General features: G+C 54.9%; 2 protein-coding genes across 4 annotated transcripts in view; both read right to left on the reverse strand.

The window, feature by feature from the left end:
* Window positions 1–23,636: 23,636 nt before the first annotated feature.
* On the reverse strand, window positions 23,637–33,522 carry LOC100344262 (ornithine decarboxylase). The gene is made up of 10 exons (XM_051832065.2): window positions 33,318–33,522; window positions 32,744–32,917; window positions 31,594–31,766; window positions 30,987–31,121; window positions 29,998–30,163; window positions 28,974–29,121; window positions 28,729–28,829; window positions 27,072–27,289; window positions 26,652–26,722; window positions 23,637–23,976 (listed from the first exon to the last, which is right to left on the reverse strand). The coding sequence occupies exons 1-9, from the start codon at window positions 33,498–33,500 to the stop codon at window positions 26,689–26,691; spliced, it is 1,332 nt and encodes a 443-aa protein (XP_051688025.2). The 5' UTR covers window positions 33,501–33,522; the 3' UTR covers window positions 23,637–23,976; window positions 26,652–26,688.
* A 33,075-nt stretch (window positions 33,523–66,597) lies between these two features.
* SERINC2 (serine incorporator 2) overlaps window positions 66,598–69,776 on the reverse strand; it is a 21,438-nt gene continuing 18,259 nt past the window's right edge. For all 3 annotated transcript variants that reach the window (XM_070078866.1, XM_070078867.1, XM_070078868.1), the window contains 2 exons: window positions 68,098–68,319; window positions 66,598–67,151 (listed from right to left, as the gene is read on the reverse strand). In XM_070078866.1, coding sequence (XP_069934967.1) covers window positions 67,016–67,151; window positions 68,098–68,319 — 358 coding nt within the window. In that variant the 3' untranslated portion in view covers window positions 66,598–67,015. The remainder of the gene's footprint in view (window positions 67,152–68,097; window positions 68,320–69,776) is intronic.

Below are 69,776 nucleotides of genomic sequence, written 5' to 3' on the forward strand. Positions count from 1 at the left end.
CTTCAACCTGGCCCAGCACAAGCTGTTGCAGTCATCTGGGGAGTGAACCAGTGAATGGAAGATCTTTCTCTCTCTGTCTCTCCTTCTCTCTTTAACTCTGAATTTCAAATAAATAAATAAATAAATAAATCTTAAAAAAAACTGGACCAACAAACACACACAGACACAGACACACAATAACAAAAAAAAAATCTCAGCAAACTAGGAATAGACATTAACTTCTAAAAAAATAGCATTAAAAAATCTATGACTAACATCATAATTAATGGAGAAACACTGGCTAGATTTTCACGGAGATGTCCTAAGGCAAAGATTCTGTTCTTTAATTCTGTGCTAGGAAGTCCTGGGCAATTCTACAAAGCAAGGTAAAGAAATCATACAGCCTGGAGGAGAAGTATTAGTCGTCACACCCTGTGTGACCACATACACAGTGACCCTGATGGAATCCATGCTCCTCCCCCGCCCTTCTCCAAATCTACTACAATTAACAGTTAATTTATCCAGGTCACAGTATACAAAGTTCATACAAAAATAAAAAATCGTATACAGTCAATTAGAGAACAAAACAAAAACACTAGTTATAACAGTAAATATAGTTAGTGGGTTTTTGACCAAGGGACAAGTTAATTCCACGGAGGAAAGAAAATGCTTTCAGTATCCAGTGCTGGAACCCTGGGGAAAAATTAGTCTAAATCCTTGTCTTTTCCATAACTAAAGCCAATTCTCCATGGATGATGAGCCTAAATGAAAAAGCTAGAACTATAAATATTATAGAAAAAATCCAGATAATATGACTTTGGGACTGGCAAATTTTTTTCTTTCTTTTTTTTTTAAGATGTATTTATTTATTTATATGAAAAGCAGCTTGAGAGAGAGAGAGAGAGAGAGAGAGAGAGATCTTCCATCTGTTGGCTAACTCCCTAAATGCCCACAACAGCTCAGGCTGAGCCAGGCTGAAGCCAGGAGCCCATGTGGGTGCAGGGACCCAAGCACTTGGGCCATCCTCCACTATCTTCCCTGGTGCATCAGCAGAGAGTTGGGTAGCAAGCGGAGCAGCCAGGACTTGAACCAATGCTGCAGTATGGAATGCCAGGCAGGTTGCAAACAGCAGCTCACCCCACTGCGCCATCACACCAATCCTGCAAAAGTTGCTTGGAACCCAAAAAGCACTATCATAAAAAAAAGGAGAAGAGATATATGTATATATATATATATATATATATATATATAGGACTTGATCAGAATTAAAAATTTCTTCTCTCAAGAGGCACTGCTGAGACACCTAACTGAAGACTTGTACTCAGAGTATGCAAGGAGCTAATGCCACATGCAAAGGCTGTCCAGCTAGAAATGGGCACAAGAGTCGTGCAGACTTAACATTTCCAGCCCAGGGAAGCAGGCCTCCGACATTCATGCCTGGTGTGGTCCCTCCCCATTTTACTCGGGACTTGGACATGTGACTTTGCTTGGCTGTGTGACCTGTGACCTGTGACATCAGCTAGCGTGATACCAGCAGATGAACTCTCAGACACTGGGTGTTGTCCTGGCGTGCCCCACCTGGTAACCTTGAGCCGCCGCCCACAGTGACGGGGGACCACAGAGGGAGATGCCCGGGCAGCCTCCTGCTCCTCCAGCCGTCCTAGCCGCAGCACCGGACAGCGTGCTCAGCCAGCTCTGAACTCCAGCCCCTCTTGAGCCTGTGGACAACTACTGGCAGCACCACAGGCACAAAGGAACAACCCGATGTGCCCAGCTCAGATGACAAGAGAGTGGGCATCTGTGAGGCTTTGTCTCAAGCCACGAGTTTTCGTGGTGGCGCGTTACACCAGAACAGACTGTGGAAACAAGACGTGGACAGAGATTTCACAAAAGAAGATATACATGTGGCCCGGGAACTCATGAACAGGGTTCAGCATCACCAACTGTAAGGACACTTCCAGTGAAAAATGCCACGTACCATTAGAATTGCTAGATTTAAAAAAAGAAAAAGACAGGGGGAGCCATGGCTCAATAGGCTAATCCTCTGCCTGTGGCACCAGCACCCTGGGTTCTAGTCTCAGTTGGGGTGCTGGATTCTGTCCCTATTGCTCCTCTTCCAGTCCAGCTCTCTGCTGTAGCCCGGGAAGGCAGTGGAGGATGGCCCAAGTGCTTGGGCCCTGTACCTGCATGGGAGACCAGGAGGAAGCACCTGGCTCCTAGCTTCGGATTGGCGCAGCACACCCACTGTATCGGCCATTTGGGGGTGAACCAATGGAAGAAAGACCTTTCTCTCTGTCTCTCTCTCACACTGTCTAACTCTGCCTGTTAAAAAAAAAAGAAAAGAAAAGAAAAAGATGAACAACACTAAATCTTGGCTAAGATTTGGAGCAACTGGAGCTTCCATACCCCACCCCTGCCTCCGCCACTACACGGATGGATTCTTGGAAAGTTAACCACGGGAACTAGCGAGTCTACTCCCAGAATGAATCTCAAGAAGACACGAGGTGGAAGGGGAGCCAAAGACTACACCAGCTGTAGAGACACACCAGAGGTGGACGTTTAGCCCAGCAGTGGAGATGTCGGTTAAGTCGCCTGCATCCCGTATGGGGGGCTGGGGGCTGGGTTCGGCTCCTGCCTCCAGCTCCCGACCGCAGTTTCTATCGTGCAGAGCCGGGAAGCAGCTGGGTTCCTGTCACTCACAAGGGAGACCTGGAGTGAGTTCCCTCATCAGGAGCCCGGATCAGCCTTGGCATTTGAGGAGTGAACCAGCAGACAGGAGCCCTCTTTCCGTCTCTCTCCCTCTCAAATAAATAAATAAACATATTAATATCAATCTTACTTTAAAAAAAAAAAAGAAAGGAAGAAAAGAAGACGCATCATCAGCGAAACCACAGAAAAGCAGCACCTTTCAGACTCCCGGCAAAGTGGTGGGCGGGACCACGTTGCTCTGGGGGTGGGGCAAGGGGAGGGGCTGAGATGGGAGGAGCCCGTGGAGATTCCTGGGGTGAGTGACAGTTTTGCCTGCAGACAGGGGTGGTGTTATGAGGGAGTTTGCCTTACGATGCTTTATTCACCCGTGCAGAGATTCATTTTATGTGGTTCTCTGTGTTTGTGTTGTATTTAATCATAAAAATCTTTATTAAAAAAAAAAAACCTTCCGACAGCCCGTGAAATACGTGGATTCCTACACTTCAGTTCCCAGAGGTTGACTCAGGGCAGCTGGGTGAGACCCCAAAGAGCCACCGTGAAGAAATCCCTAGATGCTCTGATGCAGAAACCCAAGCATGCATATGAGATAAAGGTGTTGGGGACCAGGGAGGCGCTCTGCACGGAGGAACGCCGAGCCTGGGCAGGTGCAGGAAGGTGGAGGGTCAGGCAGCCGACACACAGCTCAGAAAAGAGAAGGCAAAGTCTGACGATGGGGCAGTGGCCTTGGGGGCGCCGTGGACGCAGCTTCAAGACACTCCATGGAGGAGCAGGCGCGGACAAGGCTTCCGGGTTCCCACCAGACACCCACCGTTGGGATTTGTATACTAAAATAATCAGAATTCCAGGAAATTCTCAGAAATTCCTGAAGTCATACATTATTCCATAAGAGGACTCGTCAGCAAGTTCGCAGCAAATGGCATTAAAAAAGAACTTTATGTTGATGCATTTTTTTTTAAATCCATGCCCCTTAGATGGACGTTTGGGACTAGAAAACATCAAAAGAAGACAACATGAGCTCAAAATTAATGTCAAGTAAAAATCATTTTAAAATGGAAAAACAATATCACACATGTTTATCATTTAAAAGTTCTCAAAATGAAATTCTAAAACACATGCTTGCCTTACCCGGTAGTCTCCAACTTTTAAAATATTCTTAAAAATTTATTTTAGAAATATATATACTTCTAAATATATATACTTCTAAATATATATATATATATATGCTTGCCTTACCCAGTAGTCTCCAACTTTTAAAATATTCTTAAAAATTTATTTTAGAAATATATATACTTCTAAATATATATACTTCTATATATATACACACATATATATGTATATATATACATATATATGTATATATATGTGTATATATATATATAGAGAGAGAGAGTGCGCGAGCGCACATCCATTGGTTTACCTCCAAATGTCTACAGTGTTTGGCTGGGGCACAGCCAGAAGCTGGGACCTCAATCCAGGTCTCCCACGTGGGTTATTGGCAGAGACCCAAGCGCTTTAGCCATCACTAGATGCTCCCCAGAGTCTGCGTGGCCGGGGAGCTGGGGTCAGGAACTAGAGTGGGGAATTGAAGCCAGGGCCTCTGATAGGGAGCGTGGGAGTCTTAACTGCTTTCTATTTTTATGACACATTCTTCCTATGCAGTAAACATTTCTTCCTTTTCCATTGTGGCTGGTTGGAGTTTGAAGTGTGTCCTAACACATCTTCCAGTTGGGTATTAGAGAACATTTTGCTTCGTATACTTTTTTAAAAGATGAAAACATTTTGCTTTACAAAGAGCTGGAGCTTTTAGCAAATATTCATAGCAGCTCACATAATTGGGTGGCATTTGAGTAACACGTTGAAGTTGCCAATTTTGGGGCTTATTTTGCTTCCACAATTTGTTTCTTGGAACACAGCTCATAGGATTTGAATAAAGCATGCTTATACTATATATGCATCAGCTTGATAAATATTCATTTTATTTGCAAGAATAGCTCGCCGTTAGCAGCAAACACACACTTAGAACGTGGCCCTGGCTACAAGCAAGGCTGATTCCATCTGGATGACTCTCTCCTAAGTGGCCGCTCACTGTCCTGGCAATGGCAACCTTGACCTTTGACATCATTGTTCCCAGCTCTGGCTTTAGAAGAGATTTTTTTCTTATTTGGGAAGTAGATAAGAGAGACAGGGCAAGCTCTCTCTCTCATCTGCTGGTTCACCTCCCACCCCCAAATGTCCACAGGGCCAAGGCTGGAGCTGGGAGCCAGGAACACAATCTGGGTCTCCCATGTCGGGGCCAGGACCCCAACCACTTGAGCAATCAGTCATTGCCACCTCCCAGGGTCTGTTCTTGGCATGAAGCTGGAGTACGAGCTGGAGCCGGGAACCGAACTCCTATCTGGGATACAGGCATCCTAACCACTAGACTCGCCGCCCGATCCTCCTGCTCTGGCTTTCGCTGGATGCCCATGAGTTTCTTCAAACCGGAGGCTTCATTTTCACAGAAGAATCCTAGTCGTTCCCCGTACAGCTGCAAGTTGGAGTCACCCAAGCCCAGGGAGAAGAGAGCTTCAAGCCACCCCTCTGGGCGCTCATTTCCTCATTTGTCCAAGTGGAGCAAGAACTGTCCACCCTTCCCCCAGGCGTCGCTGGACCCAGACCAGGATCAGAGCTCAGGCGGGCTCCACTCGGGTGCAGCCCTAGTGATGGCCAGTGGGTGGCAGCAAGTCACTGTGGCTGAACTGTGGCAATGCCTAGACCAGCCAGTGTGCCCAATAGCTGGAGTTTAATCCATGCAGTTTGTTTAATCAGCAGTTTGTTTATTTCCAACCCCACTCCCACTCCCTCCCACCCACTCCCCGCCCCCGGGGGGCCAGGTTTTCTTAAATGTAACTCTCACTCCCCTACAACCCTGAGTGGAGAACCCTGAACCTACATAGAAATTCAAACCCCAGCTCTGCCCTTCCTGGCGAGGTGACCCAGGGTCACTAGATGAGATCACCATGAGTCTCTCACTGTGGACAGACAGCACGTGCCGCTGGGGGGTGGGGGACAGGGAGTAGCCATCCACAGCGGAGCCCGGACCTGCAGCGACATGCGGTCACCTCCCACTGCAGGCCGTCCCCGCCTCCCTCTGCTCTCCCAGCCGCCGTGCTCGGGCTGCACCTGCACCCACGCAACGGGACGTGGCTGAAGACAACGCACCTGACGACTCTACCCCCCCCCCCAGTCTTTGGTGGGCCTCTGTGCACCTGCTCCCTGGTCCATTCACTCTCTGGTCCTTGTTGTGACTTTCACCCCTTCTTCCTCTCTTCTCTGAACACCCAGACTGTCTCCTGCCCTCTTGTGCTCAGCCTTGACGTTGGTTCTTATTTCACTGAGAGAAGAGAAGCACCAGAAAATTCCAGATTCCCCCAGTGCCGAATCTCCCACCGACCTGCACCTGCTTTCCCTGCCTCCCCCCTGGTATGCATGCCCTCTTGTGTAGGGGGTGTCAGCCCTTTCGCTCCCCTCCCCTCAAGAATTCAGCTCTGGAAATTCTCACCTCTCTCTTCTCACTCCATCATCCTCATCAGCTTGAGAGCAAGCCGAGAAGGCTCACTTGAACACAAGCGCTGCCTTACCTGGCACCCCTTGCTTCCAGCCACTCCCCCCACCCTGTTTCCCTGAGGTCCTCCACCGCACAGCTTCCTGGGAGAGGCGCTGGTGCTGCACCTCTCCCTCAGGACCTCACACAAGCCCACCCCCCTTTGCCATGGAACCCCATGGCGAAGGTCATCGTGAAGGTCGCCCGGTTCCGTTCTCGGTCCTCCCCTCGCTCCCCGCTCAGCAGCGTTTGACACAGGGCAGCAGCCCCTCTTTCAACGTCTCTCTTACTTCCTGTGGCCTGAGCTCTTGTGCATCTGCGGTCACGCGCTGGCTGCTGTCGGTGCCCCAGGAATTGAAGGTTCATCCAGTGCCCGTCACTCCCACGCGTGCACCTCTCATCCCGACCTCTCCCTGGAAACCGGCTTCCCACACGTGGAGGGCTCACGCTCTTCCCAAAGTAGACTTGGCCAAACCCGAGACCTTGACTCCAACCTTCCCAGCCTCTGCGACAGGCAGCGGTCACCCTGACCCCAAACCCCAGAATCCACCTGGTTCCTCCCTTTGTTCCACACTCTACCTCGAGTCCCCCAGCAAATTCTCTTCCTTCTATCTTGAAAATCTGTGCTGGGCCAACCACTTCTCACCTCCACCACAACCACTTCTCACCTCCACCGGGAGCGCCTATCTCCCTTGCAGGGCTGGGCAGGACCCTGCTCGCTAGTGTCATTGGTCTTGCCTTGCCACAGGCTCGTCAGCCTGGCCTTCTCCTGCCTCACCTCCTAAGACCCCCTCCTCCCATGCCCATTCTGCTCACCCACATGGGCCTGCCTGTTCTGGTCAGCTCCCCATCTTGGCCTTTGACAACTTTTTATTTATTTGAAAGGAAGCAAAACAGACAGAGCGGACAATCTTCCATACACTGGTTCACTTCCCAAGTGACCACAAGTGCTGAGACTGAGCCAAGCTGAAGCCTGGAGCCTGGAACTCAATCAGGATCTCTCCTGTGGTTCACAGGGGCCTGCTGTGTGCGTTGGCAGGAAGCTGGAACTGGAAGTGGAGCCAGGACTTAGACCTAGGCACTGCAATGTGGGATGCAGGCTTCCCACGTGGTGGCTTCATCATGGTGCCAAGTGCCTGCCCCTCCTGCCTGTTCTTGGAACTTGCTGTTCCCAACGCCTAGAAGCCTCTGCCCCACTCACCACACAGCTCACCTCCCCAGAGGGGCCTTTTCCCACCCTCGCACTAAGGTAGCCCTGTCCCCTGTCCCTGGCTACCCCCTGCCCTATTTTATTTTCCTTCACAGCGCCTAGGCTTCCACTTCACATTCCGCTATTTAGTTGTGCACGCTTATGCTCTTTTTCCCACCTGGAAGGTAAACTCCACAAGCAGAGGCTCTGGCCTGTCTTGTGCATCACGCAGCTCCTGTATCCAGAGCAGTGCCTGGCAGATGAGGCCCTCGCATTACCGACTGGATGAATAGATGGATAAGCAGATGGGCAGATGGGCAGGTGGATGGATGATGGATGATAGACAGATGATGGATAGATTGCTAATAAATGATGATGGAGGGATGCATGCGTGGATGGGTGATGGATGGATGATGGGTGATGGATGGATGGATGGATGGATGAGTGGGTGAGTAGAAGGGTGGATGTCCACAATCCCACAGGATAAACAAAACACATCAACATCTCTTGCATCTGAATTATACTTGGCATTGCCCCTAAAGCTCACTTGTATCTGGACTTGCGAGCACCTCTGAGGGGCAGAGGTAGATATTCCCATCCTCAGGTTACATGCTCTGGTCTGCAGGCCCTTCCTGTTTTTCATCATGTCTCGGGGAGATTGCTCTCCAGCCCAGGGAAGCCGGACAGTTCCTTCTGCCCTTGCCTGAGCTGAGGAGCCTGGAGCAGCCTTGGGGGGCTGCCTGGGGCGGACGGGGAGGAGATGCATGGCAGCCATGGGGCAGGGCACCCCCCATCAGGCAGTGGGCCTACACCTTCCCTGTCACCGCAGGACGTGGCGGGCCATCCATGCGCTCCCACCCTGCCTCTGCCAACTCCTTCCCCCAGGACACACTTTCTGAGCTCAGCGGTGCCCAGGTCTTGTTTGTAAAGCATCTGGGGGACACGCAGTAGCACCTGCCCTGATCTAGAGTTGTCTCTGTCCACGCCTCATGCAGCCAACCTTCCACTCTTCTCGAGGCCGGGATCAGGTGTGGGGCTCTGCCACGCCTGGCTCCTCAGCGTGTGGCCCGGGGCTGTGCACGCCCTTGAGCACCCTGGGCCTTGGGGCAGGGGCTGGGGTCTTAGAGGGCCAGGCCCAGGGTTAGGGCCAGTCAGAGACCTGGACATGCCCTGGACCACCCAGTAAGAAGGATCTTAATGGCGTCCTCACTGAGGCTCTGACCACACTGCTAGTATGTGGTGGAGCCCGGACTTACTCCAGCCCTGTGGGACTGCAAAGCCTGCGCTCCCATGCGCTAGCGCAGGCAGCTACGGTTCACGTACAACGCGCTGGCCACTAAGTGGGAGAAAAGAAGACATTCCCTGTCCTGGTCAGTCTCCTCTGCCTGCGTTCTAGGATGCGGCCTGCAGGGGGCGCGCGTGGCAAGAGCTGGAGTGTTTCAGACACTCCCGCTCACGGTCTAGCAGGTTGATGGGGTAGGGGGTTGGAGGGCGGCTGCCTAGAAGAGGGAGCGAGCTGGCGATTCAGGCCCACCAGCGGAGGAAACAAGCCCCGAGCCTTACAAGCAGCCGGATCTCGGCTCCTGCGTGGTGCTCTGCTCGCACCTGCTTGCCTCAGGCGGGCGCACCCTGGGGCGTCCGCGGTTGCTCCACTCCAGCCACACTCCTCTGAGAAGGTTGCGCCAGTCCCAGGCTGTTATAGAGCCCCAGGCAGAGAGAGGGCACAGGAATGTCCAGGGCAGAGGCTGCGAGGGAGCCCGAGGCTGGTGGGGAGGCACGGAACTGAGGACTCCCGGCACATGATCGGAGCCCCAGGGGTTTCCTGGGGGGTCAAGGGCCAGATGCGGCCATGGGGCTGTCTGACTCCCGGCCTGCAAAGGCATCCACCCCCACAGCAGAGCTGTCAGAGCTGTTCAGCAGCCTGGGACTTCCCCCCGGGACAGGCTGTGACAGGGCCAGCCCCACAAACAGAGGTCAGTGTCACAGTTCAGTCAGACACAGTGGGCCCTGGTGGGGTGAACCGGGAGAGGGGTGTCTCCTAGACCTGGACCTCAGGGCTCAGCCAGCAGCTCCCCTGCCAGGCCCAGATCCAGGGGACAGCCTCCCCCAGCCCTGGAGCTGGGGCCCACAGCCTGGTGGACAGCAGAGGGTGGGAAGCCGTGAAGGCGGGGCTCATGGGGGTGTGTGGGTGCCCGTGGCCAACCAGAGGATCCCGTGAAAGGCACTGGGGGTGGGGCCATAGAGGGAGCAGAGTCACAGAGGGGCTGCTGGGGGCCAACTCCTGCTGGAGCAAAGGGGTGGGGAATCACTGAAGGAGGGGTCACACACACACACACACACACACACACACCATCAGGCTGCAGGACTCGCCCCAGAGCCCAAGGTGCCTAGCACAGCGAGAACAGCACCTGTCCACCAGGGCGGCCAATTCCCAAGCGACGACTGCGTGCCAGGCCCTGTTCTCAGCGCTGAACTAAGCAAAGACGCTTCTCTTGTGGAACTTCTGTGTTTGGGACACATCCGGTCCTGCCAATCCACAGGTACAGGCACACATGGGATCTCGGTTTTCCCATCTATAAAATGGAACAATGTGGGCCAGTGCTGTGGCATAGCAGGTAAAGCTGTTGCCTACATATAGTGTCCATATGGACACCAGTTTGAGACCCGGCTGCTCCACTTCCAATCCAGCTCTCTGCTATGGCCTGGGGAAGCAGTAGAAGATGGCCCAAGTGCTCAGGCCCTTGCACCTGTGTGGGAGACCTGGAAGAAGCTCCTGGCTCCTGGCTTGGCTTAGCCCTGGCCGTTGTGGCCATCTGGGGAGTGAACCAGTGAATGGAAGATCTCTCTCTTTCTCTCCCTCTCCCTCTCTCTCTCTCTCTCCCTCTGCCTCTCTGTAACTCTGCCTTTCAAATAAATAAATAAATCTCTTTTTAAAAAAATGGGACGATGTCGTTCAGTAATCACGCAGAGTCCTAGGTCTTAAAGTTACCTGCACATAGGACTCGTGTGGGGAGCTTTAACCAAGAACTGATGCTAGAGCCCCGAGCCGTGAGAGATTCTGATTTAAAAGGTCTGGGGGATGGCTGGGTGTGAAGCGCAGACCCAGGACCTCTGCTTTCTGAGTCGCCTGGATCTCCGGCCTCCAGAAGTTCCGGAAACACAAGCAGGCCTACAGCGCCTACAGCAGCGCACGCGGGAATGCTCGCAGGGACACGTGCCCCACCCACCTGCGTAGGTACAGGTGCGGGTGCAGGCCATTGTTTGCACGTGTGGTGTGACCATGCGCAGAGCCGTAGATTAACGAGGGTCCTTCACCACCCCCCTTCAGCACAGGGGGCTCCACTTGGTGGGGCCTGGAGATGCCAGAGACACCCGAGAGCCCCTGTCTTTCACCCTGATGGGCGTGCTGGGGACAGGCTCCCTGGGAGGACGAGGAAGGTGCCACACTGGCCCTGCTTGAGATAGGGCATCTACTTCTGGTGGCCCCCCGAGGATGGGGAGAGGCCGGGACTGAGATGTGTTTGGCCAAGTCTCACCACTGGCCCTCAACGCCTGAGCCCCAGCAGCCTTGGAAGAGGCCCAGACCCTCTACCCAGGGCTGGGTAGCTTCTTTCCCTGCTCCTCGCTCCCGTGCACGGTTAGAGGCCTGTCCTCAGGGCTCCTATGCCCCCCTCTGTTCCTCCCAGCAGAACCCTAACAATATCAACTGCACGCTGGGCTCTTGCTCGGACACTGTCCTATGCTCCCTCCTTGTCGTTTTTTAGTCAACCTCTTTATTTTTTAATCTCTCCTTTGGTTTTGTTGTTATGTTCTTCTTTTTAAAAGTTTATTTATTTGAGGGGCCGGCACTGTGGTGTAGTGAGCAAAGCCACAGCATCTCATGTGGGCGCTGGTTCAAGACTTGGCTGCTCCACTTCCCATCCAGCTCTCTGCTAAGGCCTGGGAAGGCAGTGGAGGATGGCCCAAGTCCTTGGACCCCTGTACCCACATGGGAGATGTGGAAGAAGCTCCTGGATCCTGGCTTCAGGTTGGTGCAGCTCCAGCTGTTGTGGCCAATTGGGGAGTGAACCAGTGGATGGAAGACCTCTCTCTCTCTCTCTCTCTCTCTCTCTCTCTCTCTCTCTCCCCCTCTCCTTCTTTCTGTGTATAACTCTTTCAAATAAATAAATAAGTAAATCTTAAAAAATTTATTTATTTGAAAGAGTGAGAGAGAGAGAGAGAGATCTTCCACACAGTGATTCATTCCTCATGGCTGCTGCAACAGCCAGGCTGGGCCAGGTGGAAGCCAGGAGCCAGGAGCTTCCTCCAGGTCTCACACGTGGGTGGCAGGGAACAAACACTTGGGCCTTCCTTTGCTGCTTTTCTTGGGCCACTAGCAGGGGGCTGGATTGGAAGTGGAACAGCCGGGACACGACCTGGTGCCCATTTGGGATGCCGGCATCACAGGCAGCAGTTTACCTGCTACACCACAGAACTGGCCTCTCAATCTCCTAACTATAGCAGTGCAGGTGGAATGACCCCCACATTGCAGGTTTTTTTTTTTTAATTAAGATTTATTTATTTATTTGAAAGGTAGAGTTACGGGGCGGGGTTATAGAGAGAGGAATCTTCCATCAGCTGGTTCACTCACCAAGTGGATGCAAAAGCCAGGGCTGTGCCAGGCTGAAGCCAGGAGCCAGGAGCTTTATCCAGGTCTCTCACATGGGTTCAGGGGCTCAAGCACTTGGGCCATCCTCCACTGATTTCCCAGGCCATAGCAGAGAGCTGGATCAGAAGTGGAGCAGGTGGGACTTGAACTGGTTCCCATATGGGATGCTATTTTTGCAGATGGCAGCTTAACCCACTAAGCCAAAGTGCCAATCCCATTTTATTTATTTATTTTTTGTTGGTTGAGCCCGAAGATGTTAGTTGCAATAACTCCTTTTATCTTTCTTCTCCTCCATCCTCCCACCTATAACTGAATGTGGGACATTTCAGAATTCTTTACTTCACATGGGGTTACATTTATTTATTTTATATATTTGGGGGGGGGGAACTCCACCCACTGGAACTGCATCCTGGTCTGCCATACGGGGGCGGCAGGGCCCCAACTGCTTGAGCCTTCACCTGCTGTCTCCCAGGCCGCTAGCAGGACTTGAACCCAGTCCCTCCGAAGTGGGCCCTGGGCATCTTAACCAGCGTCTTGCCACCAGGCCCAACACCAGCTCTTAGTGTCCTGCTGAGCAGGGAGAGAGAGAGAGAGAGAGAGAGAGAGAGAGCGAGCTGGCAGATCCTCCAGCTGGGGCCACCAGCCCTTTTCTTTCCCACGGGGGCCTTGTCCCTCCAGACCCTGGGGCTCTAAAGTCCAGGCAGAGCACAGGTAGAACCAGGACTGGGGGAGGGACTCGCCGCCGTGCAGCCTACGGCAGGCCCCTCAGCGTCTAGAATGCTCCTGAATTTTGAGGGTGGGGTGAGAGGAAGCGGAACCAGACAAGGCCTTCGGCTCGGTGATTGCTAACAAGAAGGGGACGTTCCCAGCTTTCTGGAAACCCCTGACTCCCAGCCTAGCCCGCATGCGGCTCTGTGCTCTCTCCCTGGGGAGACCTCTGTGCAGGGCTGAATTTCCTCATCAGCAAAAGTCCCATCTCAGGCTCAGCCTGACCTCCCAGGTGGGTGTGAGCACTAAGGAGGGAGCAGCTGCCAGTGGGTAACCGGATCTGGGAGGAAGTCAGGGAGTGGTGTAGAAGGCGATGAGTCTGGGAAGAGGGGTACGGACCTTGAGGAATGAGGAAGGAAAATAAAGGAACAAGTTTGCAGGGTGTGGCTCTTGGTCCGGGCTGCATTTTTAGAATCAATGGGGAACTAACCAAACCCTGATGCCCGGAACCCCTGCAACTCCGTTCCATTAGAACCTGCAGACGTGGATTCTGTAAACACTCTCCAAGTGTGCAGACAAGGGTGAGAGCCGTTAACCCAGAGGAGCAGGAATGTGGCAGAGCTGCGTGCAGTTCTTCATTGTGCTTCACTGCTATTTTTTAAAGATTTACTTATTTATTTGAAAGGCAGAAATACAGAGAGAAAAGTAGAGAGAAATGTAAAGAGCGAGAGAGAGAGATTGAGATCTTCCATCAGCTTGTTCACTCTAGAAATGGCTACAGCAGCAGGAGTTGAGCCAATCCGAAGCCAGGAGCTTCATCCAGGTCTCCCATGTGGGTGCAGAAGCCCAAGGACTTGGAGCATCTCCTGCTGCTTTCCCAGGCACATTACCAGGGAGCTGGATCGGAAGTGCAGCAGCCAGGACTCGAACTGACACCCATAGGGGATGCCAGCACTGCAGACAGAAACTTAGCCTTCTATACCCCAGCACTGCCCCCACCTACAACTGTTTTATTATTGACTGTGTCTGTGGATGATTTCCACTGAACATTTCAAAATGGTAAAAACATTCAATTAAAAACGAATGTGTGGAGCTGGTTGTGCAGTGCAACGGGTTAAGCCACCACCTGAGACACAAGCATCTCATCTGAGTGCTGGTTCAAGTCCCGGCTGCTCCACTTCAGAGCGTGTTCCCTGCTAGTGAGCCTGGTAAAGCAGCCCAAGATGGCCTGAGTGCTTGGGTCTCTGCTACCCATGTGGGAGATCCAAAAGAAACTCCTGGCTCCTGGCTTTGGCCTGGCGCAGCCCCAACCATTGTGGCCATTTGGGAAGAGGACCAGCAGATGGAAGACCTCTTCCTCTCTCTATGTCTCCCTCTCTCTGGTAACTCTACCTTTCAAATAAATAAAATAAATCTTTTTTTTTTAAATGAATGCATTGTTAACCACAACAAAAACTCTCTGTCCCCATGGCAACTCTTCAGCAAACTGCACACAGAGTTCTCACCACCCCAAGTTAGCTTTGCTCTGGGTCAAACACGCTTGTATGCCATCTACCACCTGTCGCTCCCCCTCTTCGCGGAGGAACAACACAGGACCCTGCCTAGGCTTCATATCTGAGTCACGGCACCATTATGTCGCTCCCCCTCTTCGTGGAGGAGCGACACTGAACCCTGTCTAGATTTCCTATCCGAGTCACGGCACCATTATGTCGCTCCCCCTCTTCACGGAGGAACGACACAAGACCCTTCACTGTTCTTTTGTCTGCTCGGCCCTCCCCGGGTTTGCTGCTCGTTCTTCCCGGGTTGGCTACCGACCCTTCCACCTCCGTGGAAGGGCGGTTCCCCCTGCCACTTTCCCCACTTCCGTGGGGGAGCGGCACACCGCCGGCCGGCTCTCTCGGGGGCTGCACAGGTGTTCCTTCAGATAGATGTTCCTGGTGCATGTTGTCTCTCTCCTCCTTTATAGTCCTCTTCCACCAATCCCAACTCTGCTACTCACACGCCGAGTACGCTGCTCTCCTCCAATCAGGAGCAGGTCCTGCTGCTTATTGGTTGAACTGGAGGCAGCTGCGTAGAAGCTGTTTACTCCTCTCCCAGCGCCATATTGTGGGAGAGCAGATGCATAGAATAAGTCTTAATTCCAGTAACAGTCTAGTCCGAGTTGCTCCCCACAACCACCCTCTTTCTTCCCACACGGGATGTTATATAAGTCCACACAGACAGTGGGTGTCAAAGTCCACCAGTTATAGCTCAGGGCTCCTTTGATAGATAACAGAACAGAGACCCCCTGAGTCTGTGAAGTCCCCTGTGGAGTGACTCAGTTCCCTGGGGGACCTGCAGGAGATTGAAGAGGGTCATTGAGGATTTTCCCACCCCCACTTCTGCCAGACCTGGCCTCCCTGCCCCACCGCAGGCAGAAATTGTGCCCTGGCCTCCCTGGGGCACGTTCCTTCCTACCCACGTCCAGATCTGCCAACGCCAGCTCCTGGGAGTCAGGTGCACGGTCAGGTGGGGATAGACGCACGAGACCAGGTCAAGTGGGCCCAGGTCTGGTCGCGTGCCTGTGGTGTGGGCAGGGTAAGAGCATCCCTATTTACGGCAATGAACTTAAAGCTCCGAGGTCTCACAGCTGCCGTGGAGCGCGGTGGAGAGGCTCCTGGGCTCATGGGCTCTGCAGCCTGAACGCCCAGGTCTGAGCCTGCTCTGCTGCTGAGCTGGGCAATAGCTGACCCCTCTCTGTCTCTGCTCCTCGGAGCACGTGGAGACCAAGACACGCTGCTTCTCGGGGATGTGGGAGGACTGAATGAGCCAATGACGTGGGGCCGGGCCGAGGCCTGGCTTCTTGGCCACCTTCCCTGGAACTCACTCCCAGCCTGGGGAGGTCCACAGACACCTGTGAAGTGGGTGTTCGGAGGCGGCTGCAAGCTCTCCAGCAACCAGGAGAGGGGCCCTAGAAGACCAGAAGACGCCTCTCTCTCCGCTGGATCTACTGGAACAGAGCAGGTGACGGCCTCTCTGCTCACCGCAGCAGAGGCAGGAAACAACCCAGGGCACTGCTCTGCAGCGGCAGCCGTGTGCTGGAGACTTCTCTGGCCCGGACCCTGAGTGCGGATGGCTCGGTGGCACGAGGACCGGGGAGACCCAGGGGAGCGGAGCGCAGATTGCTCAAGCTGTGGTGAACGTGTTGCAGTTTCTCTTTTTATAGGTACCATGCTTTAAGCCCGGGTTTGTCTGACTCCAGAAGTTAACCTGGTGGGAGGCAGAAGGCAGAGGAAGGGACGAGATCTGGACTTGGGTGTTGAACTTCTGAACTCAAACCCCTGTCTCCGTGGTTTGATCTTGAACTTCCCAACTCATTTTTATTCCTTATTTATTTGAGAGGCAGAGACAGAGACAGAGACAGAGTTCCCATCTGCTGGTTGATTCCCAGAATGCCTGCAGCAGTAAGAGCTAGGTCAGGCTGAAGCCAGGAGCCAGGAACTCAACGCAGGTCTCCCAGGTGCGTGACAGGAAGCTGACCATTTGCGCTATCACTGCTGCCTCTCGGGGTCTGCACAGACAGGAAGATGGAATCCGGAGCCAGGCGGGGAACTGAACCCAGGCATCCGCCTGTGAGGCGTGGGTGTCTGAACCTGTGTCTTATCCTACGGGCTAAACACCCACCCCAGACCTCCTCCCTCTGGCTGCTGCTTCTGCAGAACAGAGCTAAGAGTCAGAGTCTTGAGGACACTCTTTGAACTTAAAGCTACAGCATCTTTTTCTTCCACAATTGAAACAGCTTTGTGTTTGCCTATATAAATAGTATGTGCTTGCTGTGATACATTTAAACAACACAGAAAACCAAAAGAAAATAAGTTAAACCACCCGGGAGCCCCTCCCCACAAAGGGGAACCCTTCGTGTTTCAGCGGCAGCTCCACATGCACCTGTTTGTGCTTCTAACAAATCCTCCGGACTCTAATATCCACCTTGGAGGGGCTGGTGCTGTGGCGTCGTGGGTTAAGCTGCTGCCTGTGGTGCCGGCATCCCATGGGTGCCCATTCAAGTCCTGGCTGCTCCACTTCCAAGCCAGCTCTCTGTTATGGCCTGGGAAAACAGTAGAAGATGACCCAAGTCCTTGGGCCCCTGCACCCATGTTTTGGAGACCTGGAAGATGCTCCTGGCTCCTGGCTTTAGATTGGCACAGCTCCAGCCATTGTGGCCAATTGGGGAGTGAACCAGTGGATGGAAGACTTCTCTTTCTCTCTCTGCCTCTCCTTCTCTCTGTGTGTGACTCTGACTTTCAAATAAATCAATAGATCTCCAAAAAATATATCCACCGTGGAGCCTTAACCGTGCCCGCTCTGCAGTATCAGGAATTCTTTCAAAATGCTGCCTTTTGGCCTTTTTTCCTTTCTCTCTCATCTCCCCTACCTCTTCCCCCAGTCCCCCACCATCCGGTTAATTTTCTTTCACAAGCTTCTTGGTATCCTTCCATAAGAACGATGAGGCTCACATAATCATAGAAATGCACGCATAGAATGATTGATTGCCTGCATAATAACAATCGGATCACATTAAAAATGCATACTCTTGGGGCTGGCACTGGCATCAGTTAACCACCTGTGTCAGGTCAGAGTCCCTGGGACTGTATCCCATCTCTGGCTCCTGACTCTGCTTCCTGCTAATGAGACCTTGAGAGGCAGCCGTGACGGCTCCTGTGGTTGGGTCCCTGTCACCCCACATAGGAGACCTGGACTGAGTTTTCTGCCTCTTGACTTCGGCCTGCCTCTGGCCATGGTGGGCATCTGGGGAGTGAGCCAGTGATGGAAGCACTCCCCCTCTCTTTATGTTTGCTGGTCTTACAACACAGCAAGAAAATTTCTCCAAGTCAGCAGACCCAGCTTGGGCTCTTTTTTTTTTTTTTCAAATACCATGACTTAAGATGACTCCAATATTAAACGGAAGGAACTTTTTTTTTTTTTGAAAGGCAGAGTCAGAGAGAGAGAGAGAGAGAGAGAGATACCTTCCATCTGCTAATTCACTCCCCAAATGGCCATAATGGCTGGAGCTGAGCTGATTCAAAGCCAGGAGCTTCTTCCAAGTCTCCCACGTGAGTGCAGGGGCCCAAGGAATCAGGCCATCCTCTGCTCTTTCCCAGGTACAATAGCAGGGAACTTGATCAGAAGTGGAGCAGCTGGGACACAAACCGGCACCCAGCGGGATGCCGGCGCTATAGGCCATGGCTTTAACCTGCTGTGCCACAGCGCCAGCCCCAAAACTCATGGTTTTTAAGAGCCACATAGCATTCCATGGTAAGGAGTGCTGCCATCTTTTATTTTTTTATTCCTCTCCGGATAGGCATTCATTTTGTTTCCAGTTTTGCTAGCATGGACAAGGCTGCCAACCAAAAATGTTTTGTACTTAATCCTTCTGTATTTGTTTTAATTTCTGCTATACAGATTCCAGGAGTAGGGTTGAGGGTCCAAAAGTGTGCATGGTGTTTATTTTAATGGTGACGGTGAAATTGTGTTGGCAGTGGTAAGGATGCAGCCATCACCAGCCGCACAGGCCACACCCCACCACCGCCTGTGCATCTGCCCAAGGCTGCTTCTTCCTCGAAACATTTTTCTCCCCATGATGGACCAGCAGCCAACTCAAGCCAGCCTCATTCAGCTTAAATGGGGAACACTGGGCCAACTCTGCCAAGACCTTCCTCTCCCTCCAGGGTCCATGGTGAATGGGGTCAAACCAGCTCAAACCAGTTTAAACCAGATCAAAATGTAGTGAGTCCAATCAAGTTTGCATTTTCTTCCAGACTTTCCAGCTTTTCTCAATCTCTCCATGGTTTCCTGGGAGCGCAGGCTCCCGAGCAGGTGACTCACCCCCACCGCTCCGCACACAGCCACAGCGTCACACACCAGCTCCATGTGTAGTCATAGCCTGAGTCACGCTCTCCTGGCTGCAGGGAACCGCCCCACACTGATGCAAGGAAGAGGGAATTTCCTGGCAGGACAGGGCAGTGTCCCGGTGAAAAGGAATTCAGCCGCGGGGAAAACAGAGCCAGGCAGTGGAAGGCGCCGGGGAGCTGAAGTGGCTGCCGCTCTCTTTCTTCCCTTCGTCCTGGCTTTGCTCCCCGGTGGACCACAGGATCTAGAAGGGGAACTGTGCTACTGAGGACCAAGCCCCTCCGCAGCCAGCCCCTCTGGAGTGTCCGGGGATGCTCACCCTTGGGGGCTGAGGCTCTCGGGCCCCCATTGGCTCCCTCGCAGGTGCACGGTGGCCGGCTCCCCTTCAGAGGCCCCTGAGAGCCCTGGCACGTGGTGGCATCTGAGCTGCACATGGTGGGGGCTCTCTAAGGGACAAAGGACCAAATTATGGATACAAAAATGCTGGGCCTTGAAAAGGACTTAAGGCAGAGTGAGGACCCTGAGGTTTGAGCTTCATCCACTTCATGATGAATCCGCCTCTGACATGGAAGCAGCTAGAAGCAAGCACTTGGCCGCGCATCGACCTCAATCGGGGCCTTCTCTGCACACTGCCGTCCCCTGTGGGCAGTGGGAGGGCTGGGGGTCATCAGGGGAAGGAGGGACGTGGCATCAGACAGCCCTGGCTGAGATGGCTCTGTCACCAGCTGTGTGACCAGCAGCAAGTCTGGGCACGGCTCTGCATCTCTCTTCCAGGAAATGGGAGTAAGAACGCCCCCTCCACCTCGCAGAGGTGTTGAGGAAATGCAAGGAAAGGGGGCCTCGCCGGGCTGGTGGGACAAGGCTGGTGTCAGAGCCAGAATGGAGCATGGGAGCTGTGGCCAGGAGGAGCTCCAGCCTCTGGCCAAGGCGGAGAGGACAGGGGAGGAAGACGCTGGCTGCTCTCTTCTTCCTGCCCCCACTCTCGCCTGTCTGTACTGGCAGATGCTAGAGGGAAAATCGAGCCAGGACAGGATGGAAGGCAGCCCATGGAAGTCAAATGAGCGAGGGTGAGACAAGAATTGCATCTGGGGACAGATGTGCCCCGTGCTGGTGCCCGATGAGGTGTGATCTTAGCATGGGGCACACACATGGTAGGTTCTCAGAGCTGGAGCCAGCTGTCCAAGCAGGTAGGTGGGATTTGGACAGGGGAGGAGAATATTCCAGGTGGAGGAGCAGGCTATGCAAAGGCATGGTGGTGAGCTGCAAAAAGTCCTCTGGCACTAGTGTGCAGGAGGCGCACAGAGGGTTTGGAACTGTAGGAAGGTGAATTCTGGAAGGTTCTCACGGGCAGGCTAAGGTGCTTGATCTTCATCCTCCATGGAATGGACTGCCACAGGGCAGCATCAGGCTCAGTAAATCAGGTACAAAGGGGCTGTGTGGGCAGCGTGGGCAGCAGATTAGAGGAAGCGAGGGAGGCCATCAGGGCTGTCACCTTGTTAGTGGAGATGGGTGGGATAGAGGTTCTTGTCTCTGTGCAAGAAAGAATTCAAGCATGAGACCGAGAGGAGTGGGAAGCAGGGTGGCAAGGTTTAATGGGGGCAGGAGCATCCGTCAGAAAGGGTGGGAGCTCTCCAGACAGAACCCGAAAGACAGCCCAGCTGGTCAGACCGGAGGAGGCAAGGTCACATGGCGTAATGGAGAGAAGATGTCTGACAGGCCAGGCTGGCGGCCTGGGAGGGAACCGAGGCAGTGGACAGCACCAAGGGCTGCTGTACACCCGCCAGAGGAAAACGTGGGGCAGGTGGCCCACGTCAGGGCTGACAGTGCCCCCCAGTCCATGACCCCCGGAGACCCAGCACGTGACTTTATGTGGAAATTAGGAGTTTGCAGACATATAGGAGCTCAAGATGGAGCCATCCTGGATTTAGGGTGCGCTGTAAACCCAGTGCCAGCTGTCTTCATAAGCGGAGGACGCAGATGCCGAGAAGTTCATGAGGCAGAGACGGGAGCACGGCTTGGTTTCAGACTTGTAGCCTCCGAAGCTACGAGAGAATATGTTGATGCTGTTTTAAGTCACTAGTTAATGGTACTTTTAAAAAAGTTTGTTTATTTTTACTTATTTGAAAGGCAGAGCAATGGAGACAGGGGTGGGATAGAGAGCTCTCCCATCACTCTTCCCCTCAATGCCTACAACAGCCAGGGCTGGGCCAGGCTGAAGCCAGGAACCAGGGACCCAATCTGGACCTCCCCCATGAATGATGGGGGACAAGTACTTGAGCCGTCACCTGCTGCGCATTAATGCGTCACAGAGTGCGCATTAGCAGGAAGCTGATAGGGCCTGTAACCAGGCTCTTGGATATGGGATGTGGTGTCCCAATCGGTGGTTTAACACACTGCACTGAAACGTCCACCCCTGTGGCACTTTTGTACAGTGGCCCTAGGTAGCTAACCTGGGGAACTCGAAGCTGAAGATCTCCGGCCATTAAATGCACAAGTCTCTCTTCCTCTGCTTGCTCACCTGCCACCGCCCTGAGCCGGGCTACCCTCACCTCTCCTGAGACCACAGCCTCCTGGGGCACACTGATCCAGCTGTCCCTTCAGCACACTTGGAATGATTCGTGTCTCCCAGTTCTATTATGCACAGGTCGGGGCGGGGGGCGGTCAATCACACTGTCTCGGGACCTGTTGTCACTTGCTCAAGGCGCCTTCTTTCCCTGGGCTGAGGCTGTGACTCTGTGCAGCAGACTTTCTCTGCTCCTGCCAGGCGTCCCCGGGATAGGACCAGTCACAGATGGCTTTGTAAGCTTCCTCCCCAGCTTGGAGCTTTCTCAGAACCCAAAGAACACGCGGTTCCGATCCTAAACTCTTAGGAGGCTTGGTGTGTGGCTGTTCATTCTGAGACTTTTTTCACTTCCCCAATCCAGACACAAGCCAAGGTGAGCAAGCTCTCCTGCTACTCTGTATGCTGGTGGGCGGGGGATGGACATTTTTTTCTAGCTCATTCTTTTACTGAAGACATAGCTCTGCCCAGGGCTTAGAATTCTCTCTCTGTGTGTGTGTGTGTGTGTGTGTGTGTGTGTGTTGTGTCAGATCACTGACCCTGTCTCCCTTGAGCCAGGAATCTCATGTCTGGTCCCCAGATGACTATTAAAAGCCAACCTAGGGGACGGGCATGGTGGCACAGTAGGTAAAGCCACTATCTATGATGCCAGCATCCCATTTGGGCAGTGGTTCGAGTTCTGAGCTCCATTTCCGATCCAGCTCCCTGCTGACATGCCTGGGAAAAGCAGCAAAAGGTGGCTCAGATACTTGGGCCCCTGCACCCATGTGGGAGACCCAGATGCAGCTCCTGGCTCCTGGCTTCCACATGGTCCAGCCCTGGTGGTTGTTGAGGCCATTTAGGGAGTGAATCAGTAGATGGAAGATTATCTATCTATCTATCTATCTATTTATCTATTTATCTCTCTGGCTTTCAAATAAATAAATCTTTAAAAAAAAAAAAAAGCCAACCTTGGGGGCAGGAGTTTGGCACGGCAGTCAGGACACTGTTGGGGACACCTGCGTCCCATGTCAGAGTGCCTGGGTTCAAGTCACAGCTGCACTTCCCGTTACATCCCGAGAGGCAGCAGTGATGACTCAGGTACCTGGGTCGCTGCCACCCATGAATCCCAGGCTCCAGTTGGGTCTGGCCCAGGCCTGGCTATGTGGTATTTGGGGGTGGAGGGTAGGGGTGCAATGAAGCAATGGATGGGAGATCTGTGTTTGTCTGCCTTTGAAACAAATAAAAAGTAAAAACCCAACTACGTCTTTACCCCCAGGACAACCCCAAAGTCAGCTCCACCCGTGGGTCCCTCTTTCTTATGTGCTCAGCTACGCATCCCCGGGGGTGGGGGTGGGTTATGTGTCAGCCAGGGGTGGGGGTGGGTTATGTGTCAGCCAGCAAACCTAGGTGTTGTGTTGGGAGGCTTTCATGGTGTGGAAGCGCAAGTCCTGGCGATTTCACACTCCTCTGTCCCTGGACTGGGTCCTGGCTGTCGGCAGCCCCACCCTTGCCCTTCTACTCCTTCCCGCGCTCTCCTCCACTGTGAGGGGAAGCCTGCACGCTGCATTTCCCAGATTCCCTTTCCAGTTGGGTTTCAGCGACATCCTGAGGGTGGGAGGCACTCCTGCTGGAGAGGCAGGTTGGGGACTGTAGGAGCTTGCGGCGGCAGGGAAGGGGCTCCCGCCTTGGGACGAGCAGCTCCTGCAGGGGCAGCAGAGGCGCTGGATGGCTGGGCGCTCTGCCCTCACAGCGGCAGTGGCTGGATGGAGGCCTTACGGTGCAGGAGCAAGGACTGTGGGCTCAGAGCAGCACTGACTCCTGCAAACAGTAGGGGGCGCCCACGACGCCCGGCATCTGCCGGCAAGGATGCTCTCAAGCCTCTACTCCCTTGGAGTGCACCTGCCCACTTCCAATGGCCAGGACCTTCTCCTGGGCAAGGCATTCTCTGCGCTCAAGGCAGGCCAGAAGTGCCAGGAGCCCAAACCCCTTCCCCAGGAGCCCTCACCCGGTGACTCCTGAGGGTTGGCGTGAAACGCTGCAGCTCCCTCGCCCCTCTGGTGGGCTGCCTCTAGCAGGAATTTGAAATCCCAAGCTTCCCGTGGGCTTAAGCTCTGGTCACCCACTGGGATGAGCCCTGGTGTTTGCTCTTTCTTGGCCTCCTCGCCTTCCCTCCTTCACCTCCCTCCCCCCAACACACACACTCCCTGCTGCTCCAAAAGTAACGGAAAGCACCCAAGTCTTTGCCCCAGGGTCGGCTCTGAGGGACTCCTCCTGCTCTGTTTGCCCTCGCGGACTCGCCTGAGCCCATTTCCTCCGACAGGGCCCAGCCCAGGGCCCGCAGTCGGTGCATAGTGACACGTGCGGGCTGGCAGGCGGCTGTGATGCAGGGCTCTGACTTTTATTAAAGCAGGAGTTTATTTCTACACTTGCTCTCCTGGGCTCCTCCCACCAGCCTGAGGAGGAAAGTACAGAGAACGCTCTGAAAACTCCAGCTGCTTGCCTGGAAACGTAACAGTGGTTTTCTTCAACAGACTTTTGGGAAAGGCCGGTGGGGGGCATGGGCCTGAGAGGCGGGGCTCCAGGGACTGACAGGCTGGTGGAGCCCAGAAGAAGCAGGTAGGAGATGGGGCTGAGGGAGGCAGGGGCAGGGCACATGGGGCAGGGGATGCAGGGATGGCCATGGGGACGTTGCGCAGGGCCGCAGGGTTCCAGTGTCTCCTTGTGGAGGATACCTAGTTTAAAAAAAAAAAAAAACTTTTAAAAGAGAGAGAGGGGCTGGCGCTATGGCATAGTGGGCTAAGCCTCCACTTGTGGCACCAAAATCCCATATGGCTGCAGGTTCAAGTCCTGGATGCTCCTCTTCCAACTCAGCTCTCTGCTATGGCCTGGGAAGGCAACTGAAGATGGCCCAAGTGCTTGGGCCCCTGCACACACGTGGGAGACCTGGAAGAAGCTCCTGGCTTCAGATGGGCTCAGCTCTGGCCGTTGTGGCCATCTGGGGAGAGAACCAGTGGATGGAAGACCTCTCTCTCTCTCTCTCTTGCCTCTCCCTCTCTCTGTACCTCTACCTCACAAATAAATAAATAAAATCCTTGAGGGCGAGGGAGAGGGATAGGGAGAAGGAGGAGAGGGAGAAGAGAAAGAGAGAGAGAGAGAGAGAGAGAGAGAGAGAGAGAGAGAGCTCTCCTCATTGGCAATAAAGAGCAAATATCATCTTATTTGTGGCCTGGCACAGGTTGGCGGGGCTCCAAGGCTGGAGAGTTGCATACCCAGACCTGGCCACCACCGCCTCCAGGCAGGGGAAAGCTCCCTGGAACATGTCCATCGGGATGCCGCTCCCACTTCCCAAAGCCCTAGTATCCCTCCTGTGCCTGGCTCCTCACGCCCAAGTACACAGCAGGGCGCCTGGGGCGCTGGGTGTCCCGAGACACCCTAATGCCTGGGCACCTGAGCGCACGCATGGGCTGCTGTGCCCCTGTAGCTTCTCCAGCTGGCACTGTGACCCCCTCTGCCCTTGGCTTCCAAGAGTCCAGAGTGATTTCTTGGCAGCCCCGGGGAAGCTGGGAACCTCTGGGCACCTGGGAACTCCGGGCTGAGTGGAGGAGCAGGAGCAGAGAGGGTGACGAGCTGACAGCCCGGGCTGGGGGAGGTGCGGCGCCTGCCTTTGCCAGCAGGTGGTTGCAACTCTGGCTGTCCCGGCAGGAATGTGGCCTTGGGGCGCCGATGGGCTCCTTCCGCACTTGCCAGCCCTCTGGCCTGCAGTTTCCCGGGGCTTGCCACTTTCCCCAGGAATGTCCCCAGCATCTGCCACTTCTGCCTCTCACCTCCAATCCTGAGCAGTCGGTAAACACTGAGCTCCTACCTCCCTGTCCTCACGCCCCTGAGCCACCCCTCTGCACGCATCGACCCCAAGATTTCTGCTGTGGCTTCACGTTCCAACAGTCTCCCTCCTCGGACCCCCCAGGAGTCAGCCCCCACCTGAGCCTGCCTGGGCGCCCTCTCCTGCTCCTCTCGGCACTGCAGCCAGTGGGGCCTGGCTTGTCTTTCCTAATGGCATTGAGGACTCCCAGTGGCCTCGGTGCACATCTGCCTCCCCAGTGCCCCCATGTCAGCGCACATCCTGGCTTGGCCTGCGTGATACCCCCAACCATGTGCCATGCTAAGGCCCACAATGCAGGTGGGCTGCCTGAGGCATCCAGACCCCAAGAGGGAAGCCAGCAAGAACAGGATGGCCAAAGAAAATCTTGGCCCCACGTGTGTCAGTCATTGCTCTCTCTCTCTCTCTCTCTTTTTTTTTTTTTTGACAGGCAGAGTGGACAGTGAGAGAGAGAGAGAGAGAGAGAAAGGTCTTCCTTTTTCCATTGGTTCACCTCCCAAATGGTCGCTACGGCTGTTTCGCTGCGCCGATCTGAAGCCAGGAGCCAGGTGCTTCCTCCTGGTCTCCCATGCGGTGCAGGGGCCCAAGCACTTGGGCCATCCTCCTCTGCACTCTCCAGGCCACAGCAGAGAGCTGGACTGGAAGAGGAGCAACCAGGACTAAAACCCAGTGTGCCGGCGTCGCAGGTGGAGGATTAGCCTAGTGAGCCATGGTGCCGGCCAGTCACTTCTCTCTTAATCCTCCCAACAGCCCCTGGGGGAAGGTTTACCATCCCAGTTTACTAAAGGCTAGAGTTCCAATATGAGGGTGCTTCTATAACTTCACGGGAAATGGAATTAAAAGACAAGTTTATTTTGGTGCGAAAGAATTTAGAAAGTCATGCATACAAGGGGGTCTTGACAAAGTTCACAGAAAATGCACATTATGAAAAAAAAGCAACGAATGGATTTCAAGTGTTTTGTGTCCAAATGAACCTGTCTTTTAATTCCATTTTCCAGTGAACACTTTGGGGTGCCTTTGTGAGCTGGTTAACCTGTTCAAGTTCACAGACAGAGAGCACCTAAATTTGAGCCCAGTTCTAACTCATTCCAACGATGTGCTCTTAACCAGGATGATATGGGTCATAGAAACCTTTTCCCGAACAAGGCAGGGTCTGAGTAAGTAAAAGGAAGGAACAAGAGGCAGAAGTATGAGTTTAGGATGCAGCGCAGTGCCAAATGCCTCAGAGTCCTGCGTAGAAATTGCACAGTCCTGTAGGCTGCATGATTAAATATAAAAAACCAGTCATGTTTTGTTGTCACTGAGTGGAAGTCTCCTCCAATGTGTCCCCCCCTCAGCCACAGGGTGAGAAAGGAGGGCTGAGATAAGGGCGAGAAGAGGGTGGCAGGCTGGGCACCTGCTGGGAAAATTCAGTGTTGAACTGACCCAAATGTGAGCACAGATGTTTTTGGACCTGCATAGGATCTGGGAGTTGCCCGATCCTCTTCTTCCTCTCTGCCCACCAGGCTCAAAACCGCCCCAGGGACCTACCTGCCATGGTGTCCGAAAGCCTCCAGCCTGGGGGGGCTTAAGGTGCCGCTGCTTTTGTCTCCAGAAGGCTCCTGGGGAAAAGGCGGTGGTGCAGGGTGAGGCAAATGGAAGCCCTTGGTCCCCAGCCCGAAGCCGTGCACAGCAGAGCTGGGGGCAGTAGGGTGTCTGAAGCAGGTGTGGCCCAGGGAGCCTTCTGCTGCCCGCTTCTGCTCCAACACCAACAGAGGCCAAGCTTTGCAGCTGGCCCCCTCCCTGGGACAAGGCCCTGAAGCAGACCAGAGCCAAAGGCCAGTGGGCACATTGGTTTTGTTGTCAACAGAGGGAGGGAGGCAGGAGAGGCTCCCTAGGACCAGGTCCCCAGCAGAAGCTCCAACTACCGAGTGACCCTCGGCTTCCTCTTCCACCCCTCATCCCACATACCTGAGCTGGGGGCTCGTGGCGTAGCAGATGGTAGCAGGAGGGAAGCCATTGAAGGTGGAGCTCATCGAAGATGTGTAGGCACCCATAGAGGGGAAGACAAGCCAGTCGCCCACGTCCAACTCGGGCAGCTGCAACTCTGCCACAAAGAGCCTGTCGAAGGCATCGCAGGTGGGGCCGTAGAGGGTGCAGGGGAAGAGGGGTGGCTCTGAGCGGAACTCCTGCAGGTGCGAGGGGTGGGGGTCAGCCAGACAGAGGGCTGGCCTCGCCTCACTCTTCCCTGGAAGGAAATACCAGGGCTACACGCTCACTGCCCCGGCGCGGCCTGGCTGCATCTGGCCTGCCTACACAGGGGCCTCAGGCTCCGCATCTGTAACATGGGGCTGTGGGCAGGGTCAAGCAGGTAAGAAAAAGGTGTGAAGTGGGTCCAATAACCACGGTCTGCCCAGAGGGGCTGGGGCAACTCTACAATTCCAGCACATCGTAGTAGAGTCCTCACGTGCTGGATGTGTGACTCGGGTTTATTGACTTACTGCTGGCCACCCTGGACTGCAGGTCCTAGCTCATCGGATCTCTCGGACTTTTGAGAGGAGTTGAGAAAATTCAGGCATTTGTGAGGTTTGTCTAGATCTTTTTTTTAATATTGGCCACTAAAATTTAAAACTGTTGTGGGAGCTAAAAGAAACCCAGGAAACTTCTGTTTTTATCATGTTGGGATGAGAGGCAAACAGACACACAAAGACATATGCACTCACACACACAGACATGCACACAGACATACACACAGACATACAAACACATGTGCACACATAAGCACATGCAGACACACACGTACATACACACATAAGCAATTTGGCACATGCTCAGTCCTGCAGTGGCCAGGAAAGAGACTACTGTACCTGCATGTGCTTTGAGTGTGTGCCCAAAGGACCTGGTCCTCAGTGGGCAGTGGCAGGAGGTGGTGGGGAAACTTGGGGGTGGGGGGACGTGACCGGGTGAGAAGCAGCTGGATCCTTACGGGCATGCCTTTGGAGGCATTGGTACGATTCTCGTGGGACCCTGGTCACTTTTTGGGAGAGGGAGGCTGTTACAAGGGAGCAAGCCTGGCCCCCTCCCAGTCTCCTCCTCTTGTACCCTTGCCACGTGTCCATCCACCAGGGGAGCCTCACTAGAGGCTGAACCAGTAGGAGCTTTAGCCTCCCAAACTGTGAGATACACACGCTTCTTCATAAAGCAGCCAGCCTCGGGTGTCTCGTTATAGCAGGAGAAAGCACAGACACAGAGAGTGACAGCATGCCCAAAGCTGTGTGGCCTGACCACCGACAGTCACAGCCGTCTGTGAGCTGCACCCCACAGGTCAGGTAGGACAGTGGATAGGGGAGGGACATGGTAGCAGGGGTGGCTGGGAGGCCAGGGAGTGGCTATTAGCAAACAGGGAGAAGAATTTCCATGATTGGAAAACAGGCCACCCCAGTGCACACGCCTGGCTGCTGCAGGGGCCCTGAGCTGCGTGTGCAGGTGGGCGCATCCCAGAGTGCACAAACCTGCAGGGAGGGCCTGTGCGGGCTTCCACGTGCCCTTCCCAACGGTGGAGGCCTGGGGCATCTGGGTACTGGGCTGGCCTCTTGGGACTGGAGGGCCACACATGGGGCCCTCTTACCTTCACCACGATGGGAATTCTGGGAGCAGGCTCTCGGAGGAAGACGCGGAAGGAGCCATAGTGGCCGTCGTTGAGATAATACACGAACTTCCTGCGGCCTCCTGGAGCAGGCAGAGGACAGGAGTGAGGGGAGCTCGGTCACTGATCCGACCCCAGCTCCTAGCTAGGGCCCAGCCCCTCTGCCCCTTTCACCCCCAGGATGGGGCCGCTGGGGCGTCCCTGCCCATACAGGGCTGGCCACCCACCGGGCTCCAGCACAGACTTCTTGGCAATGATGTTGACAGCGGCTGTGAAGACAGGCTCTGCGTAGAAGCGGCCAGGCTCCGCGATGACCTCCACGCCACTGCCCTCGGGGAAGGTCTGGGCCAGGGCGGCCTTGATCCCTTTCACCAACTGGGGCAGAGGTAGGGTGGTGGGAAGAGCTTAAGACATCCTACGCAGGTGCACGCGGATTAGCCAAGCCCCTCCCCGCATCAGCCCTTCTGGCCTATGGCGGCCTGCAGGGAGGCTACAGAATGATCCCTGTTCAGCACAGAGGGTGTGGAAGCTAGGACACAGCAGGTCACTTGTGTGAAGTCACAAGGCCATGTGTTGGGGGGAGGTGGTGGTAGTGTGTGTGTGTGCAGGGCCACCAGACTCCCCAGGAAGTCCAAACGTGCAGGCGTTTAATCCAACACACAGCAAGAAGGCAGGTTGCCCCCTGGGCCCAAGGAGGGGAAACCCAGAAAAATCCACAGGGAAACACATACGCGCATGGGCACTTACAGGACATAGGACGCGTGGACCCACGGACACCTGCAGCAGCTCAGCTGATATCTCAAGCCATTCCCCCAGCCCACTGAGCTCACCTGCCTGCCTCTAGCACCTGCCTCCCTCTTCTCTCCCTGAGGGTCTTCTCCAGGGTGCAGGGCAATGAGCACCCCTAGTCCGCAGCCCTCAGCCCTCAGCCCGACGGGAACAGGAGCCAGTGCATAGCACCCCAGCTCGCTGTCCCACACTGGCCCATGCTGACGGGTGCTCTGGCCCCCACAGGGCAAAGCAGCTCATTCAAGAATTTACGACTTTCCTCCCTCCCCTCTCTGACCTGACTTCTCAGGAGCACCACCAGGGATCGGCTCTAAAGGGACTACCTGCACCCGTTTTTGTCACATGGACATGCTTGCATGCATGGCCCCTGTTCACACAGACAGCATGTGTGTGAATGCGTGCAACTGCACACACACACACACTGACGTTCCTGGGGACATCACAGGGCCCTCACTAGTTTACCTCCTCAAACAAGGGCTGGGAGCCCTCCGCTCCAGGAAAGCCGCCTCCAAGATCTAGGAGGCTCATGTCATGCCCGGCCCCGCGACCCATCTCGAACACTTGCTGGCAGTGAGTGATGGCCTGTGCGTAGCTCGTGGGTGTCTGGCAGCTGGAGCCCACATGGAAGCTGAGTGCACCAATCATGTGACATGGGAGAGAGTGGAAGACATAGTTAGAACCACAGAGCCACACAAGCTGAGGATAACCAGGAGAGAGGAAGCAAGGGGCCCAGACACACACAGGGCATGCAGCCACCATGCCAGATGTGGTAACAAACAACTGGGGTGTGCACTGGGTGCAGCAGCCAAGCCACAGCCTGGGACAGCCGCAGCCCACATCGGAGCGCCTGGGTTCCGGTCCCGGATCTGCGTTTTCCTGCGAACACGTGCACCAGGAGGCAGCAGGTGACAGCCCGAGCACTTGAGTCCCTGCCAGCTGTGTGGGAGACTCAGGCAGATCCAGATTCCTGGTTTCAGCCTGGCCAAGCCCTGACTGTTGTAAGCATTTGGGGAGTGAGACCAGCTGATAGAAGGTCTCTCTTTGTCTCTTTCTCTTTCAAATAAGGAAAGAAACAAACAACTGGAAACATACCTACCTACTCTGTATACTCAAGGTCTCCTGCACACCCAGGCTGAGCCATGAAACAGTGTATCAACGAAGGGTGCTCCCTCTGACCCATGTGTTCAGTCCCTCATGTGCACACTGCAACCAGCAGCCCCAGACCCCAGCACTGCTGCGTGGGCTCCCCTGGCCCCTCGTGGACATTTCACACCAAGCCCCTCCCAGAGCAGGGAGGGCTGAAGGAACCATCTTGTCTCGTCCTTGCTCCTTCTGACAGATGGGATCCCCCAGATCCCCAGGGGGCTGCAGCTTGCCCCAGGTTCAGCAAAGACAGGACTAGAACCCAGGTCCCCTGCTACCCCTAGCTCTGGAGTCTTGGCCTCACTCACCTGACTCCAACCACAGCCAAGCCCAGGTCTCTGGCAGACGTGAGCAGATGCCCACATGCCTCCAAACTGGCCCCAAACTTGGCACTCAGGGGGAAGATGCTCTGGCTGTCTTGGGTCCACAGCCGGAGGACCAGCCTGGAGGAGAGGCACAGTGGACAAGGAAGGCTGGGAGAGAGACCTACAGACAGTGCCCCTTCCAGGCCCAGCAGACCCCAGATCTGGTAGGATTTACAATGCCACCGTGTGGCCACCAGCCCAGCCCAAGGGTGCACTTGCGGACACAGCTGCCTTTCCTAGAATACACACGGATAGGGGCATGGTGGAAGCAGACACCGACACCGCGAGCCCAGCTGCATTCCCACGTGTTGTAGAGGAAGGGGCCGAGCGTTAGAAAGTGAAGAGAACTGCCCTTACTCATTTACACCAGGTGAGGGACCACACCAGGATTTGAACTCGCGCCGTGCCACTCCCAATGCAGGACTGTTTCCAGATCCCACCAGCTGCCAGGACACCTTAAACAGGGCCAGGCCAGCTTTTGGCAGATACGTGGTGTGCAGGGTAGGTCGTTTGTGATGGCTCCCCTTCACCCAGCCTGCCTGCAGCCTACCTGGCCCCAGGGTGGTGCTGGGCCACTTTGATCAGCTCCTCCTCGCTGTCGAAGGTCAGGAGCCGCACCCCATGGCGGGCAGCGTACTGGATGTGGGAGATGGACTTGCAGGGGTTGGCATAGATGATGCGCGAGGGGGCCACACCCAGGCCCAGCACCTGCTCCATCTCCACCTGGCGGAGTTGACAGCAGGCTTGTCACTCACTCACGTCCCCACCACTCTCCCACTTTTGGGTAGGAGCCCAGGGCGGGGCCGGTGGGGTGCTCACTGCTGAGGCCTGTGATGTGTCAGGCATTCCTGGTGTTAAAGGCAGTTGCGGCTCAGAACCAATGCCTTACATTTCCACCCAGGAGGAAATCCGGGTGGCTGTCTGGAAGCAACTTGTTAATCGATCCCTCCTGAGTTGTGGGGAGGGGGTCTTCAGCACGGAAGCAGTGAGGTTTGCTAATTGTTCCCAGCTGGAGAGCTACTCCCCATTCCCACCGCCGGGCTCCTGCTCCAGCATCCCTCGCCACCCCAGCTGCCCTCTAGTCTTATTTATTTACTTCTTTATTTTAATAGCAGAGACAGAGATCTCCCATCGGCTGGTTCACAATAGCTGGGAACTATCCTGAGAGTCAGGGAGCCCAGCGCTCCATCCAGATCCCCACGTGGCGGGCAGGGACCCAGTACTTGAGCCCCTCCATGCTGCCTCCCAGGGTGCACACCAGCAGGAAGCTGGAATCGGGAGTGAAGCCGGGACTCAGACCCAGGCGCTCAGATACAGGATGTGGATGTCCCAACAGCTGTCTCAACCATTGCCTCAAACTCCCGCCCCCAAATTCCCTCTCTTAAGGCCTCAGGGATGGCTCCCTCCCAGTGTAAGCAAACAGCGCAGGCATCTCTCTTCCTTACTCTACTCGAGCCCCAGGGCAGGTGAGTCCCTTCAGGCTGCCTCCTCTTCCACGAACTGGGGCCCTCGCTCCTCCCACCCTGCAGAGCTGTTGGGAGGGTCCAGGAGAAAGGTGGAAGCAAGGCCCCTACAGGGTGCTTCGTGCACAGCACTGCTCGCCGGGACAGGGCGCACTTGCTTATTAACGACGCTGTAGCTTGATGAGCTCAACCTCTTCCTGGAAGGTCCCAGCTGACCCTCAGCAAGCACAGGCTCACCTGGCTGGCGCAGTCGAAGCCAGTGCCCAGGGCAGCCAGGACACGCAGCACCCAGGGGCTGTTGTTGCACTTCACGGAATAGAAGGTCAAGACTCCCGGCAGGGCCTGGCAGAAGGTCTGGTGGCGGCGGGCCAGCACGTCCAGGTCAGCCACCATGAAAGGGTCCCGGCTGTCCTGTGGGCGGGAAAGCTGGTGGTGAGCTGGCTCATCTAACCTCACGGCGCTGGGAGGTGACTGCTCTCGTTATCCCCGTGTTACAGATGGGGAACGAAGGCGCAGAAACGTGAAGTCGCTGGCTCAAGGTCACACAGCAAGGGCGTGGAAAGATGGGATCTGAACCCAAAGAGCAAGAAGATAAACGAGTTTATAGACCAAAGCTGGGGACAAGATGGGTCTGGCAGCCATCCTGATGGCGTGGCACTGGGTAAAATCCCGGGAGTCTGGGGCGTGGGGTCAGAGGGCTACAGAGGAACTGGCTCACGACCCCCAGCAGAAGGGAGCCCTGGAGAAGACTTCACCTAAGTGACGCATAAAACCACGAAGCAGGGTCTTGTTCCCGCCCTCCCCTCCATACCCCGGCACGGAGCTCCTGGATCCTCCTCAGCGCCACCTGCTGCCCAGACTCCCCTGGTCCCAGGGTGATCAGCTCCTTTGTCCATGGCTTTTGGAGGGGCCCCGGACTCTCCTGCAGGCTCCCCAGAGGGGTGCTCATCCCCGACTCTCCAACGGAGTCCTCCACTGGGCACTGTCCCGACATCCTGGAAAGAGCTTGTTCTGAGGACCTGGCTTCCTCCTGCTCCCCCCCCCTCCTCATCTTCCTCCCCCACCACCCCTACTACCTCGGCCCAGGAGAGCCCAGGTCAGTGAACCCATGTCCCCGCCACAGAGCAGCATGAACTCCATGCAGTTCACGGGAACTTTCCTACCTGGCCCCAGCCCAGCCTGCACCAGAGACACAGGAAAAATGAAGGGGAAGTCCAAGACCCTCCAGACTACCGGACAACAGAGCTAGGCCCTAGGAGATGACCGTGTCCACCAGCCACCTTTACCAACAGGGACAAGACACCAGGAGAGAGGAGGAGACTTGGCCAAAGTCAGTGGATGGTGGCAGAGCTTGAACTAGAACCTGGGCTCCCTAGAGGAGCCACTGGAGCCACTGGAGCCGCAGGTCCCCGGGATTCAAGTGGGGTCAGCCTGAGTCAGAGGCAGTCGGGGCTGCAGCTGGGAGCCCCACTCCGCACGGACTCACCTCGTGGGTCAATGGTGAGCCTGGGCTTCAGGTCGATACCTGTGGGAAGAGCACAGTCTACTTGGATCTCAGTGAGTAGGGGAAGTGCCTCCCAGGTGTTTCCTCCAAACCTTGGCTCCCCTTGCCTGCCCAGCCCGCACCTCCCAAGGCAGGAGAATATAGCTTCCCAGATCTGGCCATGTGACAGGTGCACAAGCTGGAGGCGGACTCCTGCTGTGTATGAGTGTCAGCAACCATCCAAGCGGAGGGAGCCTGGGGACACTCCCACCAGCCTCCAGCTCGCCCAGAGATCACCAGGTCACGCAGCTACCCACGAGTGGATGTGGCAGTGGAATCAAGACCTCAGACCCCAACGTGAGCCGGTTCTGCTGCCTTGCCCTCTGCTGCAGATTGAAGTGTCAGGCTGGAAGTTTCTGCAAATGGGAACACAAGCCTGCCAGTGTCACTGTGTCCCAGGCACAACCTTCCCCTCCCCCCCCACTCCCCTACCCCACCCCACTCCCGCCCATGCAGGCTGCTGAGCCCTCCCGCTGTGACCTGCAGGCCCCCAGGCTGAAACCACTGAGATGTCACTTGTCACCTCCTGCAAGCTGACACCCCACTTTTGTGCGGTGACCCAGAGCCTGTGCCTGGTGACCCAGAGCCTGTGCCTGTTCCAGGGAAAGACTGTGGGGCATGGGGTGGGGGCACGGCAGAGATGGCGGAGAACGGCTGGGCCCACGGCTCGCTGGGCCCAGAGCAGCAGAGATGGGAGTCCCGGCTCAGAAAGAGGAAAGCGCGTTCTCTCCTTGACCCTGCGCCCACCATTCTCCCCGCCTTCCCTGCAGCTGCCTCCAGCTCCAGCACAGGGGTGAGCTCCCCGGGGTGACGCCAGCCTGGGTTACCACTCACAAGCTGCCTGACTCTGGGCAAGCTGGCCGACTGCTCTGAGCTCCAGGTCTTTCATCCGCACAGCGGGACTTCAGGGGCCAAGCATGAGGATGAAGAGAGACGGTAAGAGTAAGAGCTTCACTCTCATCTGAATTTGCGTTTCTGTCTGTAGGAATTTTCCCTGTCAGAGTGGGTGACTTAAAGACACACACACACACACACACACACACACACATTTTCTTAAACCAGACATAAACAAGTTCCCTGCATTTCTGTGTCCCCCCGTGCCTGGTCTAAGACGTAGCAGAGGAGTCGCTTCAGTCAACGTTTGCAGGACACGAGTGGGCTTTTGGTGTGGCTGTGAACACACTGCCTGGTTTGCCTGCATCCCATATTGGAGTGCGTGGGTTCAAATCCAACCTCTGCTTCCTGCTAATGGGTGCCCTGCGAGGCAGCAGATGACGGCTCACGTTCTTGGGTATCTGACACCCATGTGGAAGACCCATAAGCAGTTCCTGGCTCCTGTGGCTTTGGCCTGGCCCAGCCTTGACTGATACAGGCACCTGGGAGGAGTGAATCAGTGGGTAGAAAACCTCTCTCTCTCTGTCACTCTGCCTTTTGAGTAAAATTATATATTACGAAAGTTATATCTGTGTATATTTGATTGTAGAGCAAGCAAATAAACAGATGGCTGATGTAGCTAATGCCTGGGCAGTCTGTGATTTACTTCAAGGCCTGTTTGGCTCCCCAGCCTGCTGGGATCCAGAGCAGATAAAGCAATGGCAGAACAGCTGAGGAGTGGACAGTGCAGCCATGGAGCCCCAGATGCGGAAGGGAAAGCCTTGGAACAGCGGGGCCGGGCGACCACTGCGCCACTGGAAAGTGAGGTCTACTTGGTTCCTCGCTTCCCCCTAAAATAAATGTGAAGTGGGCTCAAGAGTCGAACAGCTATTTTTAAACACACCATAAATATTCTTTAAACATGGACTTGATCATCATGTATCACGTCTTTACACTTTTTTAAGCTTGCAGGGGACAGAAAAGCTGGCCCTGTGAGGGAGGGACATGTTGGTGGCACCAGATCGAGAAGTCGTGCACACTCATAAACACAGACTCTGTTCTTCCTGGGAGTCAGGATGGCAGTCGGGGGTGGGGGAGTAGTGTGCAAGGCAGTGGGGCCTGAATGAGTCATTGCTGCTCAGATTTTGATTCTCTCACCTAGAAAACACTAGGGAGTATTGCATCATCATTATATTCTTCTTTGTAATCCCAACTCTTGACCAAATGATTTCACCTTTCCTGGGCCTCCTTTTTCTCATCTAAACTAGAAATAGGTCTCACGCTATGGCGCAGTGGGTTGAAGTCCCTGCCTGCAGAGCCGGCACGCCACATGGGCGCCAGTTCAAGACCCGGCTGCTCCACTTCAGATCCAGCTCTCTGCTATGGCCTGGAAAAGCAGTAGAAGATGGCCCAAGTCCTGGGGCCCCTGCACAAGTGTGGGATCAGCTCAGTTCTAGCCATTGCAGCCATTTGAGGAGTGAACCAGCAGATGGAAGACCTCTCTCTGTCTCTACCTTCCTCTGTAACTCTGCCTTTCAAATAAATAAAACAAAAATAAAAAGCTGGACATAACATTGGTACCAGGCGCTGGCATTGTTTGAAGACTAAATAAGATAATTCAGGCAGCGACTCGGCTGCAGCACTGTTGGTTTCTGTCACTAGCATTTGAGGGCTGTCCTTGGGCATAATCCGTCCTCTCCTGCCTGACACACACACCAGGAGAAAGCACTCAGTAACAGCACTGACAGCTCTAGTTACTCAGAGGGCTGCGAGCTGCGTGTGCAGAGGTCTGGGGTAATCAGAGAGGGCAGGACCCCACCTAAATCCAATGACTTCCAGGACTCAGAAAAGTGATCTCCGAAGGCAACCTCAGCGCTGGGTCTAGGGCAGATCAACACTGTGCGCACAAAGTGGCCACCTCTCCTGGCCAGTACTCCCGTTCTCCCAACCCCAAGACCCTCCGCTCCACCCTCTCCCCACATCCCACTCTCTTCCAAACCTTTGCTGATGGTTCTCCTTCTGCCTGACACCCTTTTCCTGAGGCCTGGCCAGTGGCCTTCACCCCCAGTGTAGCCCTTGAATGCCACTGTCTGGTCCCCTTCATCCCCAGTGTCGTTTCCAGTGTGTCCCTGAGCCTGTGGTGAAATGGTGCTGGCCACCCACTCAGTTCATTTACACTGAGTGACCACCACACTCCTACTGTTACTGAAAGTCTGGTCCTTGTGGATGGTGCTGTTTCAGAACAGTGGAGATAAGGTTTGAAGGCAAGGGAAAGAGAAATCTATGGATGTCTATTTCAATCAATTATTATTTCAATCAATTGATTGAAAGTTTGATCTATTGATAGGTGAGGAACAAGCACACTGACACCTCGGTCAGCGCCTCCTCCCCGGGGAGGGTGGCTCAGAGGTTTAAGGAGTTCAGAAGGGGAAGGCGTGCTTGGGAGGCCACGACTGATGGGACACCAGGAAGTAGACACAGGGGCTTGGGAGTGAACGGCCAAACCCCGAAACCGGCTGCAGCGCTGATAACAGGATGTCTTGAATACATCTCAAATGTCAGTGCAGTTTCTTGAGAAGCATGGTGCGGGGACCCAGCCGACTTGCTCCTGACCTGGGTGGGACGTAACAGCACGTTCTGCCCGAGAGAGAGCTGCAGAGCTCCACCTGGCTGGCATCTGGAAGGGGCCAGCGTTTCATTAACCATCACGACGCCCACTCACCCTGGAGTCTGTGGCTGTTAAGGCTCACTGTGCACCCCGTTGCGCCCTGGCTCGTTACCTGCACCACCTACTCCTTGTTACAGCATTATGAGTCAGATCTGTTCACCATTTCCAGGATCAGGCAGAAGGAACGGTGTCCCAGGGCCCATTTCTACTCAAAGAGCAGCCACCCAACAAGCCACATGGCTAAGCCCGAGCTAGTAGGGGGAGGACTGGAAGCCTCCCACGGGGAGCAACAGCGAACATTTTGGCAGTAGATCAGGCTGTCACACTCCTCACCCTTGACATTGGATACCGCCATGGGATGTGCTGGCTTTGCTTTGGGTAGGGTGAGTGTGGCCCCCAAAGTTTCGTGTGTTGGCAACTTGGTCCCCAGTGTGGCGAGGAAGAGGGGGTAGCCTCCGGTGGGGGGGGGTGTTGCTGGGGGCTGTGCCCTTGGAAAGAATGACTCTGGTGGGTTCTCAGAAAAGGTTGCCCCACCCCCACCCCCGTCCGGCTTCCTCTCTCACCTGGCGATCCTGTTCCGCTCACTCCCGCCTGGATGCCATGTGTCAAGAAGCCCTCAGTAGAGCTAGGTCCATGCTGTTTGGCCCTCCAGCCTCCAAAACTCAGCTAAATCAACCTCTTTTCTTTATCAAGAACTCAGCTTCAGGGACTGCGTTATAGCAACAGAAAATGGACTAGTAGACGAGCTATGGCTCACAAAATAGGAGCCAACCTGCTACATTCCCTCCAGCAGGGAGCTGCGAGAGCGGCTGCTTCCCCACCGGCTCTGCTCCCCTCCCAGCAGCCATCAGCAGGTGGCGGTCTCGCTCTCAGCCTGGGTCCCGGCGTGAGGGCGGAAGACAGCAGAGCCCCTAGGTACCCCTTCGTGGACATGACCTTGCAGGCAGCCACAACCTTGTAATCCTGAGATGAGAGGGTTGTTTGCTACTCCAGTGTCACCCATGCAGCTCAACACAGACCTCTTTGGGAAGACTTCATTACTGACAGGCCCCAGGAGGAGGAGCTCTGAATGGGACGCAGGCGTAGGCCAAATGGGAAACCACCCAGGACACTGCTTTTCTTAGGGATTAAAACAGCGTAGGCCACATAACCAGGTCAAGAACATGATATTTCTAGAACTTCTCTCTTACATGTGATTCAGTCATTCATTCACCAAATATTCGGTGAGTACCTACTATGTGCAATGAATGAGCTGCAAATGGCGTAAACAGAATGGCATGGAGCCCACATAGGATAGTTGGAAAGGAGATGTTGAGGAGTTGCCCAGGGCCCTGTGAGCCCATCAGGGGCATGCCCGTTAGGTACAGGAAATGCAAGCCTTGTGCTCTGCCCGCTGAGACATGAAAGTGTGAGGAGGAGCTGAATTCTTCAGAACAGGGGAGGAAGGGCCTTGGGGAACCCCAGAGAAGACGTAGACCAAGGGCATCTCGTGTCACAAACGGCCTCTGGGCATCAGATGTGTAGAGAAGAATAGCAAAAGGGAAAATATGGACAGAAGCTGCTTCTGAAGTTTTCTCTGAACTTTTCCTCTCTTTTCTTTTCTCAGCTAAAAACACCAACCTAGTTTTCTTGATCTCCATCTCACTGTTTGAACCTTATTTTTTAGAATTTTTCTTTGAATAATACCATAATGCATGGTTTTATCATAGGTCACTCACGACGCTACATGAGACTGATGGCCGAGAGAGTCCCTGAACAACGGTCCTCTCTTCCGGAGAAGCCACTCAGAAGTCTGGTTGGGAGAGACAGGGCTCGTTCTGCTTACGGGGGGTCCAGTGGTGGGAGGGCTGGCCAGTACTCGGCCAGAGGGCACAGCAAGCACGGTTGGCTTGTGGTCAAGCAGCCACGTGTTGGCATCAACAGCTTGGTGTTGCCATCTACGCAAAGACACGAGCTGCAGGTGCATCGGGTTTACCTCTGCCCTCCTCCCCAGATCCCACCTAAGTCGTTCACCCGGGGAGGATAACATGGGAGGCCTAGCACAGAGGCCGGCCTGCGCCAGCAACATTCTTTCTCTCGGGGGAAGAACAGTGTTATGAGCCTTCTCCACACTCCACCCTTTCGGTGCCCTTCCACCAACCCCACCACCACCTTTACGTTCCATTCACGTCCCGCACAGTCCCTGGGGTGGCCCCCATGAGGCACACTGCGTCCAGATCTCCCAGATACAAGAAAGCGCACATCACCAAGAGGCTCTCAACAATTGAAATGAGAGCCTGAACATCAGCAACTACTGCACGAGCCACCCCAGTGCATCCCGGACAGAGCAGTCCATGAAGAGGTGGCAAACGTGCTAGCTGGCTTCATTGTGTCCGGCCAGCTGCCCTGGGTCCCTGCTCTTGTTCCACTTCCGGACAAGCGTCCAATCAACGGTGTTCACTGTGGCGGCACCAGGGCAGACCAGAGGTGAAGGACTCCCAGCAGGCAGACTCGTTATTCACCAGAGCCAGATCCCAGACCCCTCTGAAAGACTGTTGCCTAGAGTTGGGCCAGGGGTGGTGACAGATGCTGAATAGGTACTAGTAGGGACAAGTCATGATCAGCAGGTGGAATGCATGCAGCAGTGACCGGTCTTGACACCGTACTGTGACACCCAATGAGCCCTCCTGGGTGGGTGCACCAGGCTCCGGAGTTACTAAATCCAGGCAGAGCTGTTACGGGAAATACTGAAGGCAGAGCTCTGGACAGCCACAGGGAGACTGCAGTGATTCTCTCACTACTTATTTGCCCCACTCGCCTGCAACTTGGGGGTTGCCATCGGGTTGTGTATTAGGCCCTCCCAGGGCGCACCAGCACGGATCCAGCCGTACCTGCCAGGGCCACCTGGGAGTAGTACTCTTACCTGGCCCAATATCTACCAGAGCTGGGAGGAACAAAGTTATCTGTGCCCATGGAGGTTAGATGTTGGCTTCCTGGGTTTTAATTTGCAGCTCTACAGGGACTGCAGCACACGTCCTCTGTTCCTCTTTGCTAGCTCCCTGCTTCCTACACCATATCCCCACTCAGAGATTTTCATCCATAATCTTTTTTAAGATTTTATTTATTTATTTGAGAGGCAGAGCCACAGACAGAGAGAGGGAGAGATAGAGAGAAAGGTTTTCCATCCTCTGGTTCACTCCCCAAATGGCCAGTGCTAGGCCAATCCAAAGTCAGGAGCCAGGAGCTTCCTCTGGGTCTCCCAAGCGGAAGCAGGGGCCCAAGGACTTGAGCCGTCTTCTACTGCTTTCCCAGGCCACAGCAGAGAGCTGGATCAGAAGTGGAGCAGCCAGGACTAGAGCCTATGTCCATATTGGATGTTGGCACCACAGGTGAAAGCTTAGCTCACTATACCACAGAGCTGGCCCCCAGCCACAGTCTTTATGGGAGATCGAGGGAGAAATGTCTGTTTTCCATACCTTCTTCATGCAGTGCCAGGGCTTCTCCCTGCCTAGCAAGGGAATAATCATCCTTTTCTTTAAAAAAAAAATTATTTTGGGCTGGCGCCGCGGCTCACTAGGCTAATCCTCCGCCTAGCAGCGCCGGCACACCGGGTTCTAGTCCTGGTCGGGGCGCCGGATTCTGTCCCGGTTGCCCCTCTTCCAGGCCAGCCCTCTGCTGTGGCCAGGGAGTGCAGTGGAGGATGGCCCAGGTGCTTGGGCCCTGCACCCCATGGGAGACCAGGAAAAGCACCTGGCTCCTGGCTCCTGCCATCGGATCAGCACGGTGCGCCGGCCGCAGCAGCCATTGGAGGGTGAACCAACGGCAAAAGGAAGACCTTTCTCTCTGTCTCTCTCTCTCACTGTCCACTCTGCCTGTAAAAAAAAAATTATTTTATTTACTTGAAAGGCATTGAGAGAGAGGGAGAGAAGCAGTGATTTTTTAAATAATTATTTATTTGAAAGACAGAGTTACAGAGAGAGGTAGAGCCAGAGAAAGAGAGAGGTCTTCCATCCACTGGTTCACTCCCCAAATGAGTGCAATGGCCAGAGCTGAGCTGATCCACAGCCAGGAGCTTCTTCTAGGTCTCCCACGCAGGTGCAGGGGCCCAAGGAGTTGGGCCATCTTCAACTGCTTTCCCAGGCCATAGCAGAGAGCTGGATGGGAAGTGGAGCAGCCAGGACTCAAACTGGTGCCCATATGGGGTGCCAGCACTGCAGGCGGTGGCCCTACCTGCTACGCCACAGCGCCGACCCCCACAGGAAGAGATCTTCCATCCGCTGGTTCACTCCCTAAATACATTCAAAGCTGGGCTGGTCCAAGCCAAAATCAGTAGCCTGGAACCCCATCTGGGTCTCCCATGTGGGTGGAACTTGGGCATCTTCCTCTGCTTTCCTAGGCACATAAGCAGGGAGCTGGCTTGGAAGTGAAGCAGCTGGGGCTCAAGCTGGCACTCCAATATGGGCTGCTGACTCTGTGGGCAGTGGCTTAACCCTCTGGGCCACAGTGCTGGCCTGCAAAAAGTTTTTTCTAACTAACCTAGATATTTAGTTTGGACAGCTAGAAGTTCGCCACCAGTCATTGTCGATGGCAGGAATCCCTGCACAAGTATCATTTTTACATGAAATGGTCAAATTCTGGAGGAGACTCATGTGACAATGAGGATGAGTGTACATGGGATGGAAAAGGAACAGGAGTAAGAGCCACAGCCACAGTGAGTGTTCTAGCAGCACCATGTGGGATCCTTTCCATTTAAATGCAGTTCATGAGAGGGGGCTCCTTCTCGCCAAGGTATTCTTAAATTAAAAAAAAAATAGGTCTCCTGGGGAGATTAGCTATTCGTGATCTTTGGAATCTGGCACTAGAAGAATCTTGCTGCCATATTTTTTCAAAGCCTGCACCTGACCTAAATGGATAATGTTCTGTTTGCTCTTGGGTGTCTGAATAAAATTAGGTCAGGGGCAAGGAAGGGCTTCTCATAAAACATCTCAAGAGGGTCAAGCTGAGGGAGCCTGGGTGCCGTCTGCCTCCTAAGGAGGGTGATGGGCAGTAGTTTGCGCTAGAGGCTGCCCTATCTGCCGCTGCGGTCCCAGGCTGGCCTGCCACACTGCTCGCAGCTTCCCTGGGTGGATGCCGCACGCCGCTGGCACCTCTGCTGTTACAGGGTTTCCACTGCAGCTCTGCTTTCTCAGCCTCACACCTCACACACAGGCCCACCCTCACACGCTCCTCTTTGAGATCTTTCTGCAAGCTGTCACCCTCCCCTAAATTTTGTGTCCTGTCCACCTCCAAAACCAGCACTGTATGGACAACACCAAGACCGGCCACCAACAGGGGGCGCACCTGGAACTCCTTCGTGAAAGGACTCCCTGGAAGATAGTCTCTGGGCAGTGATGGGAGGGGGAGCCTCAAAGAGGGGGAGGCCCTGAGGGTCTTTCTCCCCTTGACTTGTCTGTCAACACATGGCTGCCTTTTGCCTGGACTTACGTCTTCACCCAGTGATTTCTCAGTGGCGTTTTCCAATTTTTAAAAAAAAGATTTATTTATTTATTTGAAAGAGTTAGAGAGAGAGAGAGAGAGTCTTCCATCTGCTGATTCACTCCCCAGATGGCCACAGTGGGCTGGAGCGGGGGGTCAGTTCATGGGAGTCGATGGGGAATCACCCTGGCTGGAAAAGCCTCCTGTGAGCTAGAGTGAGAGTGGATTGGTTCAGACCTGGCGTCCCAGGGTTTTTCACATGTCCCTTGGCTGCCAGGCATCCCCAGGACTCCCTTGCAGGGCCCCCCAGATCTCAGATCCCTGCTACCCAGGCTCAGGCCCCTCCATGACGTGTCTACAGGGTTGCTCTCAGAGATTTCCCAAGCCTGAGCTTCAATACCTCAAAGGCTGCAGCCCGCTCAGTGCTCCAGGTTCAGCCAGCAGGGGTGTGATCTGGCCACCCCTGAGAGCTGCTGATTGAAGGGAGAGTTAGAAGGCGTAGATGGAAGAGAGGTTAGCAACAGAAACAAGGAGACCTTCCTGGCAAAGAGGCCAAGGCCTTCCAACACAAGGGAGACGACCGTTGGGAGAAAGTCACTGACCTGTCACCAGGGGAAGCCAGCTTGCCTCCGCCCCTTTCTGCCTTAGAGTTCAGAGGGATGAAAGTAGCGATAGTAAAGCAGTTTATTAAAGCACATTCCAAGGGAGGGACGGGACAGCAGAGAGAGCATGTGGCAACCTTTCTTCCTGGTTTGGGCTTTTGTCCCGAAAGTGTGAGGGGCATTGACCAGTGATGTGGCCGTGATGCTCATGATTGGCATTTGTGATTGACATCTGGGGGTTGCACACCTTTGGACCCTCTCTGCATGTGGCTATAGACCAGACTTTTCAGGTGAGGCAGAGCTCCCATTTTATCGAGATAACTGAGCCACAGTGAAGCTGTGAAGTGGGCAATCTTGGCAGGGCCTGGGAGGAGAGCAGGTCCTTGGTTTCAGCCCTGGAGGAGAGTCCTGTGGTGCCTCCCGGCCACTCGTGTCTAATTATTTGCCTGTAATTCCTCCCTCAAGTAATAGGACCCCAATTCTTTGGGGAGCCTGAGCAGTGACACTCTGGCTGCTTCACGATGATATTGGGTGTCTGGGGTCCCCACACTTGCTGTCTGTTGATCGGTGAGGGTTTATCTATATCCATCCAGGAGTCCAAAGTGCATGTCACTGTCGGGAGTGACGTGGTCATACCCCTCCCGAAGAATCATCTGGAGCCAGATGGGTTCTATGCAGGAAGAGAGAAAGTGAACAAGCATGTTGAAGAGACATGGTCCAAATCTACAAAAAACCGACAGGAAAGGAAGCAGGAGGCGGAGAGGCCCTAGGTTGGTAGAGGAGTCAGAGCAGGGTAAATGTGGTTGCACAGCGTCCTCTCCACTGGCAGGGAAGGACCAGAGAGAGGAGAGAACAGCACAGGGAGAGTCAGAGGGGAGCTTCAGGAGGTTCCTCCCGAAACGACTGTTTTTGTTCCCAGTTCGTGTAGAATGTCTCTGCCAACTAGGGGGCGGGGCATTCCAGCATGACCAGGAAAGTGCCGGTGACGCTCTGTCCATCCCACACAGCATCAGTGGTAGGGTAACAGGTTTAGAGGCAGATTCACAGACACTCCTAAAGTTGTGCAGGAGTAAGAAGCTTCCAGGGAAGGAGGTCGGAACAGAGTAGGCCCCGTGTCCTCGAAGGATGCCATTGTCCTACCCGCTACGCCCATTTGTACCCTTGGCTCCAGTCCAGTGATGGTGACCTCTTACATGGGGGTCAGCTGGAGAGGGCATCCTCAGTGCTGAACAAATCGGGCACTGGTGCTGGCCTCTGACCTGAGGGTCCTTGGACGCAGGAGGCAGAGGGCTGGCCCAATGGCCCATCTGCTTACGATGAAGACAGGCAGACTTAGGGGTGGGAGGCGGTGTGTCTGTCCTTGTTAGGGCACTCTTTTGCCCGATGCCCATGTCAGCGGCACATGGCACAGTTAGAGTCACCTTTGTTTGCCTGGATTGGGGTACCTTTGGACATGGCCTTGAAGGGCCGCTATTATCTGGGCGTGCCCACTATCTCTTCATCTTTTCTTCTCCAAGCCATGGCCTCAGTTTCCTGGTCTTGATTCTGAAGGCTCGTGTAGCTGGAGCATGCAGCTCATCTGGAGTCACCTGAGGATTTTGAACAGGCTCTGGGAAATTCTGTCCGATATCAGGGGCAGGTTGGGTTACAGATGTGTCCTCACAAATTCTTGGTCCCTCACAGGAGGACAAGTCTAGGTTTGCCAAGACCCTCATGCAGATGCTCAAAGAAGGTGGTAGGATTCCCCCTGGAGCCTGACTGATGGCTGCCACCTTAGGATGGCTGATGACCTTCTAGCATTCTTAAGGTCATTTTTTTAAAAGATTTATTTATTTATTTTGAAAGTCAGAGTTAGAGAGAGGGGGAGAGAGAGAGAGAGAGAGAGATCTTCCATCCACTGGTTCACTCCCCAGATGGCTGCATCAACCAAGCACTGGGCCAGGCTGAAGCCAAGAGCCAGGGTCTTCCTCATGGGAGGCAAGGGCCCAAGCACTTGGGCCATCAGCAGTGAGCTGGATCTGAAGTAGAACAACCAGGATGTGAACCAGCGTCCATGTGGGATGCTGGCATTGCAAGCAGCAACATAACCTGCTACACCAGGATGCTGACTCCATAAGGCCATTCTTAACATGTAACAAATAAGGGCTGTCACTGTGGCGTAGCAGGTAAAGCCACTGCCTGCAGCGCCGGCATCCCACATGGGCGCCAGTTGGAGTCCCGGCTGCTCCACTTCCGATCCAGCTCTCTGCTATGGCCTGGGGAAACAGAAGATGGCCCAAGTGCTTGAGTCCCTACACTCACCTGGGAGACCCAGAAGAAGTTCCTGGCCCCTGGCTTCGGATAGGCACAGCTCTGGCCATTGCAGCCAACTAGGGAGTGAACCAGAGGATGGAAGATCTCTCTCTCTCTCTTTCTCTCTCTCTCTGCCTCTCCATCTCTGTGTAACTCTGACTTTCAAATAAATAAATAAATCTTTAAAAAAAAACATGTAACAAATAGTGATCCCTAAAACGAGTGCCTTCCTTGGTGGTATAGTCCCACGGGGCTCTTTGAATGGCCTCGCCTTGCTCCCCAGTGGGGAAGCCACATTCGTGTGGCTTAAGCTGTCAGCAAACTTCCCAGCCTCTCCACAGCCTTGCTCTTGTTCTGCTCCAGTTACAGTCTGATTAAAGGTAATTCAGAGATCCCTCCAAGTCAGGGCCAAAGCCCGAGTAATACGGTGCAGGACTTCATGTAGCCATCAGGTTGTCAGAGACGCTTCCAAGGTCTGCCTTAACCTGTTTAAGTTCTGTCCGTGAGAAAGGCTTGTGCGTGAGCTGTGGGCCAGATCCACCGGGCGCGTCTACCGGGGGCAGGCTTCAGAGGGGGTCGGCGGTGCTGCTGCCCCAGGGTATGGAGGAGGTGGAGGGGTTGTAGGTTCTGTAGGGGTTGGTGAGGCAAGGCTAGGGTTAGGAGCAGGGGCTGAGAGGACCTCCATATTGCCACAGTGGTCACTTTGCATCCTCCCAGGAGGTCCTCTCTTCCCTTTAGCAGGGGTAAAGTGTGGACACAGGGGATCTCTGACCATTTGCTCCACCGTTAGCAGAAGAGAAATGACTGGAGTATGGTATTGTAGTTAACGCTCCCATTCAGAGGCCAAGGTCCCCCATCAGGGAGCTTGGATTGTGGCCAGGCAGTGCTGGGGATGGATGGTCAAGGCGCAGCCTTAGGGGCTCCAACCAGGGATGGACTGTGTGTTGCCTACCTGGAAAACAGGAAAAGTCTGGGAATGAGAGACCCTGGTGTCCCAGGGTCAGAACTCTGAGGCTTGGTGGCATTCAATGCCCATGGGGCTAAGAGAGGACACCTTCCCCGTCAGTCTAATGAGCAGCAGGCGGTACTGATGTCCTCTTGAGGTTTCCAGGCAGGGGCTCACCAATGGTGTCTGGTGTTCCCGGGAGCAGAAGCAGGAGAGATTTGCTCAGCTGAGACAGGACAGAGGCAGAGACAAGAAGCAAGACAGAGACTTTGGAAGCCTTCCTGGAGAGACCCAGTAGAGTTTGGGAAATGATTACCCAGGGGGCGTTGACAATACTTCGCCCTGCTAGTCGCTCTAGAGAGGGAATCGGCTCAAACGAGAGGGAGGAAGGGAGCAGTCTGATATTTGGCTAATGCAATCAGTGGAGAGCCATGTTGATTCCTCAAATGTTGAAATGAAAAATAAGGGAGAGAGCATGTGGACTGCTGTGTGACAGTCAGGCCAGCGTGGGGATCTCTGGGGTGCCAGGAGAAAAGCTGTAGAAAGACAACAGTGCTGAAAAGTCCAGAAACACAGCAGGAAAGTGGGACGGAAGGAGGCGGAGGGAGCATCCAGGAGGGGAGGTTTGGCTTTTGAGGAAGGACAGCAAAGATCCCCACTTGGAGCTACAGTATCTTATAGAAGTGCAACAGTTCAGCCGTATCAAGTACGGTGCAGAAGCTGAGCCCTTTGCCCTGTCCACAAGACTACATTTTGCCAAAGTACTGTGAACAATAAAATCGCAGGAAAAAATTGTTTCTCTCAACCTAGGAGATGAGATGCTTACATAGAGAACCAACAGAATTTTAAATAATAGACGTCAAAATTTAGAAATTTCATTAATTCATTCCATCTCAATAATTATTTTTTGCTCCATTTGTGGATTTTGCATTTTTTTCTAGAGAGTCCTGAGAAGTATTGTTTAGTCCATTGACCTTAATGCAGTCAGAAAAGCTGTCATTCAAGAATATTTATTGGGGCCCGGCACTGTGGCATAGTGGGTAAAGCCACCTGCCTGCAGTGCCAGCATCCCATATGGGCACCGGTTCAAGTCCCGGCTACTCCACTTGCGATTCAGCTCTCTGCTGTGGCCTGGGAAAGCAGTAGATGATGACCCAAGTCCTTGGGCCCCTGCAGCTGCATGGGAGACCAGGAAGAGGCTCCTGGCTCCTGGCTTCGGATCGGTGCAGCTCCGGCCATTGTGGCCAGCTGGGGAGTGGGCCAACGGATGGAAGATCTCTCTCTCTCTCTGCTTTTCCTTCTCTCTCTGTGTGACTCTGACTTTCAAATAAATAAATAAAGTCTTTTTTAAAAAGACAGAATTTAAAAAAAAAAGAGTATTTGTTGGAACCAGTGTTGTGGTGGAGCAGGTGAAGTCAGGTAAAGTCGCCACCTGGATTCTGGCATCCCATGTGGGCTCTGGATTGATTCCCAGCAGCTCTACTTCCAATCCAGCTTCTAATGGCCTGGGAAAAGCAGCAGAAAATGGTCCAAGAATCTGGGCCCCTGCCACCCACATGGGAGACCCGGATGCAGCTCCTAGCTCCTGGCACCTGGATTTGGCCTGGCCCAGCCCTGGTCATTCTGGCCATCTGGGGACTGAACCAGCAGATGGAAGCACTCTCTCTCTCTCTCTCTCTCTCTCTCTCTCTCTCTCTTTCATTATCTCTCTCTGTAACTCTTTCAAAATTATTAATTAATCTTTTTAAAAGATATTTTTAGAAAGTGGCTGGTGAGTTTTACACAGCTGTCCTGCCTTGACCTCAGGCCCACGGGAAGGGTAGGTATGTGATTCCTGTGTCTAAGAATCCATTCAGTACCTGCCACACCCCTGGGGACCCGAGGCTCAGCCACGGCGATGGGAAACACAGGAGCAGCCTCCAGGCTCCTTTCAAGATCACAATCTGAACTCTCATAAGACTCAGCTTTCCCAATTAGTCATGACTTCACCCCAACAGCGGAGGACACAAGAGATTACCAAGACTGCACAGACCAGATCAAGGTGAAGCAGTGTCGCTCTGTGTTTCTTAAAGGGACAGGTCTCTATTTTATATTGGAGCTAAACATGGAAAATCAGATGCAGCTTTTTAAGGGTCTGGGAGTCAAACAGATCCCAATTAGGGCAACTGTGCTCACGCTGCAAGCGCCAGGACTTTCGGTCCAGGGTGAGGAGGGGATGGGGCGGGGGTCGACTTTCCACCTTTGTGAAGGACAAAGGGAGCCCAGGGATGGAATGGAGGGGTCATCACCCTAAGGGTGGCGGATACCAAGCCTCGGAGAACGGAGGCCTTTTAGTTCCACCAGAGATGGCCCTGGCCAGGAACTGTCAGTTGCTTCGCCCTGGGAGGCTGTGCCCCTGAGTGGAGTGGGGAGTGGATTACTGAATTTTTCCAGGCTCCTGCTTTGTACCTAGAGAAGTATTGTAAGTACAGGCACGTACAAGATGCACAGAGTGATGACATTTTATTTAAACACACACACCCAGACACGTGTGAGCATGGGTTGTCCCACACAGAGAAATACCCGTCATGAGTGGGCAGTTGTTGTTGGGGGGGAGGAGAGCAAATGCCCAGCGCCTCCTCTAGTCGTGGTCTCTGGCAGTAGAGAGAGCTCCCCCCACTGCTGGCCTCCCTTAGGAGGTTGGAGGGGTGTGTGTCTATGGACATAAAGCCTCCTGGGAGTTTTATGATACCCCCCATAAAATTCCACGTGGATCTTAATATACATATGTCCAGGGTGTCTTCCCCCTGGTCCTGGATGATGCACCAGATGTGGCCCGGGAAAGGGGGCATTTTGACTGACAAGTAGGAAGATAGTCGCATATTTGGGGCGGGGGCTTGCGGCTTCCGGCTCAGCAGATCCTACCCCAGCTGCCTGCCTCTCCCATGTCACGAGGAGCAGAGACAGAAGAGACAGAACAGAATAAAGTCCTCACCCCTAAGGGCAGTGGACACTGGGCTTCTAAGATCAGGGGCCTTCCAATTTTGCCAGAGAGTGGCCCTGGCCAGGCGCCATCAGCTGCCCCCACCCTGGCAAACCGTTTTCCCAGGACCAGAAGTGATCAGGGGACCAATGGCGTGGCTCCCGTGATCAGACTGTGAGCAGACAAATACCAGCCTCTGCCTGCTCAAGTCAACCCACCAGAGACCAGAGCTGACGAGAGGAAGGAGTTTATTTCAAGAAGTCGCGCTCCTGGGGAAAGAGCGAGTCTCTGGATCCCGATCGTGCTCTTTCCACCCAGTAAGTCGGCAAAAGGACTTTTAAAGGGAAAGAGGTAGCTGCAGGGGAAGTCTCGGGGTGGGGGTGGGGGGGAGCCATGAGTCCAATCAGTCGGTAACCAGGTGCGTGTCCAGGCTTTGCACAGCATCAGCTGGGTTTCTTTGACAGGGCGCTTCGCCGTCTGCGGTTGGCTATTGCAGATTTCCTCCTTAGCGGGGTGGGAGGCCTGCTACCCCAGTCATCCCCTTTCGGTAGGCTCCTGAACTTCTCATGCAAATATTATTATTCAGAACACTAGTCACAGGTGATGCACAAGATTAGGCGTTGGGTTTTGTTTAAATATGAAAAGAGGGGAAGGGAAGATGTCTTTGTTAAGGTTAAGAGGAGAAGCCCCCTATGAGCCATCCTAGCATCACAGAAAGTGACCGAGGCCAGCATCCAGGCAGTGGAGGCATTCATGGGAGTTAGCAGTAGCGGAATTAGGGCCTATCAGACTTGCAGTGAGGGAGCAGCAGGGCAGCGAGGCCAGCGGGGGCCGCGGGGGCCGCTGGCTGCTGTCGCATGGACTGTAAGCTAAGAGGCACACTCCCAATACACTGATCCCAGCCATGGCACCATATCACAGCGACAGCTTGCCTTGATTCCTGTTCACCAACGGAGTAAGGAATTGTAGTGCAGAGAGTACACGTTTATTCAAGTATGTCCCAAGGGAGGAATGAGCCAGTCAAGAGAGCACATGGCACCCTATCTTCCTGGTTTGGGGCTTTTAGCCCTAAGTGGGAGGGGCATTGATTAGTGAGTGATGTGGCTGTGACACCCATGAATGGCACTTGTGATTGACATCTGGGAGTCACTAACCTTTGGGCTTTCTGCACATGTTGCTGTAGACTAGACTTTTCTGGTTAGCCTGAGCTCCCATTTTATCAGGATCTGTAACCACAAGTTAAACCATTAGGTAGGGTGCTGGTGCTGTGGCATAGCAGGTTAACACCCTGGCCTGAAGCGCTGGCATCCCATATGGGAGCCAGTTCAAGACCCGGCTGCTTCTCTTCTGATCCTGCTCTCTGCTATGGCCTGGGAAAGCAATAGAAGATGGCCCAAGTCCTTGGGCCCCTGCACCCACATGGGAGACCCGAAGAAGCTCCTGGCTCCTGGCTTCGGATCGTCGCAGCTCCGGTTGCTGCAGCTGATTGGAGAGTGAACCAGCAGATGGAAGACCTCTCTCTCTCTGCCTTTCCTTCTCTCTCTGTGTAACTCTGACTTTCAAATAAATAAATAAATCATTAAAAATAAATAAATAAACCATTACCTTGGAAGCTAGGAATTAGCTTGTGTGTGTGAGGGGCCTAAGGAGAACAAAGCCTCTTCAGAAAGAAAAAGAATGCAGCAGCCTCAAGGCACCCGTTAGAAGCAGCCCAGTATTCCACACTGCAAAGTCCTGCCCACACCCCCGATAACTCTACAGGTGACCCTAGCCTCCCTCTACCCAAGGAAAGCACCCCAGGAGAATCCACTCTGCCCCGTGCCAAGGGGCTCCGCTATCCGATAAGACTGGGTAATTGAACCTCCACAGCGAGGTTGTTGCGTCTGGCTTTCAGTCCAGATCCGTGCCTTCTAGCTAGAAAAGCATCCTAAGCACAGGCAGGTACACAGTGCACAGTGGTCAAGTTCATTTAGGAGGTAAGAAAGCAGGCTGGCGCTGCGGCTCAACAGGCTAATCCTCTACCTGCAGCGCCGGCACACCGGGTTCTAGTCCCGGTCGGGGCACCGGATTCTGTCCCAGTTGCCCCTCTTCCAGGCCAGCTCTCTGCTGTGGCCAGGGAGTGCAGTGGAGGATGGCCCAAGGGCTTGGGCCCTGCACCCCATGGGAGACCAGGATATGCACCTGGCTCCTGCCGGTGCCCCGGCAGTGGCAGCCATTGGAGGGTGAACCAATGGCAAAGGAAGACCTTTCTCTCTGTGTCTCTCTCACTGTCCAGTCTGCCTTTCAAAAAAAATAATAATAATAAAAATTAAAAAAAGGAGGTAAGAAAGCAGACGCCCAAGGGCATGGGCATAGTTGAAGAGTGGAGTGGGCCAGAGTGAGAAAGGGGGTGGAGGAGGGGAAATACAGAGATGGCGTCTCAGCACCTCCTTTAGTCTTGGTCTCTGACAAAAGAGCGGCAAGCACCTCCCAGCACCTCTGTTAATGATGTAGGGTCATCATTGGGGAGTTTTATGTTACCTCCAGAAAATTCCATGTGGAATTAATGTGCATAATTACACAGCAACTTTTCCCCAGGCATTTCAGAAAAGGGAGTGTTCTGGTTGATAAGTGGTATAGAATTATATGGGGCAGGGGCTTTGGCTTTGACCTCCAGCCCAGCTAGATATCTTAGCCGGTATCACTGCTTCCTCGGAGGTTTACAGCCCTTAATCTTGCAAGGGTGTGGAGGGAGATGATTCCTCTTCTGCGTCTACTTTCTGCTGATCAGGGATGGTTCCTGCCTATTCCAGGTCCAGGAATCTCCTTCTATCTTATCTAATGGATCCATCTCACCAGCTCTAGAGCTTTCATTGGTCATTGTCAATAGCTGTGGCCCCCACATGGCCATCATTGTTTTGAAAACTGTCAAATTCTGAAACAGACAAGTTTAGCAGTCAGTATGTGCATAATTAGAAAAGGATACATTGCAGGTGGAGTTCAGAAAATAGTGGGCATTGATATTCATTTTTACTCAAATTATAGACTTACTTAGCCTTTGCAATGTTTCTTGTAGTGAACGTACTGCTGTTAGGGTAAAAATGAGAGGTTTTGTCGGTCACTGGACATGTTCCTCTTTATTCTGCCAGTGTGTGCTTTATGGCTATTTGGCTGTCCATGGCTGTCCTTGACAGGGCATCCACAGACTTCAGGATTTGCTGTAAAACTGTGCTGAGGGACCTGCTGAGGCACAGCAGGTTAACCACCACCCACACTGCTGTCATCTCATATGGGTGCTGGTTCAAGTCCTGGCTGCTCCACTTCCAATCCAGCTCCCTGATAATGTGCCTGGGAAACTGGAGGAGGACAGTCCAAGTCCTTGGACCCCTGCATCCACATGGGAGACCCAGAAGAAGCTCCTGGCTCCTGGTTTCTGGTCGGCCCAGCTCCAGACATTGTGGCCATTTGGGGAGTGAACCAGCAGATGGAAGACCTCTCTCTCTCTCTCTCTCTTTCATTTCTCAGGGAAGGAAACTGAGGACTCTGACTCAGACATTTTCCCCCAGCGGGGAAAGGCCCTCTGCTGATGCTGACGGCCCGAGAAAGCAGCTGCACCACTTTCTGACAACGCAGACCTGCCCGCATTCCATCCCCAAGGGAAGAGCACACTTTACCCGCTCCTGGCCCGCCTGCGAGTTTCATGTGAGACCAGATCTGCGAGTTCATGAGAACGCTGACATACAACCCAGATGCATGGGAGCTGAGCATGACGACAGCTCGGCAGCCGCTCACTCAGCCTCCCAGGCAATGACTCAGCAGGTTCACGGCAAGTTCAGGTGCATGAGGCTGGGTTCACAAACTCACGGAAGCCCACAGGTCCCAGAGGAAGCTGTTAGAGTAGGGAGACCATTGCCCTGGCTTGCCCCAGACTCGGGGGTGCCTCAAGCCACAGAACCACTCTGTGCTAAGACCAGGAGAGTCTGTGATGGGCTGTGATGCTTTCCCGCATGGTCCAGGGGAGTGGGGGGTGGTGGACCCACCTTGTGGCCTCCTAGTGTCCATTGCCCACCTTGAGACCAGAATCTTCTGGTCGTTAGAGGTTAGGTCACTCTGATCTCTCCTCTGCGTGCGGTGGTGCTGAACGATGTCCTTGACCTCAGGAATACAGAGAGAGTTTAAGGGTCCACGAGCTCCTGCAGGGAGGTGATCACACCTTTGTCTCCACAAGGCTCTCATGGAAATGTATCATTTTCTTCTATCACAAACACAGGTAGCAATCCCCAGTCACAGTTAGCAGGTCACCAGTGGAAACCGCAGGAACTCGTAGCACGGGACAGCTGCGGCCGGCCGACCTCTCGGCGTTAAGGTGACCGTGCCGTCTGCTGCTGCTCTCACACGATCAGAGCTTTTTCGTCTGTGTTCCTGAAATGCTGCCGTCAGCCAGCGGCCAGTGATGTCCCCTGTCCTCTCACTGGCCACCCAGATCCGGGGCCCAAGCACTTGGGCTATCCTCCACTGCCTTCCCAGGCTCATGAGCAGGAAGCTGGATTGGAAGCAAAGTAGCCAGGACTCGAACTGACATTCCAATAGGGAATGAGGGCCTCCTGTGTGGTGGCAAAACTGTCACAACACCTAAATTATACAGTCTGATTAGGTAATGTATTAATAAAAGTGCACATTACTCTATCATAAGTTTATTCATTATTCTGATAACTATTTTAATATAATTTGTTTCTTTTGTGACTTTACATATTTTATTTTGTGCATTTAAAACCATCCTAGGGGTGGGTGTCTGTCCTGGTGGTTGACACCTGGATTCCGTGCTGGAGTGGCCAGGCTTGACTCCTAGTTCCAGTTCTCATTCCAGTTCCCTGCTGCTGTGGACCTCGGGAGGCAGTGGTGATGTCTCATGTACTGGGATCCCTGTCACATGGATTGAGTGAGTGACAGGATCGAGTTTCTGGCTCCTGGCTTTGTCCTGAGCCAGCCCCAACTGTTGCAGGCATTTAGGGAGTAAATCAGTAGATGAGAGATCTTTGTCTCTCTCTGCATTTCAAATAAATTAAATAAATAAAAATGTAAACATAAATCTGGGGAGAGATCTTTAGGTGTCACCAGCCTGCCTGAGGCCCCTGGCATGGAGGAGGACTGGCTGGCCTTTTTCATTTTATTACTTTTGACCATTTTGCTCATTTTTAATAGCACTTCTTTCATTTTCATGTATGATATATTCTGCTGAAACTGTCCATCTCCACTAGAAAATAAAGCCCACAAGGGCAGAGATTATGGTCTGTCTTGTCCCACTCCCTAGGACACAGAAACATGCCACTGAAGGCCCTCATGGACAAGATCTTGCTGGCTGAAGGCACGAATGAGCAGAGGCGTGAGCTTGGATGACACCCACACCGGTGGCTGTCCTGGTTAGAGCTCTCCACGCAGGAGAGCTGGCAGCTGATAAAACCCTGGCGGAGCCTATGACTAAGCAACCTTTCAGACCTGACTCTCATCCACAAGAGTTTACATAACAGCGCCTAATGGAGTTACACGAGGATTTGACAAGCTACTTAAAGAGCTCATCGCCGCACCTGTCACTTAGAAGTTACTCAATCGGTGGTAGCATTATTATGTACAAACATACATGGAATATGGTGTTGGTTGTAAGCCTATAGATTTAATCATAAAGGCCTGGATTTAAAGTTAAGAAGAAAATCCTCAAATTCAAGGTCAGAGAAGTGAGACCAGGGAGATGACAAGCCATCAGGCTCGCGGCGACATTGTTACAGCTTGATCCAGCCTCATCTGGCGCCAGCCTGCTCTGACCACCTTACTTACTGGAGCCTGTATTTTTTAAACCATTCTGCATTGGGCTTTCTGTTGGATATGCCAGAAAGCCTCTTAGGTGTGATCAGAAACACATTCAATTGACCCATGCAACAGACATTTAACCAGCACCTACCCTCTACCTGGTGGCTGGCCATACCCAAAGGCTGATAGAACCCTGTGTCCTGGAATGCACCTTGTGCATTAGGAGAGATGGACAGGACCCCAGCATCACCGCCAGGCTTTGTGTGGTGGCAGCAATGGGCCTGTGTCCTCCCTCACCCAGGGCCCCTGGCTAAGCGTGGCCACTCTGATCCATCACACAAGATTTAGAAAATGGAAAACAGGTGGAGGCCAGCTTCCTGTTGCCTGCCCTATTTCAATGAGGCTGCAGTTAGTAGAGGAGTGATTTCCCCAGCTTAGTGGACTCCACAGATAAGACCTGGACACCCATTCCCTGTGCTGCCAAGGACTGTAGCCAGTCAGTAGCAGCCTCCTGGCGGTGGTGGCTTCCTGCTGGGGCAGTGCTGGGACTCTGGAACAGGGGCTTCCTGATGAGTGCATTCCTCTTGTGGTCCAGTCCTAGGAGCGTTCCTAACAGTTTAATTCACAGCCGATGCAGTGACGCCACGAGCCATTTAATACCCTGGCAAGTTCTCCCTGCTGCAATCAGCTAACACGGGTTATGTTGTATGGCTGAAGCCAGGAACCAGGAACTCCACCTGGATCTCCCGTGTGGGTGGCAGGGCCCATGCACTTGGGCCATCACCCACTGCCTTCTTGGGTGCATTAGCAGGGAGCTGGATTGTAAGCAGAGCAGTAGGGACTCGAACCTGTGCATCACTGATAGCTTAACTTGCTGCACCACGTCTGCCCCAGACTTCTCAATTTAAAAATGGGCAAGAGTTAAACAGGCACTCCCCCCCCACACACACACAAAGCAAAAAAGTATATGCAGGCCAGCGCCGCTCACTCGGCTAATCCTCCACCTTGTGGCGCCGGCACACCGGGTTCTAGTCCCGGTCGGGGCGCCGGATTCTGTCCCGGTTGCCCCTCTTCCAGGCCAGCTCTCTGCTGTGGCCCAGGAGTGCAGTGGAGGATGGCCCAAGTGCTTGGGCCCTGCACCCCATGGGAGACCAGGAGAAGCACCTGGCTCCTGCCATTGGATCAGCGCGATGCGCCGGCCGCAGCGCGACGGCTGCGGCGGCCATTGGAGGGTGAAGCAACAGAAAAAGGAAGACCTTTCTCTCTGTCTCTCTCTCTCTCTCACTGTCTAACTCTGCCTGTCAAAAAAAAAAAAAAAAAAAAAGCATATGCAGTAGTCCAAGAAGCATCTGAAACAATCCACCCAAAGGTCACCACATGGGGCCGGCGCTGTGGCATAGTAGGCTAAGCCTCCACCTGAGGCACCAGCATCCCATATGGGCATTGTCTTGGCTGCTCCTCTTCCAATCCAGCGCCCTGCTAATGTGCCTGCGAAAGTGGAGGAAGATGGCCTAAGTGCATGGGCCCCTGCACCCATGTGGGAGGCCTTGAAGAAGCTCCTGGCTCCTGGCTTTGGACTGTTCCAGCTCCAGCCATTGCAGCCATTTGGGAGAGTGAACCAGCAGATGGGAGACCTTTCTCTCTGTCTCTCCATTTCTCTGTCTGTAACTCTACCTCTCAAATAAATAAATAAAATATTTTGGGGGAAAAAAGGTCAAAAGGAAAAAGCAGATTAAGGTCACAAGCTACTGCTCCATCTCCAACTGAAGGCTTGCTTCCTCTGAGCCTTCCACTGCCGTCCAGACAGGCTGGGTCTTCCTGTTCCAGGACACCGGCTACCTCTCCATCACCGCCCTTGACGTTTTCCCAACTTCCCATGTACGTGTGCAGTCCCTCCTCTGGGCGGCCAGCCCCATGGCGGCAGACATGACACCTGCTGCTGACCCCTGCACCCTCTGTGCTTGCGCAAGGCCAGTGCACGATGAGTAAGTGACACTCAGCTGGTGGGTGCGTGAGGGGACCAGTGAGGGAGTGAGGAAGGCACTGTCACCGTCCTGTTACAAGTGGGGAACGTGGGTCTCCCTTTGCCCTAGAACCGTGTCCGAGCTCACCCTATGCACCTGCAGCCATGAGAGTGCCCTGGGTGCAGGTGCCTTTGGGGAGTGGATGGGCCGCCCTGCCTTAGCGGCCAAACGTTCCAAAGACTCCCAGTTGGGCAGGGACGTCTTACTCCAACTGTGACGCGTGATCCGACAGGAAAGCCTACAGAGCATAAGCTGAAGTCCTGGCTCAGGCTGGCCTGTCACCAGGGACAAGCCCAGTTCAGCGCTGTTGTCATTTCTCAGCCCAGAGGTGTGATTACATGGTTCACTTGCTGGTTGTGCGCCCAGAGGAGAGGCAGGGTGAAAGGAGGTCCTGGGGCACTGTGTGCTCCTCCCCGGGCGCCAGAGGCCCAGGCTGGCCTTGGGTCCACGTGGGACACCCCCACATCCACAAACACCATCTTAGCTCCCCCTCCCAGATAAATACCCAAGAGACTCGACTCGGGCGTTCACATAAGAACCTGCATATGCGTGTTCATAGCAGCAGTATTCAGAACAGTTTAAAAAACAGGCCGGCACCGCGGCTCACTAGGCTAATCATCTGCCTGCGACGCCGGCACACCAGGTTCTAGTCCCGGTCGGGGCGCTGGATTCTGTCCCGGTTGCCCCTCTTCCGCAGCTCGCTGCTGTGGCCCAGGAGTGCAGTGGAGGATGGCCCAAGTGCTTGGGCCCTGCACCCCATGGGAGACCAGAAGCATCTGGCTCCTGCCTTCAGATCAGCGTGGTGCGCTGGCTGCAGCGCACTGGCCACTGGCCTTTCTCTCTGTCTGTCTCTCTCTCTCTCTCACTGTCCACTCTGCCTGTTAAAAAAAAATGGGGAGGCAGGCTTGAGGCACAGCAGGTGAGTCTCTACTTGGAACACCCACATTCCGTATCGGGGCACTGGTTCGAGTCCTGGCTGCTCTACTTCCAATCCATTTCTGTGCCATGTCCAAAGGAGACAGAGGCTCCGGCAGAGGGCTAGACGGGTTCACGTGGTCAGTCTGGCCACTAGAGAGGAGTCCTCCGCTGAGGGACTGTCACCACAGTCGCTGAGCACCTGCTGGGTGCAGGCTCTGTGTGAGGCGCTGGGGAGGCCATGGTGACGAGGACCACACGGTCTGGGCCCTCCTGGAAGCTGCAGAATGGCACGACCACATGCCTTGCTACCTTCGGTTCCAGGAAGAATGCACCCAATCTGGTGGCTGTACTTGGATCTTTGCTATGGCACAGGCCCAGCCGCCCTCTCCCCAGAGTGCCAGACTCATCTGTCCAGCCTCCTGCCTGGAATGATCGTGACAGTAATCACAACAGCACGTGTCGTGCCTGCCTGGACCAGGCCCGGCGCCGACCACCGTTCACAGACCACCTCACTTAGACCACATTGACCCTACAATACAGCGGCCAGTGCTATCCCCACTTACAGACCACCAAAGGAAGGCACAGAAAAGGGAAAGTGATTTGCCCACGCGGTTGTAACACAGCCCAAATCCAGCCCAACAGTCTGGCTGCAGAGCCCTGCCTTCCCAACCCCGACTAGGCAGCCCTTCCAAATCTCCACGTGAAGGTTCTCACGGGCACCACAAGCAAAGAGCTCCGTCCCTGCCCGGCTGAAGCCTCCTCCGATCCTGCCATCACCACGCACCCAACTGCTCAGGCCAAACGCTAGGGGGCGTCCTTGCACTCTCACGCCATGTTCACCCCCTCAGCAAGTCCTGTTGGTTTTACCTCCAAAGTGTTTCCAGCTCCCGTCATCGCGGCTACTGAACCCAACCAGTCAGCTCCTTCCGGGACTGCTGACTGGGCATTCTGCTCCTGCCCCGACCTTCCCCACCCCTGACATCACAACAACCTCTTAAAACATGAATCAACCTCAGCCTGCCCGTGCTGCAGGGCCTTTCATCACAGAATAAACAGAACAAGTAGAATGAAGGCTGACTCCTCAGCACGGCCTCCAGGGCCCTTTGTGTGTCATCCAGCCCAGCCAGTCCCTTTTTCCCTCTTGCTCTGCTACTCCTCAAATGCTCCAAGCCTGTGGCCTCAGGGCCTTTGCATTTGCCTGGACTTCTCTTCTCCAGACTGTCCTATGCCTGGCTCCTTCTCCATCTGGTCTCTGTTCTAATGGACCCCTCAACCAGACCCTTCTCAACCATGCCTGCCCTGGTTGAAAGCCTTCCAACTCCATTGCTTCGTGCAGTTCTATTTCCATAACAATTTTCACTCTCCGGTCTTACCTTACATATTCATTTGTTGATCTATGTAGTGTCTGCTTCTTTAATATGCTGACCTGCCGTGCACTGGGCCATTGTCTCCAGCACCATGAGCAGGGCCCACGGGAGGAAAGTGCCCCATGTTGAAGGCAGGCGGATAATGGTCCAGGCAGAGACGGATATGAGGTGGCCCGGGAAGCAGAAGTACGTAGTCGGGGACTGAGTCCAGCCTGGGGTCGGGACATCCGAGCCAGGACCTGAAGAATTTAGGTGCGAACGACAGAAAGGACTGCAGCCAGTTAAAACAGGGAGGAATTTATCACAGGCTGTCACGCGCCGTAAAATAACCGGGAGAACCCAAACATTGCCAACTCGAGGTCAAGCTTTCGGGAGAGGCTCCTCCAAATCTCACCCTAGAGGCAGGCTCCTGAGGGAGCAGTAGACCCCACCCGCCTGCTGTGCCCCCACAATCTGAGAGCCCCTGTGGACCCACACCAGCAAACCCACCGCTCAGCCCCCTGAGACGGCCGCAGAAGACAGGCGCTTCCAGATGACGCTGTGGACGGAACTGCCTCACTTCCGCCTTCCAGCGTTTATGCAAGCATCTCCGATTGACCAAATGTGTCTGCCCAGAACCCAGGCTCCTGCCGAGAACCATCTGCAGCCCAGGAAGGCATGGAGAAGAGGGGTGGGTGGACCTGCATGGCCTGAAATCAAATGCATCCCTGTGTGCTCCTGCTGTGTGCACGGGTGGGGACACGGTGACACGTGTGTGAGCTTGTGTGTGCACGTGCATGTGAATGAGCTTGTGTGTGCATGTACATGTGTGCCTGCACCCTGCCTGTGTGTGATGGGAGCCCATCCAGACCCGAGAGAAGGAAGCATCCTCAAAAGGCTGTCACGGACGCTGTGTCTATGATGATCGGCTCTGGACCTCCCCAAAGCCATTCAGCCACGAGGGGACATGGACTTGAACTGTCACATGGCTCTAGAACCAGCCCTTATTTTACTAGTGGTAGAAGCCAGGCCAGAAGAGTAAAAGCTCTTGCCCAAGGTCACCCTGCTTGTCAGTGGCAATGGCCTTCATGCTAGGTAAGTCCCTGGGGGTAGGACCCATGTGTTCCACCTGAGTTACGACCAGAATCCCAGGGAGGGCTTCACCTGGGGGTCCTTCCGCACTGGACACCCAGCCCTGAGGACCTCCAGTGCTGTGCTGGGCCTCTCTCACCCTCCAACTGTGCAGCAGGACCTGCACCCTGGGCCCCGTGGCCTCGTAGGCCTGTCTTTCAGTAACAGCAGGCCCTGGGATGGGGGTGGGGTGGGTGCATGTGCAGGCTGCCGTCCCCACCCCCTTGAGCAAACCCCCGTCTGTGTGGGCAGCAGCTCAGGGATCACCATGCAGCCGGGAGACAGACGAGAGCCAGGCCCTGACAGGTGTCCTGACTGAGATAGGCAGGGACTCACGACCTGGCAAGATCACACAGCCTGGAGAGGCTGAGCCTAGAATTTGAACCCAATACCCATGAATCAAAAACCATGCTTTTGGAATACAAGAGGCAGTACAAGACAGTGTGGACTTGGGTGTTGCCCAGATCTATGTACAAAGTGTAGCCAGGGGCCTTGGGTGAATTTTAAACCGCTCCTTGCCTTGATTTCCCCATGTGTAAAATGGGTCTATGAGTACTTCCGCCTTGTGGACGTGGTGGAGAGTTGGCTAAGAGAATGGATGATCAGGGCAGGCATTTGGCCCAGCAATAGAGCTGCCGCTTGGGACACCTGCATCCCGTATCAGTGCCCAGCCCAAGTCCCGGCTCCTCCGCTTCCAAACCAGCTTCCTGCTAATGTGGACCCTGGGAGGCAGCAGGTGATGGCTCAAGTGCTTGGGTCCCTGCCACCCATGTGGGAGACCCACATGGAGTTCCTGGTTCCTGGCTTCGGCACAGCCCAGCCTTGTGTAGCTACAAGTATTGGGGGGCTCAGCAGACAGAAGGAAGACCTCTGTCTCTCTGTCAGCCTCCATGCCTTTCAAACAAAATGAAAATAAATAAAAAAAATTAAAAAAAAAAAAAGACGATACTTGGAAAGTGCCTGGCACGCAGGTCCTCGGTGGGTCAACTCTGTCACCCTGGGTCCTCCACCTGCCAGCCCGGACGGCTCAGGCTGTGAGAGGGCAGAAGCAAGGGGCTCCTCTGGGGTCTTCCAAGGGGTGGAAATCACGTGCCTTAGCCAGGCTGACCCTGCGTGTAGGGAAGGACTTAAGCTGTGTGCCTTGTGCACTTGGCTCTTGGCAGGATATCCACATCTGCTTGGGGGTCTTGGGCTAGGGGGGAACAGCTGCAATGTCAGGTGGGAAAACTGACCATGTGACTGTCACCAAACAACACCCTAAACTGGCTGGGGGAGCTGCTGTAGAACCCCCAAACTGGGCCCACTCACCTGATGCACAGTCAGCCAATCGCCGACATCAGGGTGGTGGGAGAGAGTAGGTATTTATTACAAAGCGCAGAGCAAGGAGCCGGGCAGCTGTTGCTTAATTCCTGGGCTCCCCAAGGAGTCAGGGGTGAAGGCTCCTACAGGTGGAAACCGGGGCTGAGAGGGGCGTGATCAGCTCATGTCCAGATTCCTGGTTGGTCAGTGGAGCTTGTGCCCGTCCTCTGATTGGTCGGTGGTGCCGTGCTCTGTAGGGAATTTATGGTGCCCAGGCAGGCTGCAGGTGGTCTGGGGGTTACGGGCAGGTGGCTGCTGCATTCTGCCTGGACCTGGAATTCCCCTACACAAACCACCCCAGGGCAACGCTGGCCATCAGGGTTCTTATCTGCTGGAGAAGCAAATGACTCCTTGTCCAGTGATCAGGACCTTGTAGGGCCAGCTGTGTCGCTCCCTCAGGTCAGTGGATTCCTTTTGATAAAGGGCAAACAAGGACACTTCAGGCTAAGGGAGACTGACGGGAGGCTGGGGCCTGCTTTTACATTAAGGGGGTTCAGCTTCCTGAGTGAGCAGGGGACTTTGGGCCACACAGAGACCGACATCCACTGAGCTGGGCAGGCAAGCGATGGTGCCGGCGTCCAGAGGCCCAGGAGAGCTCACAGCACAGGCTCAGGGGAGCCTCGGGAAGCAGTGCAGACTGTGTGGGGGGAGGACCAGGGGGCCCCACTGTGATGATCCCCAGACCCCACTTCCTGTGAACCTTTTCCCTGGGCTGACCCTGATCCTGATCCTTCCCCTGAAACAAGCTATAACTGTGAGGATGTACTAAAGAGCCTTCCGGGAGCAGTAAGATCCAGCCACCCAGAGCCCGTGGAGCAGTTCAAAGGTGCATCAAGGACCTGCCGGTACGGTTGGGATGTCAGCTTGGGAGGCCTCCACAGCCCTTGGTCACGGGTTCATAGACGATGGTAGCGGTTGATGGGCTAAAGGTAGGAAGTTGGCCTGTCTCGGAGTGGGGAGCTGGGCCTTTGGGAAGTGACTGGATTGGACTAGGTTGTGAGGGGAGCCCCGTGATCGACGCACGGGCGCTTAACAAGGGGAGAGTACAGGGCGGGGTGAGTTGTGACACCACGTGCAACGCCCACAGCCCATACTGGAACGCAGCTTCAAGTCCCTGCTACTCTGCTTCCAGCTCCCTGCTAACGAACCATCAGCAGAGGATGGCTCAAGTGTGTGGGCACCCGTCACCAACGTGGGAGACCCAGATGGAGCTTCTGGCTCCTGGCTCCTGCCTTCAGTCTGGTCCGTTGTAGCCATCTGGGGAGTAAACCAGTGGATGGTAGATCTCTTTGTCTCTCTCTTTCAAATAAATACATTTTTTTTTTTTTTAAAGAAAGCAAGACTACAGAGTTGGGGAGGAAGAGCGTGCTCTCTGGTCTCTCTGCTTCCTGTTCCACCCGTGATGATTCTTCTGCCATCCTCTGGCCTCAGCAGATGCCCGAACCAACTGGGTGGCTGGCTCTTACCTGTGAACCTGCCAAACTGGAAGGGGAAGTAATCCTTTCTCCCTCTCTGCCTCTGTCCTCACCTTGTTTGCTCATCCTCAGACTTGTTGCTTCATTGTCCCAAGAGAGCTGCTGCAGCTCCAGGCATTATTTTGTGTTTTCTATTTAAAGGGGGAAACCAGCCTTATAATGGGAAAGCAGCACTTTCCAGGGTGGTTCCTTAGCATTTTCACAGAAATCCACCTTGTCAGGGGCTCAGGGAGGGTGCAAAGTGACTGCTGCTGTTGCAGCTCTGGTGCTGAGGGCAGCGGGGGTGGGTGGGGAGTGCCAGGCTGTGCTGGGGGCACCACACTGCCGCCGCTGAGACGCGGGTTCCATGGGCTTTGAACGCACTCTGGCCACAGCCTGGCGCCACAGCCCGGGCGGGGCTGAGGCCCCCACAGTGCTTCCAGCGGTGACAACAGCCAGGTGTGGGCACAGCAGCAGTGGGCAGGTGGGGACACAGCCGGGTCTTCAAGGCTGAGGGCAGCCCTGTTCCCACCACAGGCCCAGCAGGGACACCCAGGCTGATAGACAAAAAGGTGGGGTCCTGTGGGCTCACCCCAGAGACTAACAAAGGAGAGGAGAGGCCTAGGAGAGCCAGAGCGGGAGAGAGGTGACCAGGAAGAGGAGGGGATGGAGCAGAGGTGGAGAAAGGTGGGGGTGGGGGAGGAGAGGGACGGAAAGGGGCAAGGCCCATGGGGTGGTCAGCCGGTGACTGTGAGAGGAACTCCCAGGACCTGGGTGGGCAGCAGGTCAGGCTTGATGTGAGCGCCCGGCTCATGACAGTGACCAGAGCCTGGCTGGAGGGCAGCAGGGGGCTGAGGGGACATACGGGAAAACCCTTGGGCATCAGGGGTCCGAGGTGGGGATCCCACACAGGGAATGGCCACGCCCTTGCCAGGCAGACCCTGGCACATAACTCGTGCCCAGCACATGTGTGCTGAATGAATAACACGAAGCCCAAAGAGGGAGAGAGGGAAGTCCGCACAGGCAGGACAGCGGTGCCCACTTCTCCAAATGAGTGAGCCAGGAGACTGCGAAACCTGTGCACCCGAGGGCAGCTCTCAGGAAGGCACCGGGCCGAGAGCGGTCACAGGATCCGCCCTCCGTGTGACAGAGCCTCCTTTAGCCCCTGTCCCAGCCAGGCCCCCACCCCTCTGGGTGCCCTGGCACCCGCCTCCACTTTAAATCCCCCCACCCACAGCCCTCCGCCTTCACCCAGGGAGTTCTCCCTAAAGTAACCACACACTCCCGACACTGCTCCGCCCTCAGACAGCCTGGGCTCCCGGGATCCCCCCTCCCCGCAGGAGTGCCTGCCTTCCCTGGCCCCAGGGGCCTGTGCAACTCAGGCCCCGCCCACCGCACCCAGCTCACTCTGGCCCCCTGCCTGCTGCAGTCTGCACCTGGCAGCCACCTTGCTCTTCTTTTTTTTTTTTTTTTTTTTTGACAGGCAGAGTGGACAGTGAGAGAGACAGAGAGAAAGGTCTTCCTTTTGCCGTTGGTTCACCCTCCAATGGCCGCCGCGGCCGGCGCGCTGCGGCCGGCGCACCGCGCTGATCCGATGGCAGGGGCCAGGAGTCAGGTGCTTTTCCTGGTCTCCCATGGGGTGCAGGGCCCAAGCACCTGGGCCATCCTCCACTGCACTCCCTGGCCACAGCAGAGGGCTGGCCTGGAAGAGGGGCAACCGGGACAGAATCCGGCGCCCCGACCGGGACTAGAACCCGGTGTGCCGGCGCCGCTAGGCGGAGGATTAGCCTAGTGAGCCGCGGCGCCGGCCCCACCTTGCTCTTCTGATCAGACCCCCACGCCCTCGTGTCCACCTGCTGCCTTGCGCACAGACACTCCTCTGGGCCTGATGACTCACGTTCTCCAGAACGTCCTTCCTGTCACGTGGCCCCTTGGGGACTCCCTGGGTCCCTGCGCTGCCTCAGCCACTGGACTCAGCCCACAACCCAGGAGACCCTGGAAGTGGGGTGTGTCCCCGGCCGCCCCCACCCCACCCTCGGCATTACACCACAGGCAGAGGAGGGGAAGGGGCTACAGGCTGTCAGCAGAGCGAGGGACCAGGATTAGGGCCCGGCCAGGAGCCTGCCCATTTGCATGCACCACTGCACCCTTTCAGAGATGGGCACAGACCGGCGGACTGAGTGCCCACTGTGCCAGTCACTCGGTGGGGGTGGGGGGAGAGTGCTTCATCCATCTCACAGCAGCCTGGCGGGTGTGGGGGGATGCGGTCCCACCCTACGGCTAGGAAGCAGGACCCAGAGCAGGGAAGGACACACGCAGGCCCCACAGCGGCCGTGGTACAGCAATCTGACCAGTTTGGTGACTGGAATGGGGCCCTGTGGCCTGGGGCTTGATTGAAACTCTGCCCTCCCCAGGGCCCCTGGCCCAAGGCAGGCATAGCAGGAAGGGGAGGGTGGTGCCGAGTTCCTCAGGGGGAGCGTGGGGGTGGGCAGGACCTCGGACGGGCACTGGTGGCAGAGTCCAGAGGCTAGACTGCAGCCCCCTGCATCACCCCTCTTCCTCTACACCCCTGTGATGGGTCCCTGCTGGTCCCCAGCCTTCAGGCTCCCCTTTTCTGACCTCCAGGCTGCCTCCCCCAGAGCCCTGGCCTGCCTTCCCTCCCGAGTCCCCCATGGCCTCCACGGCCCTGGCATGCTGTGCCCCACCCCCACTGGTGGCAGACGCAGAGCCTGGGAGGCGTGCCGCTGGCTTGTTTATTGGGCAGTCTCAGAAACTAGATAAGGCACATGTGGCCGGGGAACGTGGTAGGCCCCCCCACATCATGGGACCATGGTGGCTGTCGGAGGTGGGTGGGGCCTCAGGGTGGGCACTGGTGAGGGGGCTCCAAGTGCCCCTTGCTCTCTGAGCAGCTCTCCCTCAGTCCCTGTGGTGGGGGGCCTGAGAACAAGCAGGTGGACGTGACCAGGGGCAGGGAAAAGAGGAGGTGAGGAGGTCGGGGTGGCCGGAGGCTGGGGCGAAAGCCTCTCTGACCCTGAAGGCACCAGAATGGGGGTCCGGGCGGGGGCAGTCCCGGAGGAGGGGCAGGGCTGGGGCTCAGCCTGGCTGCTGTCGCTGAGCCCCGAGGCACTGGCTGGCAGCCTGCGGAGGGCTGCCTCAGCTGAAGTCACGGTTGGGCAGAAGCAGGGGCGCCACCAGCGTCCACAGGTAGAGGAACAGCCCCGCCCAGCTGGCACAGATCTTCACCCACACGGCGGTCCACGTGCTGACCATCTTCCGGGCCTCACTGGGGCTGCAACACACCGGCCACGCCATGAGCCTGGCCCGCAGCTTGTGCCCGGTCCTGTGCCCGGGTTAGGACCCGTGACGCCAGCCCCTGTCCCCAACACTGCTGACATTTGGTGAGCCCAGACACACCACTGATCTGACCCTGACCTAAATTCCAATCTTGACCTGTTTCAGACTTTGAAATTGTCACCTGACTCCTGGTCCCTAACCTTGCAATCCTACTTCTGTGACCTCACACTAGGGCCCTGGAGCTTCTGACAGCACTCCTGACCTCTGACCCTTGAACCTGTAACTGATTCCTGGCCTCTGAACTCATTCCCTGGATTTTTGTTCTTAACCTTGTCATTTCAATCCTGACTTCATGGCCTCCCGACTCCAACGCTAACCAAGTGATCCAGCTCCGGGGCAGGAGAATGTGGGGTGTGTGCATGTGTGTGTGCGTGTGTGTGTGTGCACTCATGTGTGTGAGTGTGGGGTGGGCATACATGTGTGCACATGTGCATGTGTGTGGATGTGACATATGTGTGAATGTGGCGTGTGTGGTATGTGCATGTGTGTAAACACGGTGTGTTGTGGTGTGTGTGTGTGCACACTACACTATTGCTTCCCACGGTCCTGAGTGATGTAACATCTATGATTCTACACGGCCCCCATCTCAAACCTCATGACTGTTGTTCTTGATTTTCTGACTTTGATTCTGCCCTCCGCACCCTAATCCTAACCCTGAAATCCTGAATCCCAAAGCTGGCCTGAGACCTGCCCCTGATTCGTACACCGTGGCCCCACTCAGCTCCAGCCCCGCCTCCGGCCGGCGCTCCACCTCTCAGTCATCCTCCGGAGGGGTGGAGCGAGCGCTGGCAGGGAGACTGGGCTGGGAAGGGGCACCGGGCAGACCCCGCCCCCCAGGCAGGCGTCAGGACCACGTGGTGTGTGGGGGGAGGGGTGCGCACCTGTACCAGTTGGTGAGCGTCATCATGATGTGCAGGGAGGCCAGCAGCAGGCAGAAGTGGAAGAAGGAGTAGCTGTAGGTGACGCCGTCCTGCTCGTTGTCGAAGGCTCGGTGCTCGCAGGCGGCCTGCTGCTGCTGCTCCTGCTGCGCAGCCTCCAGCATGGCCGGGCACTCCTCCGTCTGCATCAGGGTGTTCACCTGCCTGTGGTCCGAGGAGCGCACGCTGCGGGGGCGGGGGCGAGGAGGTGGGCGGTCAGAGCCACTGCTGCCCAGGTGGGCGGCTGAGAGCGGCGGGGGGCCCCCGAGCCGTAACGCTGGACACAGATGGTCCCAGAGCCTCGGAGGCCAATGTACCCTTCCCTCCTGTGGGACCTTGAGCGGGACACTTAGCCTCTCTGAGCCTCCTATGGTGCATCTGTGAAATCAAGGGTAACCGTCCTGTCTGTTGAGGCTGCGGGGGTTGGAGGGTGTAGATGGAACAATGATAGAAAGTGCTTGGGATGCACCCCGGGGAGCAGCCTACAAGGGTGCAGACTCCATGTGCAAGGTCCCCATGCCCAGCACCGTGACCCACAGACCCCCATGAAAGAGCCGTGTCAGTCTACGGGGATTGGCAGCATCAAACACCCACCGGGTACCGCCCATTGCCAAGTTCCTGTCTCAGTGGTTTAGACGTTTTAACCATCGACAAGCCAGTGAGGAGGGTACCCTTTTATCCTTGTTTTTCAGATGTGGAAACTGAGGCACAGGGAAGCTAAGCAAGTCGCCCAAGATCACACGGCTAGTAAGCGGCAACGCCAGGTTCAAAGGCAGGCATCTGGCCAGAGTCCACACTGACAGGAACTTGCTAAAATGCCCCTTTTAAAAACATCCATGTGTTGGGTGGTGCTTGGTGCAGCCGTTAACACACTGCCTGCAGCCCATATCGGAGTGTCCAGGTTCAAGTCCCGCTCCACTTCCTAGCCCAGGAAGACACATCCTGGGAGCAGCAGGTGATGGCTCAAGTACTTGGGCCCCCAAAACCTACATGGGAGGCCCAGACTGAGTCCCTGGCTCCTGGCTTTGGCCTGGCCCAGCTCTGGCTGCTATGGGCATTTGAGGAGTGAACAAGAAAGCAGAAGGAAGAAATCTCTCTCTCTCTCTCTCTCTCTCTGCCTGTCAAATAAAATGAAAATAGATAAATTTCCTTAAAAAATGTTGCTGTGGGGAGGGTGTAGTGACACAGCAGGTTAAGCCCCTGCTTGGGACGCCCTTATCTCATGCCAGACCGCCAGTTGGAGTCCTGTCTGCTCTGCTTCCAGTCCGGCTTCCTGCTAACGTGCCTGGGTAGGCAGCAAGCTCTCGGGTCCCTGCCACCCATGTGGGAGACCCAGATGAAGCTCCAGGCTCCTGGGTTCACCCTGGCCCAGCCCCAGTTGTTGCAGCCACTTGGGGAGTGAAGCAGCAGATGGAAGATTCTCTCTCTCTCTCCTTCTGTGTCTTGAGGCTCAGAAAGGTTAATTCATTTACCCCAAGGCTCACAGCAGTGAGGACCATAGCCTGGCCCCACGGGCCCCTGTCTAGGCTCTTCCTGACCCCACAGCTGCCTGGTGTGCAGGGCCCAGCCCACCTCTGCTGCTGCCCACCCTTGGTGTGCCCGCTGAGTGACTCGGTTTCCCCACCAGCACAGCGCAGGGACTG

This window comes from Oryctolagus cuniculus, chromosome 7 (genome assembly GCF_964237555.1).
Source record: "Oryctolagus cuniculus chromosome 7, mOryCun1.1, whole genome shotgun sequence".
Classification (NCBI taxonomy): Eukaryota; Metazoa; Chordata; class Mammalia; order Lagomorpha; family Leporidae; genus Oryctolagus; species Oryctolagus cuniculus.

Bases quoted from the DNA above. Each gene is read 5' to 3' on its own strand.
- LOC100344262 (XM_051832065.2), bottom strand. From the start codon at position 33,500: ATGTCGGGACAGTGCCCAGTGGAGGACTCCGTTGGAGAGTCGGGGATG. The intron at 31,767-32,743 runs GTGAGCCTGTGC...CAACTCCGCCAG, and splicing joins GCTTCGACTGCGCCAGCCAG to GTGGAGATGGAGCAGGTGCT. The intron at 30,164-30,986 runs GTGAGTGAGGCC...TGGTGCACTCAG, and splicing joins TTGGCTGTGGTTGGAGTCAG to CTTCCATGTGGGCTCCAGCT.